This window comes from Sarcophilus harrisii, chromosome 1, assembly GCF_902635505.1.
Source record: "Sarcophilus harrisii chromosome 1, mSarHar1.11, whole genome shotgun sequence".
Taxonomy (NCBI): domain Eukaryota; kingdom Metazoa; phylum Chordata; class Mammalia; order Dasyuromorphia; family Dasyuridae; genus Sarcophilus; species Sarcophilus harrisii.
This window is the reverse complement of record NC_045426.1, coordinates 108536848-108608936: the sequence shown is the minus strand read 5'-3', so window position 1 is coordinate 108608936 and position 72089 is coordinate 108536848. Positions and strand designations below refer to the sequence as shown.

The 72089-nt window shown below is 33.6% G+C and overlaps 1 protein-coding gene across 3 annotated transcripts; it reads left to right on the top strand.

The window, feature by feature from the left end:
- Window positions 1-31748: 31748 nt before the first annotated feature.
- TYRP1 (tyrosinase related protein 1) lies at window positions 31749-54564 on the top strand. 3 transcript variants are annotated; one of them, XM_003762148.3, is made up of 8 exons: window positions 31749-31827; window positions 33079-33482; window positions 35783-36105; window positions 40471-40675; window positions 44720-44887; window positions 47651-47830; window positions 52111-52257; window positions 52762-54564. In XM_003762148.3, exons 2-8 carry the CDS (start codon window positions 33104-33106, stop codon window positions 52965-52967), a joined length of 1608 nt encoding a protein of 535 aa, XP_003762196.1. In that variant the 5' UTR covers window positions 31749-31827; window positions 33079-33103; the 3' UTR covers window positions 52968-54564. The 3 variants fall into 3 exon arrangements, with proteins under 3 accessions (XP_003762196.1, XP_031817652.1, XP_031817656.1); XM_031961792.1 differs by lacking the exon at window positions 31749-31827 and adding an exon at window positions 31856-32527; XM_031961796.1 differs by lacking the exon at window positions 31749-31827 and adding an exon at window positions 31856-32527 and having other exon boundaries at window positions 32989-33482.
- Window positions 54565-72089: the final 17525 nt, after the last annotated feature.

Sequence of the window (72089 nt, the reverse complement as noted above, 5' to 3'; positions counted from 1 at the left end):
TACTTTTCCATTTTCTCAAATACACACACACACACACACACACACACACACACACACACATATGTTTTTTTTTTCCATTTCACTATTTTGTAATGAATTTTCTTCAAACAATTTATGTGTTGCCTTTTCCAAACTCTCCTATAAAGTTCTCACTTCCTTTGCCCGTTTTTCTTCCAGCTATCTTTCAAGATCTTTTAGAGTTTCTTCTAGGAGAGTTTTGTGTGATGAGGATCAATTTATATCACTCTTTGGGGCTTTATCTGGAGATGATCTGCTTTTAGTTTCCTCAGTGTTTGAAATCTGTTCTTTTCTTTCATCATAAAAACTATCTATGGTCAGGGTTCTTTTTGCTTTTTTATTCATTCTTTTAAAAAGTTGAGATCTGTTTTTAGGGCAAGGGATGTTGTCCAAGCTTCCTCTACAAGCAACAGTAGTTTCCTCTATAGGCAGTGGCTGCATTGAGTTAGAGCTGACTCACACCCACTGCTGGGTGCATGTGGCCAGATCCCCTGAGATTTTGGCATTGTAGGGTTCACTATCGACTTTTTGCATTTGTGTCAGATATTTTATAACTTCTCTGCTGATTTACTGTCTTGCAGCCAGGGCAGAGTAGCCAACACTGCTGTCGATTCCTTGCCATAGGTTCTCCAACCCCCAGAGCCTGGACTGCCCTGGTTCTGTGTTGCCTGCACTGGTGTCTGTGCTTGGCTGCTTGGCCCTCCTCCTTCCATGCCCAATTGAAACAGACCTTTCCTGGCGATCTTCAAAATTATTTTCTGCTGATAATTTGCTACACTCCCAATATTCATGGATTTTGCCATTCCAGAGATAATTCAGAGTCTGTATTTGGTAATTAGTGAAGGTAGTTAAAGAAAGTCAGAAAGAGATGTGTGTCCTCTCCACCATCTTGCCTCTGCTCCCCTGAAACTGATAATTTTCTTATTAAACACATTCTCTATTTTCACTGCTATGCTAGATCCTGGGAATGAAAGGAGAGCAATATGTCTAAGCATAAAATGTTGTCCCTACTTTCAGGGGCCTTTTACTATAACAGAAAAGAGAAAACAGACATTGAAACAATAGTGAACAATGAAATAGTGAAAAGTACAGTACAGAACTTTGTTGTTCCCTGCCTTACATCATGCCTTCTAACATTGGAGGCATTAACTACTTATTGAAATGAACTGAATTATTTAGTTTAACATGGAGTGTTGTAATAGATATTTGTTGCAATATTTCAGAAGAGAGGATGTCAATAAATGCAGAAATAATTAGGGAAGGCTTTACGATGGAAGAGGCATAAAATGGAACCAATATAAACAGTACTAGCAAAGATTATTGATAATTCATTAGTTTTCATAAATTTAAAATTAAATTTTAATTAGGGTGCACAAATTTGCTTTTATAAGTACAGATAGTAAAGTGCTTATTTTTATAGCTAGTATAAATCAATATTTCAGATTGACATGAAATTATTTAATGAAATACAAATTAAATCACAGTTTTCTTTTCCTCTTAAAAAAAATCCTGCCATATTATATATCATATACTGTCTTATGGTAAAATCATAATATATAACATATCTTTTTTTTTAAATGAAACTTCTACCCACCTCCTCCTAGAATACAAGTCTTACTGATTATCAAGATCCTGCTTTGTACTAGAATAAGATCATTATCTTTCTCTATAGGAGAAGAAACTAACAGTAAACATCAATATTACAATTCCAGGGTTACACAGCTAGTAATTATCTGAGGTGAGATTCATACCAACTCCTCCTGGTTCCAAATCTAGATCTCAATCCATTTTACCTCTTATGAAACTAGATCTATCCACGTATGATATTAAATTTGTAAAATCTATTTTAGGGAAATGGTAACCCTATTTTCTTACTATGAAAATAATACCATTTCCTTGAATCTAACATAATATTAACATTCAGTGACATTTCCAAAAAAAAATCAAGGAAAAAGCCTAATAATGAAAAATGTATTTGAATATAGAGATAAAATGACAAAAATTACTTTAAATGTTTATATTGCTGAAACTTTAAGAAATGAACCTTTTCTTTTTAGATGGTTAGTGGAAAAAAGAAAGGTTTCATGCTTATGTCTTGATTTCCTATTATATGGAAAAAGTTAAAATTTTTGAACTTTGTTTTGAATTGTGCCATGTACATTACCAAAAGCTACATTCACAAGTTAGAAAAATGGCATTGCATTAACATGTGTCATTCTTTATTTTTATTTTAGTTATGCCTATGACTTACTATAATTGCCAAACCAAGGCCATTGTATGGATTGTGCTTCCATATCCATAGATACCATTTCCATGTTTATAAGCTAATTATATCCCTGTAAATGTCAACTAAATGACTTTGACATTCAGGATCCATAGCAGCATTTTGAACACCATGATATCTATGCTATTTGTAATTCATATTCATGCAAATCCCTAGTCCCTTTTCCATTACTCTATCCCATCTGCTACACAGGTTCTCACCCTTTAGAATCCTATCTGGCTAGAGTGAATGTTACATGCGAAAACCACATTGGAAAACACAGTCAAGATAGTCTGTAGTCATTTCTAACAGGCAAGATGCTCTGACAATTCAGTTCTATAGTTATAAAAGTTATTCTAGTACATTTATGTCTATCCCCAAATAGTTAAAAACATAAGTGTAAGGCATCCAAATGACAAAAATAGAGATAATATGTAAATATAGCTTTTAAGAAACTTAAGAAAGTATTACTTTTCTAGACCATATGTAAACTAGGCTGTCTCATGTTACTTATAGTCAAAAGAATAGATATTTGTGAAATCTCCCTATAATGGGACACGAAAGTGAATACATATATTGGTTTAAATAATATAAGAGAATTAATAATATTAGAGTTAAGAAAGGTTTCAGGATAACAATTAGTCCATACCAGACTTCATAAATTCCCACACAAACACAAATAGATGCACATACAGAGAGAGACAGACAGACAGACAGAGACAGAGAGAGATTTGATATGTCAAAGGAGCTTTCTTCTAGTCTTTGTTTGAAGATCTCTAAAGTGAGAACTATATATGTCCCAGATCAGTGAATTCCACATATGAAATCCTAGTGTTCCTCAAAGCTCAGCTCAGGTACCATTTTCTACATAAAGCTATTTTCCTTCAAGAAGCCCATATTATGCTATAAAGGAATCAGTAACAGCCCCTCCAGCTGCCAAGTCTTTTGAAGGTCTATGTATTTTCTTTTTGTTTTTCCTGAGGAGTAATTAAGCTCTCTGACTGTAAATGTCTGTCAATCCCTGGAATAGTTGGTTTTTTTAATGTATTTTCCCTTAAAGCTATACTTTATACCAATGTGGTCATGATCTCTGTGTAAAACACTGAGACTTTTCCACACAAATAGTCACTACAATATTTCTAACAGTCATTGAAGTATGCTTCATAAGACCTACAACTTTCAACATTAAAGGGGGTGAACATGGGGGGATGGTTTTTATATACGTGAGTAAGATAGGGAGTGGGAAGGTAAGATGGGGAGGGGAGGTGTGAAGGAGAAAATATAGTAACAAGGATAGAGTAAAAATGGAAAAAATAGAGCAGAGAAATTGACAAATAGTAATTTATCACTTTGAATGTGAATGGGATGTTTATAGCAGCTCTTTGGTGGAAAAGATCTGGAAAATATAGACTAAACAATTGTGATAGATTACTACTGTGCTAAAAGAAATGATGAGTTCAACAATCTTAGAAAGGCAAGAAAAGCATTGCTTTAAATCGTGAAGGAGGTGAGCAGAACCAGAAGAATACTGTATACAATAACAGAAATATTGTTAAAAAAAAAAAAAACTTTCAGCAACTAAGTCATTATGACTATTATAAGTATACAAATTAGAAATAAAGTTGAGGTTCTATCTGCATCCAGAGAAAGAACTGATAAGTAGAAATATATGTAGACTAATTTTACACAGACATATATACACACATAAAAAATATATGTTTGTGTTTACCTGTAGACATTTCTAAGGCAGAAGTTGGAATAGAGGAAAGAAGAAGAAGAAAAAAAAGAAATTTACATGAAAACATATTTAAAAGGAAGGGCAAGTTCTATATGATAGATTTTCTGTTTCATGTGCACATTTTTATTATACTATATATTTTATTTCATAAATTAAAATTAATTTTAAATAATTAAAATATTCACATTTATTGGAATAATAACCATTCTTAAAAACTTCTTTTAAAAAAATAAAGAAATTGGACATGTGTGTTTGGCACAAAAGACTGGATTATAATTAAAAGTCAGGAAAATTGCTCAATATAGTTTTATTCTATGTCATTCTATAGTTAAAAAAATATTCACATGACTACTACTGTCACAAAATTAAATCTCAAAATGATTGCTTATCCCAAATAATTTTGGGGCCAGAGGAGAGAAAGACAGAGACAGAGATCAGACAGAGACAGAAACAGAAAAAAAAACACAGATGAACAGACAAACACAAAGAGAGACAGAGAAAGAGAAAGACCAGGAGACAGAGAGAGACAGAGACAGAAAGATATACTTATAGAGAAAAGAGCTAGGTACAAAGTCAGGATGTCCTGGGTTCAAGTCTTTTCTCTGATAAATATTGACTTTCTGACTTTAGGCAAATAATTCTTCAGGACCTTTATACAAGTATATACATACATATACTTCATACAAGTATATACACAGATAAATATATATGTATGTTTAAATAAGTGCATATATATGCATGTAAAAATTATTTTCTATAGTCATTTATATCATGATAGACAATAAATGAATAAGGAGTTCAGAAAAGATCACATGAGAATTTTTGTTATTTTAAATATCTCAGATTGGGCACTCTAATAAAATTCCTCAACACTAATATTCTTCAAGTATATTTGTGAATCATGAAAGACCATGGACAAAATGATGATAATACTTTAAAAATGTTTTTTTTGGAATAATTGGTCACAGAAGACTTAAAACTATAATAATCTAAAAGCAAGGTGGAAGTCACTAGACTGTAACTTATTGTTAAAGATGACCTGCTTGTAACAAGTGAATAAAATACATTCTTGAAGTAATATATCACCAGGAAAATATATAGTTCAGCAATGTCTAAAGAACAAGAGATAACAGATGTTATACTAGTATCTCTGAGCTATTAAATGAATATAGAAAAGCTACTAAAAGATTAGATAGAACTTCTCCAGAGGATTTATAGAAAAACATTCATAGCAATCCCAATGGATGAAAAGACAAGATATGAAGGGATACAATCTATATCTGTGAAAGAACTCAGCATCAATGATATAGAACTTAAAATATGAAAGAAGGAAGTAACTTTAAAAATCATCTAGTACAATATCCTCATTTTAGATTTGAAGAAAATAAGGCCGAGAGAGGTAAAGTGAGTTGATTAACGTTGCACACACATTACATGTAAATGACAATTAGGATACAAAACCAGAATTTCTGACAACAATCTAATGCTCTTTCTAATATTTTATCTGCCACTTCCACCAAAGTATCAATAGGACCAGTAGATCTGATAACAATATTAAGTCCAGTAATTTAATTATAAAGAATTTTTAGTATAATAGAGGCAAAATGTCAATAGCAAAGATACATTTTTAAAAATTTCTCTTCACATATTTTAATGAACTCCTGTGGAAGAGAGAGGATGTCTGAAAATTGATGACAAGTCTAACAAATGTATAATGTAAGGGTATTGCCTCATGAGAAAAAAAGCATACCCCCAAATTTAAAACTGATGACTTTTAAATTTCTGGGGGAAAATACAATATTGCATTCATCTCGCAGATCATGAGTTATTACTATTAGCATGCATGGCTTACATCAATTGACTCAAGAACAAACAGTACTAAATTAACAATGCATCCAGTAAAGGCTATTTGGGGATTTCATTTTTTCCCAATGCTCATCTTTCTTATGAGGATTTATTCTTTTAGTAGTAATTTTCCTATTTGAGATCTATTCCCTGGTTCATGAAATTACTAAAAAATATATAGAATATCATTTCTTAAAGCAAACATTTGAATATCTTAGTGTACCTGGATTTTATGTCTTAAGAACTACAGACCATGAAATTCTTTTAAAATACCAACTCTGTTCCTTCTTTATCTCTCCAAATTTAATAAAAGATTAGATATAATTTTCCAGTTATATTCTACCCACTTCCTTAAAACATCTCTCCCAGGCTCACAACTTTCTGGAACTATTAAAGCATTCTTTTCTTTCGTGGATTCCTCATAGTGTCATGGAGGTGACTTTGGATTCTCAAGGGCAAAGCTATTGTGGTGTAATTTCTGTAAAGTTCTAAAAACTTAAAATTTTGAGTGTATCTGTGATAATGGATTATGTGGCTGTCCAAGAGCCCATCTAAATTGAGCAAGGTTTATCACCAAAAAGTTGTACAGAGAATGTTTGTTGCTATTACTGTTGTCTGTAGAGTACAGTACAATCTATACAGTAACTCACAAAAGTTGTCTGCAAAGGCAAATGTTACAATAACAGAATTTCAGAGTTAGAATAGACTTCAATGACTGTCCAAAATATATTTCTTCAATAATATATCCAGACATATTTAAGATATCTGTCAATGAAAGCTATTAAGGACCAATGGAAGCATGAAGAAGTAGTAAGAATACCAGATTGCTTTTCATTATTCCTGAAGCTATCATGGACTGGCTTCATGACCTAGCACTTGCTTACTAGCAATTTTGGTTTTCAGTTTTCCCATATGTAAAATGAAATAAATAAATAAATGGTATTTAAGATTCTTTCAATTTCTCATTTCTCCTCATACATAATTTCAGTTCCCCTCAAAAGAAAATGAGTCATTCAGTTAATGATCACATGCCATTTTTAATATCATGCTTATTGCCTTGTTCCATGTTTGAGAAACTTTTTTTTTTTTTGCTTAAGAAGCCCACTGATCTCCTTTGATTCTACAATAAGATTGGGAATTAAAGTAAAGTACAAAAACAATCCTCACTCTGATCTCCCTTACCTTTCTTTATTCCTTCCTTTGGTCTTTCTTCTCTCTAAGACAGGTAATGTGTCATAGTATAAAAAGCACTGGCTCTATAAATTTACCTTATCTGACTTACTTTGGGCATTCATTTACTTCCATGGTGCTTAGATTTTTTTCATGTGTAAAAGAAAGAGGATGGACTAATGGTTTTTGTGGTTCCTTCAATGGACCTTTCTTTTTTCCCTCTTTATGGAGAATATTAAATATGTGACATCCGATGTTTAACTAAAAACTGTATATATTTTTATATTTATATTGATATATCATACGTATATATGTTTCATATTATGGAAAATTGTGGAGATAAACATGAAGGAAAAGAAAAGGAAAACTCAAAGAGATAGAGACAAAAGGGAGCACTAGTTTGTGTTGAGGGCACTGTTCTTACTACCCCATGCAGTTTACTTGAGCCTCATTTTTCATAGGGCAACATTTATTATGCCTATCCTTTGAAATGTGATTTTATTAGGAGACTAATCATTATCCACAGTTCTCTGAAAACCTGTGTTTGTACACAGTAGATACTTAGTAAGTAGGTGTTGAATGTGGCAATAAAGAAATTAATTTTCAAATGTTTTGTATTTACTTTCACAGATTCTTTTTTAAATGGGCTATCATAGACATCAACCAGGAGAAAAATTATTCTATGGAGCATATTGGCCAAAACATATTTATTTACTAGTCAGATGGATGTAGTTTTGAGCTAGATTCAGATTACAGGGCAGGGTTTCTCTAACTGCCATTTACAGAACAGTGAGTCTCTAGATAGGTTAGCATGGGTACAAATCTTCAGTACCCTACATGGATTATCAAGAAGAGCCATATATGTGGATTTGTGAAGTACTGTGTTTGAGATACTGTGTATCTTAAAACAGACATATAGGAAGGACAAAGTTGTTCTATTCCAAAAAAAACAAAATTTGGCCAACAACTTGGATCTTAAAATATTCATTAGCTGATATTCAGACCAAAATATTTGAGTTATTCCAGAATCACAAATTTTAAAGGAGAAAGAAGGAATGTAAAACATTTTAGCTTGATATTCAGCTCCTAAGCTCAATCATATGAAAAATCCAAATTATATCCCAAACCTCCCTTTCTGAATATTTCTAAGATTGTTATTCTAACACCAAGGATATGTCAGTAATTCATAGCAAAAATATTCTATTACAATTTCCCTCTCTACTTGGGAGAAGAGGGGAATATTAATTATTCTAGCAAACGGTAATAAGGTTTAGAACAGGAAAGGATTTAAGGGATCACATAGGGAATAAGTACTTAACCTTATTTGTATGTAATGAATCTCTTTGGCAGTGTGGAGATTCAATAGATTCTTTTTAGAACAGTATTTTAAAAGTATAAAATAAAATCCATGGGATTACAAAGGGAAAAAAAAACAGATTTGATTAAAGATGTATTTTTAATTTCAGTTCACAGATTTCCCTAAAATCTAGGAATCTAAGAACTCCATGTTGTAATGCAAATATAATGAAAAGAACAAGTTGAACTATGTGATCCCTAATATCCCTTATAGTTCTTAAAGAATGATTCTATAATCATAGATCAATCTTTTGATGTCACAGAAGAATTTGAGGTGCAGAGGAATTGTACAAGTGATTTGCAAAGACCACTATTTAAATCTAACTCTTCTAATTTCATATTCAGTGCTCTGCCCTTTATAAAATGTATAATTTGAATGTTTTCCCACAAGTTGTCAAAAAGGAAATCTCTATTACTGATTATCATTCCTTTGAAGCTGACACAAACTTCATTGGGATTTGGATATTTTTACTTTAAGTTTTATGGAATACATTACCTATGAGGTCCAATGTGATAAATTGTGTGTAGACCTACATTAAGAGCAGTGCTAGCAATCAAACAATGCCCTGTGGTTTGCTTATTATTGGTAGCACTTAATTGACAAACACTGAAGGGCAATATGCACTTGACTTTAGGGGAAAAGACAATATCAGATTCCTTTTCTTGTATCATACTATCCAGATTCTTACTGTGTGTAGAAAAACTATAGGGGTATAAGAGAAAGATGAAAGGAGAGAGAGGAAGAGAGAAGGAAAGAGAGAGAGAGAGAGAGAGAGAGAGAGAGAGAGAGAGAGAAGGAGAAGGAGGAGGAAGAGGAGGAGGAAGAAGAGGAGGAAGAGGAAGAGGGCAAAGGAACTGAGAGAGGGAGGCAGAGGGGAAAAAAGAGAGGGAGAGAAGAGGAAGGTGCTATTTCTCTATGTGCAGATTAGAGCCCCTAGATTCTACAGTCAAATCTTGATTCTATTCTTTCTATATGATACCATAAGTTATTTAACCTTTCTCAGTTTTATTTATGCATTTATTTATTTGTTTGTTTGGCAAGTCAATCAAAAAGTCATTTGCCAATTACAAAAAACTTTCCACACAAATATTAAGTGCTCTTGGATAGGCCGAGCGAATATAATAAAGATGACAATACTCCCTAAACTAATCTATTTATTTAGTGCTATACCAATCAGACTTCCAAGAAAATATTTTAATGATTTAGAAAAAATAACAACAAAATTCACATGGAAGAACAAAAGATCGAGAATCTCAGGGGATTTAAGGGAAAAAAATCAAATGAAGGTGGCTCAGCTACTATATTATAAAGCAGCAGTCAACAAAACCATTTGGTATTGGCTAAGAAATAGATTAGTTGATCAGTGGATTAGGTTAGGTTCACAAGACAGAATAGTCAACTATAGCAATCTAATGTATGGCAAACCTAAAGATCCTAACTTTTGGGATAAGAACTCATTATTTGACAAAAACTTCTGGAATAATTGGAAATTAGTATGGCAGAAATTAGGCATGGACCCACACTTAACACTGTATACCAAGATAAGATCAAAATGGGTCCATTATTTAGGCATAAAGAACGAGATTATAGGAACATAGGATAGTTTATCTCTCAGACTTGTGGAGGAGGAAGAAATTTGTGACCAAAGATGAACTAGAGACCATAACTAATCTCAAAATAGAAAATTTTGATTACATCAAATTAAAAAGCCTTTGTACAAACAAAAATAATGCAAACAAGATCAGAAGGGAAGCAACAAACTGGGAAAACATCTTCACAGTTAAAGGTTCTGCTAAAGGCCTCATTTCCAAAATATATAGAGAATTGACTCTAATTTATAAGAAACCAAGCCATTTTCCAATTGATAAATGGTCATAGGATATGAACCGACAATTCTCAGATGAAGAAATTGAAACCATTTCTAGCCATATGAAAAGATGCTCCAAGTCATTATTAATCAGAGAAATGCAAATTAAGACAACTCTGAGATACCACTACACACCTGTCAGATTGGCTAGAATGACAGGGAAAGATAATGCAGAATGTTGGAGGGGATGTGGGAAAACAGGGACGCTGATACTTTGTTGGTGGAATTGTGAATACATCCAGCCATTCTGGAGAGCAATTTGGAACTATGCTCAAAAAGTTATCAAACTGTACATATCCTTTGACCCAGCAGTGTTTCTACTGGGCTTATACCCCAAAGAGATACTAAAGAAGGGAAAGGGACTTGTATGTGCCAAAATGTTTGTGGCAGCCCTCTTTGTAGTGGCTAGAAACTGGAAAATGAATGGATGCCCATCAATTGTAGAATGGTTGAGTAAATTGTGGTATGTGAATGTTATGGAATATTATTGTTCAGTAAGAAATGACCAGCAAGATGAATACAGAGAGGCTTGGAGAGACTTCCATGAACTGATGCTAAGTGAAATGAGCAGAACCAAGAGATCATTATATACTTCAATAATGATACTGTATGAAGATGTATTCTGATGGAAGTGGATTTCCTATATTATTATTTCCTATATTAATTATTACTAATTCACATTAATATAAAAATAAGTGAATATAATAAGTAATATATAATATATATAATCTGCATTACCTTTGCAAAAAAAAATTACAAAATGACTCCACACTTCACATGAAATCAAAAGTCCATCTTTTTAAATCATCATTCTGTTAACAAAGCCAGCAGCTTAAATATTATGACATCGTTCATGTCACCAGTGAACTACTAAATTAACTGAATTCCTGCAGGGAGATGAAAAGCCTGAGAAAACAAATTGCTTTGGTCACATCTAAACTGCTTTCAAATTCGGTCCTCTTTCTTTGTCTGTGTGGCAGAAGGTAATACCCATTTCCAGCTTAATACATATACATACATACATACATACATACATATCCACACATATACTTTATTTGTTTGTTTGGTACACTTGACAAAACCCAGGGCAATTCATTTCAATTCTCTAATTTCACATCTCTCCATTTCTCATCAGACATGACTAGGTGGCACTGGGCCTGGAGTAAAGATAGATCTGAGTTCAAATCTGTCTGACTCAATTCCTCAACTATAAAATAGGGATAATAGCAGCACCTATATCTTATGGTTGTTATCTCTGTCTCTGTCTCTCTGTCTCTCTCTCTCTGTCTCTCTCTCTCTCTCTCTCTCTCTCTTTCTGTCTCATTCTGCCGATGTGTCTGTCTCTCTTTCTCTGTCTCTATGTGTTTCTGCGTGTGTCTGTGTGTCTGTCTTTGTCTCTGGGTCTCTTTCTTTCTCCCTCTCTGCCTCTGTCTCTATCTCTGTCTGTCTGTCTTTCTATCTCTCACACACATACACATATTCCCTCTCCCCTTTTTCTCACACTTTCCATTCAATGTAATGTCCTGTTGTGCTATAATACAAATTACGCATTTACGAGATTGGCCTCAGGCACTAAGTTAAACAAAGCTCTCCTTCTCTGTTGGATTTTTGTTGTTGTTGTTAACTGAGAAAGACTAGAACATTTAGCTTATCTTTTAAAATTCAAGAATGTTTGGGCCTCTTTAAATATACTTATATCAGGGCACAAGAGTTTGGTTCCAGTTTTTTAAAAAAATGTTTTCTCAAGCAGCAATTAAGTAAGCACACTTTTGCAAAATATACACAAAAAAATTATTTGGCCATTTTTCCACCCATAAAATGAATTATTTTTCATTAATTGAGATCTCTTTCTTGAGCTCACAGATTGAGCAGAAACCATGGACAATTATATAATCCTAAATGTTCTTCTAGATGTATAGTGAATTTAGAAGGTCTTAACTGAATGGGAGGAGTTGTAGGTGGTAGTGGCAATGCTATTCTTTTGAAAGAAAAAGGTAACAATTTAACTTCAAAACTTTATCACAAAGGATTGAGGAAGCAAAGGAACGAGAAGAGAAAAACCCATTAAAAAGGAAGATGTAACTATTATACTGTAAAAAAATTTTGAAATATGGTTTCATAAAACCTGGGAAAAAATGCTAGCCATGTGAGGCTGAATCCTCTGGATCCTCTGTCCGGTGTTCTCCTTATCTCTACCTTCACCTATCTCCTTACTTCCAAACCCAATCAATAATAAACCTTTTTTATTAGCTCTCGGGCCAATAAATGCCTTTATTGGGGACTCTCGCCACTACTAGACCTCATTTACCACTGTATCCTTGTGCCAAATCCAAGGGGGTTTGCAGGGAAGCTCTGTTTGACTCCCTGTACCCCAAACCTGCCATGAGCCTCAACTAAACCCTAATTTCATTTAGGTACCCTAAATCTAGACCTCAACAATACTTTTCAACATTCATCCCTGCAAAACCTTGTGTTCCAAATTTTACTCCCTCCCTCTTCCTTCCCTAGACAGTAATCCAATATAGGTTAAAACATGCAATTCTTCTACACATATTTCCATATTTACCATGCTGCACAAGAAAAATCAGATCAAAAAGGAAAAGAAAATGAGAAAGGAAAAAGCAAGCAAGCAAACAAAAACAATAAAATACTATGTTGTGATCCACATTCAATCTCTGTAGTCCTCTCTCTAGTTGCAGATGGCTCTCTCCATCACAAGTCTATTGGAATTGTCCTGAATTATTTCATTGTTTAATAGAGCCAAGAGACAAACATTTTAAAAGACTCCAATTGATACAATGATTCACCATATTTCCAGAGGACCAATGAATGGCATTCCTATCTTGACAGAGAAATGATGTATTAATATGATAAAAGGAGTCAAATTGTTGCCCATGGTCAAGGTGGGAATTTATTTTACCTTACTATATTCATTTGTTGAACAATTCCACCACCACCCCAGTGGAGAAATGGGGAAGTGGGTAGAAGAAAAAATAAATACTTGACAATTAAGAAAATAAAATCTAATTTGAGGGGAAAAAAGAGAATATAAAAAATTTTCTGTTCAGCTGTATGATCCAACTGTATGAAATGCATGCCAGATGAAATGATAAAGAGAAAGTTGGTACACTGTTAATATAACCAGTGACAAGACAGTTATGTCATAGTGAGTGACTAGTTGCTCCACAAAACTGAAAAGCAGTGAGGCTGGATGAGATCTTTAATTATTCATTCCAACAGTTCAAGTTAGCAAAGTATTTTACCTCTTTCTTCTCAGATGAAAGCATCACCTCACCTTTGTTAATGAAAAACTTGCAAGAAGTATTAGCAAAATAAGGGAGCATCAATCAGCGATCCCTCAAATATAGGTTAATTAGGCTTTCAAGTGCTCTACAGAAAGCATTCATGGTATATATCATTTTTAAAAATTTATAAACATCTACCAGAAAAATGTGTGTGTATTGACCTAGAAACAAAAAGTATGCCAAAAATTTCCCAGAGGTATAAAGAGCAACTTCTTATCTATGGTAATCATTGAACAAACTGCCCCAAAGCACCAAAACATTTATACTGCCTTTGTTGAACACTGACTGTGACCTTTTCTATCCACAGTCTGATTTTACCTTTGATTACACATGCTAAAACAAATTAAATAAAAAATAAAAAATAAAAAAACAAGCAAACTCTTTGCTAAGCTAAGAAAATTCAGAGTAGTAATTCACTGGCAATTCCCTATAAAAAATCTTTTGTGAAAATTGGATTGCCATTTAGTCTGCCTGAATTTGGAAGGTATAAGGGCAGAAAGTAAAGACATAGCATAGATTTGTATTTTCTAAATACATTATTCTCCATTCTCTACATTATTCTAACAAAAACATTATTCTGAAAGAAATCTCTGCAATTGTTTTTTTTTTTTCCTTTTTATTTAAGCCACTCAACATGAGTAGACAACAAAAATGACTGATGTCCTTGTAATGTCAAAATAACTTAAGAAAGGTTACCTCAGCATGTTGGCTGGCTGGCTGCTGGTAGAATATGAGCAAGCATAAAGAAGTTGCAGTTTATATTTGTTGAACAGAACATCTGTAGCAATAAGATCACAGCTTTGTTTATTTGAGAAAAATATCAATAATTACTAAAATGCTTATAGCCTTTAAAGGTTTGCCAAGTACATTTTAGTATTTTGTCCTCACAATAATCCTGAAAGAAGGGTGTTATAGTTATTATTATCTCAGCTTTTACATACAAGGAAATTAAGATTCAAAGGGTTAAGCAAGGTGCTACAATTAAGTATGAGAGCCTAGATTGGTAAATGTATTGAGTTCCATTGAACTATAGAAGGAAAGAGCTATTGATATGCCTAAGATGTTTTTTTAAATAAATACATAACTTCTTCATCTTCAGTCTTATTATCCTAGTGACTTAGAAGAGCTTTACAATCAAAAGCCACTTGATTATAAAACTATTCAAGGGGGAGAAGAAAAATCAACATGACGAACAAAATCAGCTGAAATCCCATGATACACTGATTAAGCCCAAAATTCTGGGGAAGCTCAGCTGCTCTCTAAGCATATGATGGGTTCATTAATTTTAAGCTTTATTTTTCTACTTCAATGAAGCCCAGAATTCTTTTGGGACCACCATCCCCCAATAAAAAAGATTAATCGATTCTGTGAGACCTATTCTGTTGCCTTTAATTTGATCCTTGCCAGACTTGATCTCAGTTCATTTAAAATAGCCACAAATAGATCAAATAGGTGGGTTAAATGAGTATTTGTTATACCTGCGTGCTACCACAACTGACTCAAGAATGATTTGTAAGGCATTATGCGCAGCCCTGTAGCCCAGGTATTGGGAAACCATTAAGTTCATATCAAACTAAGTTCTTATTGTCATGAGTTTACAGGCTAGTAAAACGAATGCCTAAAGTGTGGAATACACTGCACAAAGCTCCCTGAGATAAGCTTCTTAACTCTAGGTGTTCCGATATATTTGCCATCATAGAATTTTAAAGCTGAAGGTACCATAGAATAAAGCTTTTTAAACTATGGGTTATAACCCTATATGGGGTTGCATAACTGAATATGGGTGACGTGAAAATTATGATCTATTATCAGTAAATGTTTGATTTGTATATCTATTTTATATGCCTATGTTGAGATTGGGAAGGGATCTAAAAAGGTTGGTGTCACAGACCAGTGTCATAAGGTTTCTCAAAAGAATTTGCAGGCTTGAACCCATTTCCAAGTCAAAGGGGCAAAGTTTATTGTAACTGTAACAATTAAAGTGGGCTAAAGTCCAGAAGATTCAGCAAAGAAACAGAAGCAAAGAGACACATTTATCTAGTTCTTTAATGTTATAGATATGCTAATTTTCTGGCCTAGGGGTAAAACCCAGGAGAGGTCTCAAGAATCTGGTTATTATTGACCAAAAGACAGTATTGTTTGTAGGACTATTCTAAGAGCAGAAGACTTGAAATCACTGACAGATTATTAGAACAATAGCCTCTGTATCACTAAGATTTCTTCCCTAAAGTCTAAGGGATAAATATTATTATATTCCTAGGTCAGAGGACTTTTTTAATTATTGACAGAACAATAGCATTCTTAGATCAGAGGGTCTCAGGATCATAGATTCCAAATCCAGAAGATTTAGAATCACTGACAATGTTAGAACAGAAACCCCCTAAGATCAAGGGACCTTAAAATTATTGCTGTCTCCCCTAGAAGCTTTATTACATAATTTCCCCTCTCAATCAATTACATCCCAAATTTATTTGGGAAAAAGGGATAGTGATCTCATCTTCTGGAGCTGCTTCATGCTGACAAGGGATGTAGAGTTATCCCTGCCTAGTGGGGTCCAGACTGAGGAGGGAGAGAGAAACAACTTGAAGATGGTGTCAGCAGAGTCAGTTAGCTTATGTTCAGGGTGAACAGTGGGAAGTTCATAGATTGGAGTCTGGAGGAAACAAACATACCAATAGTAATGTTAGTTCTTAGGAGATTATGAAGAAGCTTCAAAAAAGGTGGTGTAGAAGAATTATGAATGAGTTTGCCAGAATAATTTTGGAATGTATATCCTACAATTATTATGTGGGTAAGAGATTCTTTCCAGCAAGAAAACAGGGGATAGTCAAGTTAAAGTTATTCCCATGGTGGGGATAGCTAATACAAATGGGGTAGCATCCAGGGTGAAGAAGGCGACATTTGGGAATGGGGCCTTTGTAAATAATGCATCAGGTTGCATATATGGGCTGCCCTGAGGATGTTGAGGGCCCACCTAACAATTCTGAATCCTCCATTTCTCACAGAGTTCCCTAGCCTGACTAAAGACTAAGGAGTTATCTCCCCACTGGCAGGGGCCCACAGGATGATACCAAGAGAGCTGGAGAGAAAATAATAAGAGCAAAGCTCTCATCCTCACAGTGTTGTTAAAAGTACGCCTGGAAGAAGTGAAAAATAACAAGAAAGAAAGAAAGCTAGTCTATCCAGGATATTTCCAGTGTCTCAAGGATTCCTGTGGAAGAGTAATTTCAGGTCCTCTATGGGTCCACAGGAATATTAAGGAATTTCTGAAGGAGAAGAAGCAACAAGAGTAGCACTTTTAATTCTAGAAACATGAGTCCAGCTGGAGAAAACCTTTAAGTTTGTACCCAGTTCTCTGGAGTCTCCAGGCATAGTTAGTAAGGACTCACTTGAGAATGCAATTCATTTTCTCCACCTTTCCAGAATACTGAGGCTACCAGGCAGGGTGGATATGATAAGTAATCTTAAGTGTCTTAGCCATCATTTGAGTTATTTGTAAAATGAAGGCTGGGCCATTGTCACTCTGGGAAGAGCAGACCAAAGTGAGGTATGAGTTCTTTGATACTTCCTGAGTGTTCTCAGTCTTACCAGGGAAGGCCATTACCCAATCAGTAAAAGTGTAGACAAAAAGCCAAAAACAGTTTGAACCCCCCTGAGAGGAGTATAGATGTAAAATCTATGTGCCAGTCCTCCCCAAAATTGTATCCTTACTCCAGATAGACTTCAGGAGAGGGGGTTTAGAATTAACTTGGACATAAACTAGGCAGACCTGACATCTCTGTTTAATTGTTTCTCCTAGCTTGTGAAGAGTTAAAATAGGTTTCACAATGGATAGGAGAGCAATTTTTTTTTTTCCAAGTGGGTAGTTTGGTGTAAGCCAAAAAGAAGTTTGCACTAATTTGCCTCTGAGATTAGAAACTAGCCCAAAGATGTTTGAAACCACCCAGAGGGGGAAAGGGTGAACTCCTTTCTAAGTTATATGAAGCGGTGTAAGAATCAGGGAATTGGGGAATTAAAGGCTCCATGGTCAGAGGCAAACAGGCAGCAGCATGGGCAGCTGAATCTGGAAGCCTGTTCCTTTGGCCTGAAGGCTTTTACCTCATGCCTCTTGTTCTACACAGAGTACTTACCAATTTTATGTTTAACATGATGACAACAACTCCAAATAACTTAGTTAACAATTTTAGAATTTTCCTAAATAATAGCCAAATATTTTTAGCTATAATTTCTATTCTCTTAAATAAGTTTCCTTTTTGTTTTAGGGTCATGTTTTTGCACATATGGGTCCCTTTCCCTCCTTTAAGATCTCTTTGGGATACAGTAGAAACACTGTTGGATCAAAGGGTATGCACAGTTTGATGACTTTTTGAGCATGGTTCCAAATTGTTCTCCAGAATGGTTGGATCAGTTCACAATTTCACCAACAATGTAACAGTGTCCCAGTTTTTCCACATCCCCTCCAACATTTGTCATTATCTTTTCCTTTCATCTTAATCAATCTGAGAGGTGTGTACCTCAGAGTTGTCTTAATTTTCATTTCTCTGATCAATAGTGATTTAGAGCACTTTTTCAAATGACTAAAAATTGTTTCATTTTCTTCATCTGAAAAATGTTTGTTCATATCCTTTGACCATTAATCAATTGGAGAATGGCTTGAATTTTTATAAATTTTAGTCAATTATCTATATATTTTAGAAATGAGAGCTTTATAAGAACTCTTGAATGTAAAAATGTATCCCTATTTGTTGCTTCCTTTATGATCTTGTCCACATTATCTTTGTTTGTACAAAAACTTTTTAACTTAATATAATCAAAATTCTATTTGTGGTTCAATAATGAGCTCCAATTCTTCTTTGATCACAAATTCCTTCTTTCTCCACAGAACTGAGAGGTAAACTAGTCTATTTCCTTCTAATTTGTTTATAACATTATTCTGTGTCTAAATCATGAACCCATTTTGACCTTCTCTTGGTATATGATGTTAGATGTGGGTCAATGCCTAGATACTGCCATACTAGTTGCCAATTTCCCCAGCAGTTTTTGTGAAATAATGAGTTTTATCCCAGAAACTGGAGTCTTTTGATTTGTCAAACATTGCATTGCTATAGTAATTGACTATTTTATCCTGTGAACCTAACCTGTTCCACTGATTGATTACTCTATTACTCTAGCGGTTTTGTTGACCGTTGCTTTATAATATAGTTTTAGATCTGGCAGACTAGGTCACCTCCATTGGCATTTTTTTCCCATTAATTCCTTTGAAATTCTTTATATTTGGTTTTTCCTTATGAACTATATTATTTTTTTCTAGATCTGTAAAACAATTTCTTGGGAGTTTCATTGGTATGGCATTAAATAAGTAGATTAACTTAGATATTATTTCATTTTTATTATATTTATTCAATCTAACCATGAGCCTTGATATTTTCCCAAAGGATTAGATCTGACTTTATTTGTGTGGAAAGTGTTTTGTATTTGTATTCATATAGTTCCTGATTTTTTCCTTGGCAGATAGATTTCAAAAAATTTTATACTATTGAAAGTTATTTTAAATGGAATTTCTCTTTGTATCTCTTGCTTCTGGATTTTGTTGTTAATATATAAAAATGCTGATGATTTATGTGGATTTATTTTGTATACTGCAACTTTGTTAAAGTTGTGAATTGTTTCTAGTAGTTTTTTAGTTGGTTTTCAAGGCTCCTCTAAGAATACAATTATATTATATGGAGAGTGATAATTTGGTTTCCTTATTTCTTACTTTAATTCCTTTAATCTCTTTTTCTCCTCTTATTCCTAAACCCAATATTTCTAATATAATAACAAATAGTATCAGTGATAGTTTTCACCTTGTTTCACCCCTGATCTTATTGGGAATGGTGCTGGTTTGTCCTCATTCCATGAAACCCCAAGATAAAAAGTGTACTCCTTTTTGTTTCTACTGATTTTTTTCCAAAGATCTGTCATATCTAACTTTTCTAAAATTCTATTGACCTCCTTAACTTCTTTCTTATTTATTTTGTGGTTCAATTTGTCTAGTTCTGAGAGAACAAGGTTGAGATCCCCCACTGATTTAGTTTTGCTGTGTATTTCTTCTTGCAGTGTTCTTCAATTCTACTTTAGGAATGTAGATACTATACCACTTGGTACATATATGTTTAATATTGATATTACTTCATTATCTGTGGTACCCTTCAGCAAGATATGGTTTCCTTCCTTATCTTTTTTAATTAGATCTATTTTTTTTTGTATTTACTTGATCTGATATCAGGATTGCTACCCTGCTTCTTTTACTTCACTCGAAGCATAATAGATTCTGCTCTAGCCTTTTACCTTTACTCTCAATGCATCACTGCTTTAAATCTGTTTCTTGTAAACAACATATTGTAGGATCCTGTCATTTAATCCAGTCTGCTATCCACTTCTGTTTTATGGGACAGTTCATTCCATTCACATTCACAGTTAAAAGGACTAATTCTATATTTTCTTGCCATCTTATTTCCCCTAAATTATGCTTTTCTCTTTCCTTTCCCACTTTCCCTCCTCCCCAGTATTTTACTTCTGACCATCACTTCCCTCAAACAACCCTTCCTCTTTACAGCCTCTCTCTCTTTCTTATGCTTTTTTCCCACTACTTCTGTTTTCTCTTCTACTAGCTCCTCCCTTTCCTTTCCCCTTTCTCCTCCCACTTCCCTATAAGGTAACACAAATTACTCTGTGAAACCAAATATGTTTAATATTCTTTCTTTGGGCCAAGTCTGATAAGTAAGATTCAGACAATGTTCATCATCCTCCCTTCTTTCTCTCAACTATAAAAGATCTTCTTTGCCTCTTCATGACATGTAATTTCTTTCATTTTATCTCCATTTTCCTCTTTTTCCAGTACAATTCCCTTTCCACCTCTAGTTTCTTTTTTATACCATCACAATAAAATCAAATTATACCTGCACTCTCTAAATACATCCATAACAGAGAGACAGTTCTCAGGAATTCTTTACTTTTTACCTTTTTATGCTTTTCTTGAATTCTGTATTTGGAAATCAATTTTTTTGTTCAGCTCAGGTGTTTTCATCATAAATAATTGATATTTACCTGTATCATTGAATGTCCATCTTTTCCCCTGAAAGGTAATGTTCATACATGAACTGATGCTAAGTCAAATGAGCAGAATCAGGATATCATTATACACTTAAACAACAATACTACATGGTGATCACTTCTGATGGATGTGACTCTCTTCAACAATGAGAGGATCCAAATCAGTTCCAAATAATCTGTAATGAAAGACTACACCCAGAGAAATAACACTGGGAAATGAGTATGGACCACAACATAACATTTCCACTCTTTCTGTTATTGTTTGCTTGCATTTTTGTTTTTTCTTCTCAGGTTATTTTTACCTTCTTTCTAAATCTTCCTTGTGCAACAAGATAACTATAAATATGTATACATATATTGTATTCAACATATATTTTAACATATTTAACGTGTATGGGACTACCTGCCATGTAGGGGAGGGGGTGAAGGGAAGTAGGGGAAAAGTTGAAACAGAAGATTTTGCAAGGGTCAATGTTGAAAAATTACCCATGCATATGCTTTGTTTATAAAAGCTATAGTAAAAAAAAAAAAAAAAAAAAGAAAAGAAAAAAGAAAGGTAATGTTCATTTTGCTGGACAGATTATTCTTGGCTGCATTCCAAGTCCCTTTGCCTTTCAGAATATCAGATTACAGGGCCTTCAGTTCTTTAAGGTGGAAGCTGCTATACCCTGGGTAATCCTTATTGTGACTTCTCAGTTTTTGAATTGTTTCTTTCTGGCTGTTTGTAATATTGTTTCCTTGGTCTGATAGTTCTGAAATTTAGCCACAATATTCCTTGGAGTTTTAATTTAGGGTCTCTTTCCCTAATTTACTAATCTACCTTCTGATTCCATAACATCTGAGCAGTTCTCTTTGATGATTTCCTGAAAAATAATGTCTAGGCTTTTTTTTTTTTCATCATGGTTTTCTGGAAGTCCAATAATCCTCAAATTGTCTCTCCTAGACCTATTTTCCAGATTAGCTGTTTTTCTAATGAGGTATTTTACATTTTCTTCTATTTTTATTGTTTTGGTTTTGCTTGACTAATTCCTGATGTCTCATTGAGTCATTTCCATTTGTTCAGTTCTAATTTTAGTGAATTCTTTTCTTTATTTGCTTTTTTAGTTCATTTTGTATTTGCCCAATTTAATTTTTAAATGAGTAGTTTTATTCTATGATTTTTTTTTCCATTCCACAAATTCTGTTTTTCAAGGAGTTGTTTTTCTTTTCATTTCACAAATTCTGTTTTTCAAGAAGCTGTTTTCTTTTTCCATTTAACAAATTCTGTTTTTCAGGGAGTTGGTTTCTTTTTCTATTTCACCAAATCTATTTTCTAAGGAGTTTTCTTCAAATAATTTCTGTTTATTTTTCCAAGACATCTTACAAAGTTCTCATTTCCTTTCCCCATTTTCCTTGTAACTATTTTAAGATTCTTTCTGAATTCTTTCAAGAGAGCCTTGTAAGATGGGGACCCAGTCATATAATCCTTTGGGGCTTCATCTGGATATGATCTACTTTTAGTGTGCTCAGGGTTTGAAATCTGTTCTCTTTTTCCATAAAAACTATCTATGGTCAGAGTTCTTTTTGCTTTTTTGCTCATTTTTTTAAAAAGTTGAAGTCTGTCTGTAGGGTAAAGGGGAGATTTTCCAAGCTTCCTTTACAGTTGACAGTGGCTGTGCTGGTTCAGTGCTGACTAACTTCCAGTGCTTGGTGGGAGTGGCCAGGTCTCTATATTCTGGGATTCAGGGGCTTACTATTTGTCTTTTGTATTTTCATTGGACATTTTACAGCTAATCTGCTCATCTACTGAGTTGCCAACACTGCTCCAGTTTCTTCCCAGTACATTATTCTGCACTATGGAGCCCACACTGCCCAGGGTCCCTGCCCTTGCCTGTGCTCAGCCTTCTGGTTAAGTCCAATTACCTCTGTACCTGATTGAAACAGACCTTTGCTGGAGATCTTCCAAATTATTTTCTGCTGGAAATTTATTATTCTCCAAATATTTGTGGGTTCTTGTCACTCCAAAACCAATTCAGCTGGATTTGCTGTTAATTTGAGGGATGTAGGAGAGAGAAAAAGATGTGTCTTCTCTCCATCATCTTGGCTCTGCCCCTCAAGATAATTCTTAAAATTGAAATAGAACAGTTTTTAAAATTGACTCCACTTTAGCTAATGAGATTCCCTAGATTCTGATTAAATGTTCTAGACAAACTGAATTTTCATTTGATTATTTTCCAATTTACACAAATCATTTCTGTTTTGTTAGCCAGGAAAAGGTTAAGATGCCAGTTTTTTTTACTGACAGGGCCCTCAGAAGTCTGACTCCAGATAACTGGAGTTTTTAAAGTAGTAGCAAACTCCTTTTATGTTTTCATAAAGTTCCCAAACTCTTCTGTTAACACTATCAGTGCAAATAGATTACAATTTACATATCACTTTAGTGGGCTTTATTTAGAGCTCTTTTAAAATTGCTCTTACTATCATTTATCAAATAAATTTCCAATTCATTTTACACACATATAGAAATCATATATCTGTTGGTCACATCTAAAAAAAACTTCATATCAAATATGAAACAATTATATGCAAATATGAAACAATGTTAAAGCAGTTAACATTCCTATAGTATGTTTTATGCTAAGCACTTTTGCAATTATGTGGTCTTCACAAAAATAACTATTATTTCTCTTTACAAATCAGAAAACTGGGTAGAGATAAAATAACTTCCCATAAATTACATAGTTAATACAAATCCACAAATGAAACAGAGAATGATAGTCTTACCAAATGCAGAGACTGACTGGCTTTCTTACCTAACATTGCAATGGTGGGTGGTGGCCAGGATACCTGAATTCTTCCCAGACAGTTCCTGGACAGGACCTGATGAAAGTTGGAATGAACTGGTACCAGGATATCCCTTTAATGATAGTTTCAGGTGCCAGGGCTCAGGGAATGCTGACCATTGGGCCTTATCCCCACTCTCCCAATATTGGGTTGAGGAGGTATTTGGGCAAGATTGTACAGGGTCCCCACAGTTTTGCCATTTCCCCTATTTCTATAGGTGAGGCAGAATTTGAAGTTCCCTACAGTTTTGAAATTAAAAGAATTAGTAAACAGAGGGATTTGGGCTATTTTGATCTTGTTAGAAATCCCCACAACTGAAATACACTCAGGACTTGGGGAGTGGAGGGAAGAGAATCCCTTAATACCTTCTGAGATGCTTTCCCAAAGGAGCAGAAGGGGAATCTGGACAAGATAGGAGTCGAGGAAGGGTTAGCAAAAAGTTTCTATTTACCTATGTTTTTTTTTTTCTTTTTTCTTTTCTTTCAGAATGGGGTAAATTCCTGGAATTATCCCCAATGTTTCAGAAAAAATTTTACACTGTTAAAATGACTAATTGCCAAACTTCTTAATCATTGCTTTGAAAATTTTGAGAATCTGATAAGATATTATTTTAATTTTAATTAGCTAATTTTTTGTGAGTGTGCAACCCTCAGCTTGGCCAGAGCTGAATTCCACAAGAAATTTTCCCAGCATTCTAACTACAGCATTGTTGGAATTCACGAGAGAGCTGCTGGAATACACAGGAGGCACCTGACAGTGACTACTGGAGATCCAACCCAGAATGGATCTCCTCTTGTAAGAGTATGATACAAAGAGACTGAGAGGCAGTTGCTGTTCTCTGATCTCTCTGATTGAGAGGTAATTGATGTTCTCTGACCTCTCTCCTTTTCCCTCTGTCTCCAATTTATTGCATTCCTAGGCCACAAGAAATACCTATGTCAGTAAAGGCTGCCCCACAACTACTTCAGATATTATGATCCACAGCTGTGGAGGGCCTCAGAGAATTGACCTGTCTCTTAACACAGAATAAAGGTTTTTTCTTACTGGTTGCATGTTAAATATTTCCAGGTAATAATATCTAACTCACAGAACAAACATGACAGAGACATTCTGCACAGAAACACAGATATAGACAAAATGACATGAAAGAGTACTGTCCCATCTTGGCCAGAAGCCATAAAATTTTGCAAAAAGCTATCCTATAGCATTTCTTCTTCTCTGGCATGCCAATAAAAGTGAAAGAGTGGCAAAGATTGCTAAGAATTTTGCCAAAACTTGCAAGTATTTCCCAGTCTGAGTATCCACACAGTCAAGGAAAACTTGCTGATTGTGGAGCTCATGACAACCCAGACAAGCCTTCCCCCAGTGGCTTCGGGTGTCCCAGCTATAGGATTGTGGAAGTATAAAATAGGGGGCTTACCTTGACAAAGAGGGAATCAAGCCAGAGGAAGCCAGACTCTCCCCATACCAGGCTACCAAATGTTGAGGTTGAGAAGGGACTGCAAAAGGTTGGGGTCACAGACTGGTATCACAAGGTATCTCAAAAGAATTTTCAAGCTTGAATCCATTTCCAAGTCAAGGGGGCAAAGTTTATTGTAATTGTAACACCAATTGAAGTGGGCTAAAGTCCAGAAGATTTAGCAAAGAAACAGAAGCAAAGAGTCACATTTATCTAGTTCTTCATGTTATAGATATGCTTATTTTATGGCTTAGGGGTAGAACCAAGGAGTGGTTTTAAGAATTTCATTATCACTGACCAAACGGCAATGTTTGTAGGACTATCTAACAGCAGAAGACTTGAAATCATTGATAGGCATATTATTAGACAATAATATAAAATATATTATAATATAGAATAAAGGAAATTATACATGTGAGAGGAAAAGTGATTTCCCTAAAATCATATTCCTTAAAAAGGCCAAGCTAAGATTTAAATCACAGATAATTTCAATGCCAAATCCAGGGTTTTTTAATTATGCAGATAGTATTAATTTCTTATGGTGATAACAGATGATGACACTTTCCCTGGTTGCAGTTTTCATTTCCAGCAGATATGCCTATTTATTTGATTCTCTATTTTATATATTTTCAAATCATTTTCTTTTCTGTCCAGAAATTCTGAGATTGATTGATTTCTTCCTTCCTTCCTTCCTTCCTTCCTTCCTTCCTTCCTTTCTTTCTTTCTTTCTTTTTCTTTTTTTTTTTTTTTTTGTTTGAGGGTCTGTTTGTTTGTCTTTTTGTTTATGCAGAAAGATTTGTTTTGCATTCTTGCAAGAATAGGTGCTTCCTAGATTAGTAGACTCATTTTTGGAACAGCAAAGGAAGTGTTTTAATTCCTATCTTGAATAACAAGCTCCTCCCCAATTCTCCATTAATTGGGTGTTATAGAAGTTACAGAATGTACATCTCCACTTCTTATTACATAGCTAATCCCTGCCCCCAAGGAGTCTATATTCTTTAACGGGGAAAAATTGGTACTTTTCTGGTGGTAAATTGAGCCCATCTTTTGTCTCAATTCTTATCCAGCCCTTGGTCATTAAATGGGTGTTGCCTCAGACAAAGTGAAACCTGAGAAAGATCTTAATTTAGAAAGACCCAGGTCACCCACTGCATTCTGGACCATCATCAGTTATCTTGATCTTTGTCCTGCCACTGGACTTTGATGACTCTGAAGGACAGAATGAGACAGATGACTAAGCAGTTCTATTCCACTCATATTCAATACATAGGCAAATAAAGACATCACTCTCATGATGTTATTGGGCTTCTTCAAGAATAAAGGACCACCACCACCAATAACAACCATGGAATGCCTTCCATTTTTAAGCCTCTGTTTTGTTCTCCTTTATTCCTTAAAGCCCCTGTTTTTCCAATGTTCTTAGTAACTTCATCCTGCTTATTTTTTTTTCAGATTATCTTTCCAGGGTACAACTTTCCCTTCTTGAAATATCCTTCTGTATCTAGAATCAAAGAATCAAAGTATAAGACAGATAACATACTATCCCTAGTGCCAAAAGATTAGCAGTCTTCAACTTTGTCCCTGATACTTGCCATGAAAGTCTGCCATTCAACTTAGCCCCACTCTTGCCCAGTCTCTGAGCTATTAATCCCTAAGGTCTCATGGATATGATCAGATTCTTGTTATGTCATCTATGGGTATTTAGGTCTCTTTCTCTCTTTCTTAATGAGCTCAATGAGGATTTCATCATCTTCTCCATCCTAACCCTTACTCCCAACCCTTAACCTAAATAACACTGGTTTAGCAAGTGGCCATACTCATTTCCCATAATCTGTCTCTTATCTACATCAAGTGTGTACAGGAGTGTTTGTACTTTAGCACAAACCCCTCTTTCAGTTCCTCAGTGCCAGAATCCCTTGTTATAGTGAAACATAGGATCAGAGATTCAAAGTTGGAAAGCCTCTGCTATATATAGCTAATACATAGTAGACTAGCTAATTCAAATCCAGGTCTTCAGACTCCAGAGTCAGTACTCTTCCTCCTATAACATTATGCTGAATCTTAAACAATTCAGTCTTTTGTTTGTTTATTTTTTTTTTGCTTATTAAAAAAAATAGGAGAAAAGATAATCAGAAAAAGAAAAGAAAACAATATAGAACAGAACATTGTCATGTTCCAAGAAGAACATCAGGGAGGATTCAAAATATATAACAACAAATTAACATCAAGAAAGGATATATAATAGTGGAAGAAATGAGTGTCCATCTTTGCTTCCTTGTAGGTTATTCTTTTATTCTCTGCTGTGTACTTTTTTTTTATATTATCCTTTTTTTACCCTCCCATCCCCTACATATAAGGACAGATATATTTATATATACATATATACAAATACATGCATGTACACATATATACATTTACATTCACACCCACTGATAGACCCCCACACATATAAATTTACCTATATACACACATACATAGAACAATATGCATACATATATAGTCAGGCATACATACACACATGCACACATGTAAAGGTGCATCTAAAACAATATTGGCATGACTGACATAATATGATTGACACATTTCTCTCTTGATAAAATCTTTGAGTTTGTCTAAGATCAATGATTATTGGTCGTACTTTTTTTGCATAATAAATTATATTCCTGATCTTTATTGTAGTGTTTGTGTATGTCTCTTCTTGCCTGTCCCTGCTAACTCTTCTGACATAATTGTGGTTCTTAACTTGCCTTTCTATTATTTAACCTCCCCCTACCTATGGATCTCTCCCTTGTCTTCTTCCCTCACCTCTTGCTTCCCCTTCTGCCCATCCCTTATTTTTTATGGATTTTGGAGGGTACTATACCTTTATTGCATATATGCAGTGTTGACTATTTAACCCATTCCTGATGTGAGTTGGTTTTCATAACTATGAGCCTTCTTTCCCCCTTTGATGCCTCTGTGTCTATTTTTCCTCTGCACCTCTACTATATAATACAATTACTATTTTTACTTTCTCCTAGGTGGTGTTGCTTTTTAGAATCAGATCATACTCAATTCTACCCCAATCTTTCTTTTGAGCTACCCAATTGCTGATGCCAATCTTAAGCATATGGCAAAACATAAACAATTTCTCCATGTTAAATTCCATGAAATTGACCTTTGATATTGGCTCTAATATTTTAAATTTTCTATTGAGTTCCTCTTTGAGTGAAAGAAAATCCTGAAAAACTGCAAAAATTTTTTTCATTCAATATTATGGATAACTTTTCTGGATATGATATTTTTGGTTATAGGTATAGTTCTTTTGATTTTACTCATATGCTGGCTTCTTCTCAACTGGGGCCATGTCCCTGTAGCACAGATGCTTGGCCTTCCAAATCAGCAGAGGTTCTCTCATTCTTCCCAGAGGGAGTCCGCTGACTCCTCATGTTGTTGTGGAGATGAAAATTCCTGTGGTTACTGCTGATACTCCACCCAAACCCAGCTAGCCCAGGTGTCTCCACTTGGGTTTCTGGGAAATTAGCCTAGAAGTATTTGCATTTCTCAGGGGTTAATCTCTGGCCTGGGGTCTTTCTTAGGATCTTCTGGGATTGTACCCAAGAAGATCCTTGTTCTGCCCCAAGTCTTATTTTCTCACTAGTCTATGCCATCCTGAAGCACAAATTTATTCTGTTTATGGAGGAAATTTGGAGAGCTTCAAATTTACTGACATACTCTGCCATCTTTCCAGAATCTTTTCCAGCAATTTAATCTTGAAGCTAAAGGTCACTTCCTAATATGCATATCATCCTTGGAAGAAAACTGTATTAAAGTATGACCGTAGCTATATGTCTTAGATCAATGTATTGCTGAGAATAAGTCTATCATAGTTGATAATCATATAATCTTGTTACTGTTACAATGTTCACTTGATTCTGCGTGTGTGTGTGTGTGTGTGTGTGTGTTAGAAGAAGGGACAAGGATTTTTGTTTTGCTTTTCCTTAGGGGAAAGGAGAAAAGAAACTCAGTTTGGGACATGTTCCACTTCATGAGTCAATAGAACATATAGACAGCAAAAAAAATCATAGAATCATATATTATAGAACTAGAATACACTTTAGTGGTCACCTAGCTCTCCTCATTTCACTTTACAGATATTCAATAGGCAGTCAGAAATATGTGTCTGAGACACATGAAAGGACATTGCTGAAAGTAGATTTTGTAGCTTTCTATATATCTATGATAAACTGAGATTTCGAAAGCAAATGTCATAGGCAGGTCAAAGATAAAGATGTGCTCATGCACATCAGAATTGATACCCTGGAAACTCTGAGCTATCTTTCTCCGTTTCACAAAATATCTGTTAGCTCTTTACAAGCATCATAAGAGGAACAATCTTGACAAGTTATACCAAATAGAAACTATGTAAAGGGTGACTTCAATAATGGGGAGGGAAGCAAGGAAGGAGAAGTAGAAGATGACAAGGTCTTTATCCTTCAAAATTTTGGTAAATACTTGTTTCTCAAGAATTCTATCTTTGAACTTCAGATAACCCAAAGAAGGCTATCTATTTTGCCTTTATAGGATAGAGTACACATGCCTGTGACTCCTCTAGAATTAATTTTAAAGTCTTAAAGTCAAATCATTAAGGATATTTATCATCTCTCATCAAATCTTTTATTCTCTATCCCATCACTATTTCACTCTTTGATTAGCCTTTGAGAGCGATTTTTTAAAACTTCATATGCATAATGGACTGTTTTATTGTGACAATGTAAATATATGGATTTTTTTGCTTGAATATGTTTATTCATTTCAAAGATTTTTTTAACTTTTAAAAAGAAGGTATTGGATGAGAAGGAATTGGCAAGCCAAGTATCTTTGCCAAGAAAATCCCAAATGAGTTACAAGGAGTTGGACATGAAGGAAAAACTACTGAACAACAATATCTAGGGAGAAAACTTATTAAAAAAAGAAAAGGTAGAAAAGAAGACCATTGAACTATTTTTTTAAATATGCAAAAGAGAATGAAAGGAAATCCAAAAGGAATCACAATATAGTTTTGAAAGAAACATATTGAATTTGTTATATACTTATAAACAGAATAAATTAAAAATAAATAAAGATTGACATTTCAAATATAATATTATTTTCTGTTCTAATAAGATTTTAACAATAAATTTTTAGGAGCACTTAGATAGGACAGTGAATAGAGCATGTCCCTGAAGTCAGGAGGACCTGAGTTCCAATCTAATATTTAACACTTATTAGCTATGTGACTCTGGGCAGTCACTTAACCCCAATTGCTTCACAAAAAAAAAGAAGAAATGAACTGTAAATATTAAATAACTATAACAGATAAATTCATCATTACCTAGTAATTTGAATATTGATCTCAAACAGTAATTTCCCTTCTCATCTTTGAAGAAACAGTCAATAAAATGGTCTTGGAGAGGGACTATGATATAGTAGAAAACACATTGGATTCTGGAGACAAAAATTTGTTTAAATCTCCTTGCTAATTATCTAGGTAACCTTGGGCAATTCACTGAAGTATTCTGAACATTGGTGAATGACCATCTTTATTTTTAAATAATTTTGTTTCAATTAAGAAGCTTTTATTTTCTCCCCATGGAAAACAAAAACCTTGTAACAAATAAACATAGTCAAACAAAACAAAACTCCACATTAGCCATAACCAAAATGAGGAACTTGGATTAGATGATTTTTGTGTATTGTGTATTGTAGCTTTCTTTTAGCAGGATGCCAAGACCTCCAGATACTTACAAAAAACATCTTTAAGGACTTAAAATACCTAGGACGAAAAAGACTATCAATTGAAGTACAATTATCTCTTTTTAATACAGATCCCAGAGTAAGGATTAGGTTAAATGGTCTCTAACTTTTAAATTTTCTTCCAGTTATAAATCTTGGAGCTTAGGGGTAAAATAAAGAATTGTCGATGATGGTCCAGAAGAAATGCAAAGCTGATCTGTAGGGATGCTTCCAAAAGGAATCCACATAGATACAGAATAAAACTAGGTAGAACAGAGGTCAGAGCATGAATCTGGGCTCAGAAAAATTGATCTTCATGTTATTAAATTCAATCTCTGATATTTATTAACTTTGTGACTATGGACCACTCTCTTATTCTTATCTGCTTCCATCTCCTCATCTGAAAAATAAGCTGATAAAGAAAATGGCAAACTACTCTGTGATCTTTCCCAAGAAAACCTCAACTGGGATCATGAAGAGTCAGATAACTGAAATTAGTGAACAACAAAAACGATCCTATTTAGATGTTTAAAAATAATAGTAACAATGATAAAAATTAATACTTTTAAGTAAAAATGGAAAACAATTATGGAACATTAAATAGTCCAATCCAATAGCCTCCAAGAGAAAAGGTCCCTGTAAGGAGGTCATTAGAACATAGAAGAAATAAAATATTAAAATATTCAATCTGCTAAAATTCTAGGTAAAGGTAGAACATTCCCCCAATGGTCCACTAATATTTATAGGACTAGGCCTCTGTTCATGGATATAAAAATCTATATCTAGGATTTTTTGTCCCAAATTTATATCAAAATTATTAAGGTAGTGAAAGGGTTGCTTTTTTTATTTTCTAAAATATATCACTCTATATGTGGTGAGCAATAATGTGCTATAGTAAATAAACAACTATCCTGGTAGTTCAAATTAAACCTCAGACATATAATAACAATACCCAGCATTTATATCATATTTGCTTTACATGTGTTATATCATTTAATCCTCACAATACTCTTATAAAGTAGATGCTATTATTATTCCTATTTTACAGATGAAGAAATTGAGCCCTACCTAAGTTAAGTGACTGGCCCATGGACATGAACTACAAACAACAGAGAGGGATCTATGGATCCAAAGTCAGTGCTTTTTCTTACTGTTATTCAAAGCATAATTGTTCCATTCTGAGGAAATAGGTGGTGTTAACCCTTAATCTTAGAACTGAGGCCACTTATTCTAATCAGTCTTATGGAAAAATCACAGGCAGGCATCATGCATGTCTATTGCTGCTACAAACCACAATCCCTCCCTCTAGACATCACTAGGGGAGCATGTGCTCAGGCCCGGAGAATGGACAAATGTGATCGTCTAGTGTGATTAGTAGATAAACTTTGCCTTTGTTACCTCCTGCCCCTAGCAAATTTTCTCATCTGATAATGAGGAAAAGGTCATTAGTCTTATTTGCCATATCTAAAAATGAAAGCTGTCATGGAAAGAAATCTACTCAAAACAAAAGCCCCCTCAGTTTTTCTGACTTGTTTTATTTCAATTATAAGCTTCTGACCTTTCTTTATACCTCTAAGCATCACAAGGAGATCAGCATAGAAGAAATCATGTGCTGGCCAAATACTTACTTAAGGGCCAAAAAAAAACTCACTGAAGCAAAAAGGGGATTAGCAAAGGCTGGTGGGGAAGAAAGCCAGCCTAACTCAAAGCTTGGTTAACACATGAGAGATTAGTAAGCAGTCAGAAACACAAAACAAATTAATAGCTGTTACATCAATGAAAGAACAAGTTAAAGGTGCAGGAGACACGGAACAGAGAAGGACCTGAGACAAGGTAAGGAAAGAAGCAATTCATGACAGAGCTGGAAGGAAAGGAACCAAATGCTACTGAAAATATATGGCTCTTAAGCATGAAAAAATAATTCAACTGAAATCTGCTTTCAGCACTTTTCATAATTCCATGGTTTGGCTTAATTAATAGTGGTAAATTGATAATGAGCTCCTTTGATAAATGGCCTAGATAAGAACCATATTAATTTTTGTTGGAAAAAAGAATATTGAAATTTTAGTGAATAAAAGAGGAATACTTGCTATAGGAATTATGCAAACTGAAATTCCTCATGGTAGATTATTAAAATGATTAAACTGAAATGGTGCACTCTATCTCCTTTTTATTTTATGGAGGGATATGTCGAGAGGCATTTTGATGGTGGAATGGGTAATAACAATTATCTTAGAAACCTGATTTAATTGTATATGATTATATTTTACTTCCCCCCTCTCTCTTTTTCTTAGCTTGATTTTATTCAGGTATTTAAGCTTCATCAGAGGAGAAAACAAGGTAAGAGTTTTGAGGTTGCATTCATAAAGAATTTTCTTCTCCAGAATTTTCTAGCTTCTTGCCTAGACAATGACAATTAGAGGACATCTCTTTTGGCTACTTTGGCCAGTGCTGCTCCTTCACCAGGGTTATGCACAGTTCCCAAGGCAATGTGCTACCCTAGATGCATTGAGAAGTGGTGAATGTTGTCCAGACCTGAATCCAGGACCAGAGCCAGGAACAGACAGCTGTGGCTCATCAACTGGACGGGGCAGGTGTGATGCAGTTACTGCTGATACCCGGCCCCATGGGCCCCAGTACCCACACGATGGCAGAGATGATCGGGAAGCTTGGCCCACTAAGTTCTTCAACAGGACCTGCCACTGCAATGGTAATTTCTCAGGCTACAATTGTGGGACTTGCAAACCTGGATGGAGAGGATCAGCCTGTGACCAACGGGTCCTTACAGGTAATTACTGTGAAATAGGTTAAGAATATTATATGATTACTGAGGCAACACTTGTACAAAGGGGAAAGAGTATTAAGTTGGTACATGTTAAACAAAAATGCTATCCAACACTAGAAGTAAATTCTTTTCTAAAAAAAGGAAAACATTTAATAGAAATAAGGTTATTCAGATAAGAGAATGAGGGAGTGAAGTCAAGAAAAATTAGCACAGGAATAGGAATATAAAATTAGAAAGGACCTTTAAAGTCATCTAATACATTTCTTTCATTTTATAAATAAGGGGTCTGAGGCCTCTTGACATTAAGAGATTTGCCTAATCACACCACAATTAGTAGAATAGCAAAGATTCAAACCCAGGTCCTGTGACTCCAAAAAACAATGACAATAATAATAATATTAGAATAAATGGTGAAAAAATAAATGAAATTAGAACAAGATGAACAATGTATAGTGTCACTATGGTATGATAGGGAAACATTAAATTTGGAGTCCATGAGCCTAGGACAGAATCCCAATCTGTTACTTATCATGTAAATGATTTTTAAGTATTTACTTCAATATATCCGTCCTCAGTTTCCTAATCTGTAAATGAGGGAGTTGTATTACATGACTCTACAATCTCTTCAAGCATTGAATTACATTAAATTATTATAGTAACAATGGAATTATTTTGATATTTCTAACAGAATATTAATCAGTATAATGTTTAATGGATAGTTCACCATATCTCATGGTAGCTAATATTAAAAATAAAAAAGAGAATGGAGTAGAGAAATGTAAAACATTTTTCACATTCATTTCTTCTAACTACTTTGTGTGAATAGTATATAATCAGAATACTTATGCCCCTTTCTTCATAGACCCAATCATAATGACAAGGCTGGGGCCTCATGAGGACTGTGTTTCAAAAGATAGCTTCCATTTAAACATTATATCTAATTACCGTCTCAAGGCAAGCCCATGGCCCAACCAAGAATAAATGATTTCCTTGCCTCTTATAAGAGACCCCCCACTGTTGCTACAGCACCATGGTAAAACAAGAAGGCTATATGGCAACAACAAGGATGCCTTTTAGGTCTAATTCCAAGAATGATAGGGATGCTATTCAACTTCACAATCTTAAAACATCCTGCTTGACCAGTAGTTATCCAAACAATTATAGAGATTTATCAACTAATGGATTTTTTTTTAGAGTTAAAATTTAAATTTATAATGATTCCATTTCTATATAGTTTTCCCAAGGATTTATTCACAACTACCCAATAAAATGAATATGGAAAATGTTATTATCTCTGTTTTATAAGTGAAGAAACACTAAGTTGAGAGAAATAAAATGACTTCTTCAAGTTGAATCAACTAATCAGTAGTGGGAATTAAAAACTAGATCTTCTTGACACCAACTCCAGTGCTCTTTCCACTATTTACTGAGTACCTGTACTTTAATTCAATAATTGAATGTCAGTCAAAACTCTTCAAATACAGAGACTTCCTTCCCTAATTCACATACAAATATCCTTTCAGCTTTTTTTTTTCATTCATCATTATCTGTCAGAAAGAATAATTCAAACTCACTGAAATTGTTTGACTATTTTACAATAGATTCAATGGGGTCTTCAGCTTCAAAGAATACTCCTTTGTGCAGTACTCTTTTATAAAAGACTCTCTTCTGTAGTGTGTAAAGAATGTTGACAATATCTATACTCACATTCATTTATGTACATCTGATTCTCTTATAGGACTTTAAGATTCTGAATTCTCTCCTGTTTATGGGACTTGGGGTAGGGTAGCAGGGGTTGCTATCAATAAACTTGCCCCAAAGACAAACAGGTCATCACTTCATTTCAATTCACTCCACTTAAAGCCTTTAGCACAATACCTGGCACATAGTTAGTACCATATAAATGCTTATTTCTTTCCATATCTCTAACCTTATAGCTCCTTCAAAATAAGAGAAAACAGAGATTACTATGGAAAAAAGGCAACTGGTAGTCTTTGATGTAAAACTTGACCCATTATTGAATTAAGAACACCAGATTTAGTGTCAGAGAATGTGGGGTCAAATCTGACATATGCTATTTGATCCCACTATTATTCTGGAAAATCATTTCTCCTCTACTGGTTTCCATTTCATGATGCATGAAATGAGGGCCTCAAACAAATTGATTTCTAGGAATTCTTCTACTTCTACATCATAGTTAAACTACTGAAAAGTTTATTTGAATCCCAGTCTTCAAAGACATATTTCTCTATATTGTATATTGTTTTCTAGTATGGATTAATACTTACTTCTTATCTTTCAAGTTAGGAGAAACCTTCTAGACCTGAGTAAAGAGGAAAAAGATTACTTCATCCGTGCCCTCAACATGGCAAAGAGCACTACTCATCCCCATTTGGTCATAGCCACTAGGAGATCAGAAGAACTACTGGGGACGGATGGCAATACATCACAGTTTGAAAATATTTCCATTTATAACTATTTTGTGTGGTCCCACTATTACTCAGTCAAAAAGACTTTCCTTGGGGAAGGGCAGGAGAGCTTTGGAGCTGTGGATTTTTCACATGAAGGTCCAGCATTTCTCACCTGGCATAGGTACCACCTACTGCAATTGGAAAAAGACATACAGGTGAGCATGGGGATAAATGCTAAAGAGTTAACTTTTAAGAAACAGCTTGAAAACAAATTGCTTCTGAAAAACAGAAGCCAAGTTTTCCACTGACCACCTAGCTGCTCTAAAGCAAAACAAACAAGCAAAAAAGAAAATATAAATATGCTGGATAATTTTATTGTGCTATGGAACAGCTCCTTTCACTTGGCACAGATATCCTTTTTTTACACAGCTATTTTCACCTATATCCACATTTCAAAACCTCTTCCTATCTGAGTCTAAAGTGGAAATTTGTGTGAAATGTTACAGTGTTCTGATCTCACTTTTCATTGAAGTGCTTTTTTCTCTATGTGGCAAAACCTTAACATGTCTGTCTACCCAATATCCTCTAACTTAGGCAAAGTGATTTCCTGATTACTACCTAGGAAAGGATAAAAATTCTTTAAATCTGTTTCTTAATTGAGGGTCCTTGTGCTGTTCATACTGTACTATCACTTGTGACAAGTGCTAGAAAGCTTAAAATCAATTAGAAAAATAGCAGAGGTGAACCAAGGAAAGCACCAAGTACATATTGTTGAAATAGTGAAAGCTTCTTTGTATAACAAAAGACATTATAAAATCATTTATATCTTTAAACTATTTTGAAAGCATTTTCAGAATCTGATTTAATAATTTTTAAAGCAGGTGTGACAATTTCTGTTCATTGTTTTGCTTGCACTCAAAAAATGAATGATTGAAGAGGGGCTATCCAATTCATTAAATCACAGAGCTAAAGATAGTTCCATGAAATATTCTCTGTGTAGTTCCAGGATGATTAAATGATCTCAGCTGATACTTTGGGCTTCATATTTTATAGCTCTGATTACAAGTAAGACATTTAGAGGATTATGAGTAGATAAATCTGTCATCTATAATTGGGTGCACATCCCTGTGCCCTCAAGTTATTTTCTCCTGGGTACATCATAATGAAAGGGCAGCTGGAAAATATGTAAAAGCTTCAATTTTGCCTATGTAAACTCCAACCACCCTGACTAGCATTCTAGAAAGCCAACTGCCCTGCAAAGCTGGTCAATTAAATCCTGACATGCTATGTTGTAGAAATGCCACATGAAGAAGCTAGCACTTCAGAATGTTAATTACCAAGCCACAAATGTACTCTTGATGATTACTTTAAAAGGTTGTTACTAATTTTGAGAACAAAAATAATTGTTTCAAAGTGAGAAAATTCTACAGTGGACAAAAATCTGGAAAAATATTTTCTAATTGTCCATTTTTTCAGAAAACATCAGAAAGGACTTTTTAGAATATGACTTACTATTCCAAACAGAAGCAATCCACTGAGAGCAGAGAATAGGAAGAAACAGAAAATAAAAACAACACTTAGACTTAAAAAGCAAGAGACTAAATGCAGTTTTCCAAAGAACAAAAAAGTCTTATTAGAATTCCTAAGTAAAATAAATTATTATATTACATGGAATTCTTTCATGAACATATTTTAAAATGAGGTACTAAGAAAAACCAAACAGCAAAGCTAAGGAAAACAGATCGAAATTGACCAAATTCTTATTACAAAGTAGAGTATGTAGAACAGAGGCATATAAAATTTCCTTATCAATGTAATTGTTATACATTATAGCTAAGCCTTTACTAACACCTTCTCTATTCTTTAAGAAGTCCCCAGAAATTATCAAGGTTTCTCTCTAGTACCCAGTTTGGGTCTTTATTCTTTACTTGAGTTGTTAAATTTCACAGAAAGTTATACCATCTTACCTGTTAAGTAGCTAACCAATAAATGCTTGTCAAATATTTGAACTGAATTGAGGAATAGTCCTGATCAGTACAAAGATGTCAGATAGCATCTCAAGTTAGTTGATCAGAATTCTGTTACAGAATTCTGCAATACAATCTAGTTTTTTGTTGTTGTTGTTGTTGTTTGTTTTAATATAAAGCATCTAAAATACTCAAGATAGAGTGCTAGACAAATAGATTACAAAGACAAAAATTTGACACTGTTTTCTGGATGCTTTCAGAGACAGACTATAAAACATATGTACCAATCAATTAAAACAAGATCATTTAAGAAAATACTAAAAACTAGAGAATGAAGAAAGGTTTTATAGTACCTACATTATGCTTTGAAGGTAACAAGGTAGTCTCAAAAATGCAAGTGAGTAGAAAGTACATTGCAGCATGGAGGACAAGATTTGTTGGTCTGGCAATGAAAAGTTCATGGAAAAACAGTAGTCCAGGTTGACTGGAATGTAGAATCCATAAGAGGAAACCAGTTTGGGAAAGTTGGTGAGTGTCAGATTGTAGAATGAATTTTGATACCAGGCTGAAGAGTTTATATTTTATCCTAGCAGAAATAAAGAATAAAGAGAGTAGAACAATAAAATGGGGACTGAGAAAAGGCTATATATACTAAAACTCAACTGAAGCATTTTCCACATGGTAGTGACATGATCAGATAAGTTTTATGGAAACTAAATTGTCAGTTGTGAAATCCAAACACCAACTCCAACTCTAATGATGACCTTGACCTTCCCTTTCCCCACATGCCCTGAGCTCAGTGCTTTTTTGTTGTTGTTGTTGCTCTTTCCCTCTGGGATGATTAATTGTGTCTTCCCAAACTGAAAACAATAGTTCTCTCTATAGATCTATCTGTTTATTTGAGAAACCATGTCCTAATTAATTTGAGAGTTGTCATCTCTAGATAAATCTTAAACTAGAAATTGAGATTAGGAAATCTTGAGAGATAAAAGTGGTCACTTTTCCCAACTTTTCCTAAGATGTCACTGATATCGACTTCTTTGTTTCTTACCTGTTATGCTATCCTTTATGTACTCCTGTGGTAAATTAAAAGCCAACTGAAAATCTCAAAATTCCTTTAGATAACTTGCTATGTCAGGTCTCAATGCATCCAATTTGTATAGGTTTTAATGCTCCCTCATCCAATCTGATCCTATTATAGTCTCTGGTCTCTGAAAAGATTTATATTTAATTGCTAGAGTCCTAATTCTGATTATAAGGGAATAAATAGTTTTCATTTATAACATTGTTTGTAATCTTAGGATTATCTTTGATGCCTCTTATTTTCATGATTATTTATATCCAGTCAACTGATTCTATCTCAATGTCACTTGTCACATATATCTCCTCTTAATTCCACTGCTTTTATCCTATTTTGGGCCCTTTGTTACCACTCTCTGGGGTCATAAATCAAGACTCTTAACAGGGGTTTCTTCTCCACTCCGTTCTCCTAGTAACCCATTCTATTATTCATAATAATACCAGAGAATAATTTTCATTTGTGATTTAAAAAAATCTCCATTGACTGAAGAGTAAATTTCAAATTTCTTAGTCCACAATTTAAAGCTTTCCATAATCTGACAATATACTATTTTTCCAGCTTCATCTCAAATTTCTAGATGGCACATACTCTGTACACCAGCAAACTAGTGTACTGAATATACTACTCTTCCTTTGTTGTACCTTCATTAAGTTCTCCTTGTTCCCTGTGCTTGCAATGTCCTCTTCCCTCCTCTTTTTAAACTGTGAATTCCTAACTCCTTGTAAAGTAGACTAAAGCCCTATTTTCTCTAGAAAGCCATCCTTAATTGCTCCAGTAGACTTTCTGTCTTAACCTTCACCTAGCACTTGACTTTGTACCTTATCCTACCATAGTGGTCTGTGTTTCAGTCTTATCCCTGAGAGTGTAAGCTCCTGAATGGATATGGACTATGTGTTTTATAAACTTTCGATCTCCCTCTGTAAACACAATGCTCTGCACCTAGTAGCTGTTTAGCTCATTTTACTAAGTGAAGAGTTATTGACTGAAGAGTTGCTATTTCACTTAACTGTTGAATACTGTTTTGCCTAAAGCTATGTTTTCAAGCAACCAATTAACACCATTAGGTGGGTTTTGACTGCATCTTTTATTCCCATCTTGTTAGTCTTCCACATCTGCTTCAGACAGATGCTTGTAGGCCTTTACTTCATTGGTAGAATAAACAATAGAAGGAAGTATAAACGTCTAGTCAAAAAAAAAAAAAAAAAAAAAAAAAAAGGTGTCATTGACAATTGCTGCTAAAACCAAAGTAAATTTTACAGACTAAATCCTTTATATATTTAAAGAAACTTTCAAATGATTTGCCACATACCATATTATATAATGAGCCTTATTTTCCTAGATAGTCTTTATTTGTGTAAAGGTTCATTTACATATGTTGGTCCTGTCTAGGCATTACCAATACATTATGCAAAAACTAAGTAAACAGAGAACTAGTTATCTAAATTTCTATCTGAGAGTGGCTTTAGTAGAAAGGAAAATTTGACCTGCAAAATATTTTATTACAAAACACTAATAACCTTTCTATGATTTAGGAGATGCTACAGGATCCCAATTTTGCCCTTCCATACTGGAACTTTGCTACTGGAAAAAACACGTGTGATATCTGCACAGATGACTTGATGGGTTCAAGAAGTAACTTTGATTTTTCTCTGATAAGTCCGAATTCTGTCTTTTCCCAATGGCGAGTTTTGTGTGAATCTGTGCAAGATTATGATACCCTGGGAACCATTTGTAACAGTAAGTTCCAATTTCAATAAAGGACTCCTTTAACAGACAAAGATAGTAAACAAATAACCTGGAAAGGAGTGAGATTGATTATGCCTATCAATACTTTAAAGAGCTAGGATTCCACTATTATGTACAGAGCAGATGCTAGTACTTTTGGTGTATGGAAAAAAAAACTACATCTATTTAATTTTGGAGAATTAGGAGTTTTATTAACTAGCAGATACTTTCTTTAGTCACATGATTTCAAAGCTGAAACAGAAGTTAAATATCACATAGGACTCTTCCTTTTGTAGACACAGAATTCAAGAGTCTTGAAGAGGTCTTCAATATCATCTAACCTAATCCCCTCCATCATCTTACAGATGAAAAGACTAAGTCCAGAAAATGGAAATAACTATCCCCACCTGATTTCGAAAGTAAGGAATTCAAATGTAAATAAAGAAATTAAGAATAAATAAAAGTGAGAATTTTCTAGCTAAAAGGATAAGATATCTCACTTTGAACAGACATAAAGAAATTACATTTACATAGCACCTACTGTATGCCAAGAATGGTGCTAAAATATAACCTCATTTGATGCTCACAATAACCTTGGGAGATAGGTACTATTTTTGCCTCTACTTTACAGATGAGGAAACTGATATTAAGTGATTTGCCAAGGATTATACATCTAGAAAGTACCTGAAGTTGGATTTGAACTCAATATTTTTTGACCTCAGGCTTAGGATTCTATCAGCTGGGCATAGTACCATTAGGAGTAGTAATATGTGAAATCAATTTCTGTAGAAGTTGTTTTATGTTGTTTAAAAAAAAAACCAAAAGGATATGCTGTATTCTTATATGGGGAGTTAGCTTGGAATGGCCCTGTCTCAAAACAAGAGGCTGGAACAGAAGGTTTCTCAAGGCTCTGTTAAGCCCCATTACTTTTTTATATCTCTCTATATAACTGTGTTTTTGTTTGGAGACTCCCATATCATTAAATCATGATATTATCATACTGAAAATAACATAAGATGATCAGTAAAATTAGAAAAGAAAAAAAGAAAGGAAAGGATGTAAGTAGGGAAAGAAGGACAGAGGAAAGATGAGAGGGAGGTAAAGAAGGAAGGCATAAAGGGAAAAAAAGAAGAAGGAAGGAAGGAAGGAAGGAAGGAAGGAAGGAAGGAAGGAAGGAAGGAAGGAAGGAAGGAAGGAAAGAAGGAAGGAAGGAAGGAAAGAAGGAAGGAAGGAAGGAAAGGAAAGGAAATAAAAGGAAAGAGGGAAGGAGGGAGAGAAGAAGGGGAGATAGGAAGGAAAGAAAGAAACAAGGAAACAAAGAAATAAAGGAGGAATTGAACTTCATTCAACCCTCTTTTTTCATGTAAGTCAATAGTAACTGAAATATATCTTTTTATTTTGGCCTAGTACTTTACAATTTCTACAGTCATGTCATATTCATTATCTAAGCTAATCCTCACAACAATTCACAGCAACAACTGGAGATTTGAAAAAGTTTGAGTAACTTTTCCAAGTTACACGATTAGTAAATGCTGAAGCCAAATACAGAACTCTTATGTGTGTGTGTGTCCACGCACTCCTTATTCTGTGCTCTTTCTTATTGCATTGTTATCTTATTATAAGGTTCTACTCATAATTTGTAATGTACAAGTATTTAGGGGAAAATCAAGGGATTTAGAAAAAGATAAACTCTATATAAGCAATACACAAGCACAGCCTTGCTAAGTTTTTCCTGAAAGGCAAATAGGTACATAGATTAGAGAGAGGAAGAGGGAAACTAAGAGGGAGAAGCAGACAGATCGATAACAATACTACCCAAACCCCTAACCTACAAAGCAGTGTTTTTGAAATTTTTTTTAACTAAAGAGCAATTATGTGGTTGATCTCTCAATGATGTCCTTTTTAAAAATAAACTAACTTTACCATTATAGTAAATCAGACCAAACTCGTTAACATTGTGGCAATGTATTTTTTAAGAATCTTCATAAAAATACATGTTGTTTTTTTCATGTTGACATAAAGTAATAGAAGGAAAAGAAATTCAAAGATTAAAAAATAAAATAGTCACCTATACTTCATAGAAGTAGAAAAAAAGAAACTGAAAAACATCTATGGGGAAGTATTTTATAATGTTGGATTAAAGGTAGTGAACTAGAGGTGATTCTAGAGGGGAAAAATAATCAAAGAATTCAAAAGTATTTGCTAAAATAGTTAGTCATAATTTATAAGGCCATAACCCTTAGTTAAAATAATATGCTTCCTCGGGGGAAAAACTATTATGAATTATGGCATGTTCTCTCTCTGGTATAGTCTGGCTGACTCCTTCTCTTCCCCTTCTCTTTACCTCTCTCCATTTCTTACCCTTTTTCTCAGTCTTTCTCTCTCAATCTTTCCCTCTGTTTCTCCCTCTCTGTCTTTTTCTGTCTACTCCCCACCCCCATGCTCTCTCTTTTCCTTTCCCTCTCCCTCTTCCTCTATCTTTCTCTCTCTCCCTCTCCCTCCCTCTCTCTTCTCCCTCCTCTCACTTTGAGGAATACTCAGATGTGGAACTTCCTCTAAACAGAGAGATTAACAAGTCTTTCTTAATATGTTCTTTAAGACAATTGCATGTCTGAGACGACAATAAGTGTTTAAATGATTTGCTCATGATCACACAGCTAATCCAAAATCTAGGGGATTTGAAATCAGATTCTTCCAGATTCCACATCTGGCCATTTATTCGCTAAATCATTGTCACTCACCTATGTAAAGTCATTGTTTTATTATTTTCTTTTAAGTCAAGTCTTGGTTCTTTTTTGCGTAAATTCTCTATTTCACATAATTGGTTGCATCTTTGTAGATGCTTGGGATAATATTTAATCATCTAGAGATAGCTATTCTGAAAGAAATAGAATAAATCACATTTTATAGCACTTGCAGGTTTAAAAAGAACTTTCTTTACAATAGTCTAGTGGGGCAAGTAACTTGAGAACAATTGAGAAGTTGAAAAACTCAGTGACATAGTTCAATGGAAAGAATTCTGCTAATTCTGCTTATAGTCCAAGAGCCTCAGCTCTGATCCTGCTTCTTCCCCTTAATAGGTAGGTGACTGAGCATTTTCCCTTTCTTAGGTCTTAGCCTCATGCCTCTAAAGTCCTTCTTTCTCTAAAATTATGATCAGATGCTCATTTGCTGACATTTTAAAATCTCTTTATTCCATATCAAGTATTCTTTCAATCATAACAATTCTGCCTTTCAAGAGAATCTATTTTAAGTATGTTAAGTAAAGCCTAGATTTGAGATGGGGTTTTATTTATTTAGCAATTTTAAATTATATTGATATTTTTGGTTTTGACATCACTTACATGTTCTCCCTCTCCCAGGGACCCATCCCTTAAAACAAAAACCAAAATAGAAAGGGAAAACCAGTTTAGCAAAATAAACCAAACTTTCAATTAAAAAAAGTTTAATATTATATATAATGCTCCAAATCCACAGTCTCCCATTTCTACCAAAAAAAAAAAAAAGTTTAGAAATTAACTCTTCATATTTCTGTGAGTTGTTTTTTTTCTTTTTTTTTTTTTTGGGAGGAGGGAGGGAAGTCTAATGATGAAGAGGAAGAAGAGGAGGAAGAGGAGGAGAAGAAAAAAAAAGATAAGGATGTCACTGTTTAACACTTTTTCTGGTTCTCTTTACTTCACTTTGACTCGGTTCCTATAATTCTGCCTGTGATTGGTGTGGGTATTTCTTTAGTTAATAATCTCAGCTACTTAATCAATGTTCTTTTCAAAATATTCGTAAGGAAGAAATGATAGTTTACTTTTAATGCATTCTCTAGAGGTAGGCCTAAACATGTGTTTGCTTGCTTGCTGCCTGGCTTATTTGTTTGCTTGTTTATGGGGAAAAGAGAGTTTTATCTTATGTCTCTTTTCTATTCTTGGTTCATTCTCACCTTAATATCTCTACTCTTTCTCTTCTACCTCGGGGAGCTGTCTTCTGTTGTTGGTACTGTGCATTTGTAATTTTTTAGAACTACGACTAGCTGTAAAATGTTTCCTTTCTTTCCATGATTCTCAGGCACAGAAGGAGGACCTATTCGAAGAAACCCTGCTGGAAATGTAGCCAGGCCCATGGTGCAACGTCTCCCCGCACCACAGGATGTCGCTCAGTGCTTGGAAGTTGGTTTATTCGATACTCCTCCCTTTTATTCCAATTCAACAAATAGTTTCCGAAACACAGTGGAAGGCAAGTAAACAAAATGAGAGCTTTGGACTCCTTCTGCTTCAAAGGAGTTCGAAGGAGGCTTTAGATACCATATGATGGCATTGGAGCTTCTTTGTGTTCATAAAACCCTGATGAAATCTATGAATCCCTTATCAGAAAAAACTTTTTTTAAAATGTGAAACATGAAATACATAGGATTATAAAAGAAACAAATTATAGTGAAATATGGTTATCCAATTTTTAAAAAGAAAATGTTTATGGACCACAGGTTAAAAAACCCTGATAGTCTAACTCCTTAACAGTAACATAAAATATTCCAGTTCAGATATAATAATTTCAAAAATCACCTTGATCTTGTGGCTTTTTACCAATTAATCACTATTGTTTTCCCCAGGAAGAATTTGCGAACTGTAGACTTCACACTGTAGAACTTCATCTAACAATCTTAAAAAGACAGGCCTCAGATTATAATACAGGATTCCAAAGCAGGAGCAAAGTCTATTTTCCATTGAATTCAGAGAACCAATTCAAAGATATAAGAATTCCACATATTTGTTTGATTTCCAGCCTTCTTTCTTTCCATATCTAGGCTGATTTCAATTCTTTTTAGTTTATTTTAATCAGTAATTAGGCAAAAAGGATTAGAGATAGAGATTAATGAATAACAGCTATATCGTGACTGAAATGGGTGCATACTGAGTATAAACTGTAACTCTTTTTAGAAAAAAAACCAAGTGCTACTTACTGATATTAAATTTAAAAAAAAAAAAAAGAATAATTTTGATAGGCTGCTGTGGGAAAAAATAAGCTAGTGAAGATGACTTCTAAAATTTCAATTAGTGATGGGAGGGAAAATATGTGTGTGTGTGTATTTCCCTTCCCCTCCTCCTTCATTCCTACATGATCACCAAAAACAAAAAGAAAGGAAGAAAAGAATAAAAGAAGGAACAAAAGAAGGAAAAGACTTTGTTATGTTAATGATTTTTTAAAAATCTTTCTTGTTAATAACAAGGAATCAATATTAACCCAGGATTTTGTGTGATATGAGTAGTCCATTAAAAATGATCAGATTCAAATTAACTCACTGAATGAGTTGTACAAAACTGGATAAACCCTTATAATAAGGTGATTCAGAACACTGAAAGAAGAAGGCACCCAGTGATTCAGGCTTAAATGAGGCATATCCCTGGAAAAGTTCTGTATCAAAAACACAACACGGATACAGAGGCAATTAGCAAAATTTGATAAACATTTTGAGACTAAGATTTCCAGATGGTTAGAACTAGTGCAGAGATGGCAGGGTAGCTTCTCTGAGAAATCGTAGCTTCCCCACACCATAAGGTAGGTTTCTAAATATAAATGTGCTGACAGTCGTTCATCAGGAATAAGGTAGGAAGCTGAAATAACAGCTGGTGCATTCGGATGGGTATATATGATAGACTGGGTAGTAACCCTCAGAATTGTGTCAGCAATTTTCAATTGAATTTGAAGTTTTCCACTTCCTTTATTTCTTCATATATGGAAAGTAGCTGCCTATTGTTTTAGTCTTGAGTATTCTAAATATTTTGTTTGATATTCTTAATGGTGTTTTTTGTTTGTTTTTAACTTGGAAATGCACATTACTGTTAATCTCCTCCCTTTTTCTATTCTGGCTTAGTCTCAAATCCTTCACATGGTCATCTTTGTGAATAGTGAGTTAAGGTGACAGATTTGGGAATCAATTTAATGAATAATCATATTATTCCAGGATTTAGCTCTACAAGAGATTTTTGGGCATTATTATCCAGAGGATCAGCACATTGCAGGATAAGGCCCAAATCTATCCTCCCTTTGTTCCTGTTTTTGTATGACTTTCTAACTAATATATATACATATATATGCATATATATATGTACATATATATTGTATGTATATATTTAAAAATATAAAGCATTTTAGAAACTTTTTTTAATAAAAAACCATTCATCATTCATGTGCCCATATGAAAATAGGAGACAGAAAGAAAAGGGCCAGATTTGATGAGCAGGCCATAGTTTGTTGACTTCTGATCTTATCTAATTCCCTCATTTTACAAATGAGGAAACTAAGACTGGGATTTGTAAAACAACTTGCTTTCCCAAATACAGAAAAATAATGAGGAGAAAAAGCAGGATTGATATACAAGTCCCTGGATTCCAAATTGAATGCTCTTTCTACCATACTACACAGTCTCTTAAAGTCAGTGTATGAGACTAAACCAGTAGCTCCAGTAGTGTGTGCAGAATACATTCCTCTGTAGTCTTTTCTAATAAGTATGTGAATTTCACTTCTTCTTGTGCAACAAGAGAACTGTATGGATCTGCATACATATATTATATTTAGGATATACTTTAACATATTTAACAAGTTTGCCTGCCATCTAGGGGAGGGGGTGGAGGGAGGGAAGGGAAAAGTTGGAATAGAAGTGAGTGCAGGGGACAATGTTATAAAAATTTACCCATGCATATGTTCTGTCAATAAAAAGCTATAATTAAAAAAAATAAGTATGTGGATTAATGCTTACTAATATCAACTAAAAGAGAGAACAAAACTAGCAAAGAGGCTTCAAATATACATTTAAAATTTCTTAATATAAGTGTAAAAGTAGTATACATTTTGCAGAGTGACAATCAACTGGAGGTTCCTAAGAAACAAGTCAATTACATATATAAATGAAGCAATCTGATGAGCTTTGGGAGAAAATTGCTTCCTATTTTAAAAATTATAATGGTCTATCCATCCTTACTTCTTACATCTTACATCTAGGTTACAGTGATCCTACTGGGAGATATGACCCTGCAGTTCGAAGCCTTCATAATTTGGCTCATCTGTTTCTGAATGGAACAGGAGGACAGACCCATTTGTCTCCCAATGATCCTATTTTTGTCCTTCTACACACTTTCACTGATGCAGTTTTTGATGAATGGCTGAGGAGATATAATCCTGGTAAGATGTTTTTGTTTATGGTTTTTGCAGGCTCAGCAAAATGAACTATTCTGATGGAGTCATTATCACTAAACTAAGCACTCAACACACATAAAGTGCTCTTTAACATTAGTTTGGAATCGCCATAATTTGCAGTCATTTCCGCAACACTGAAAACCACTTAGAGAATACAAGTATCAAATGTGTTCTGGACAGTTAATATAATTGGACAGTTGTTGCAAAGCACACTAGGACAACACAGGTCATACCCAAGATAACTAAGATTTATATGAAAAATTACCCCCATATCCTCTAGGCTTTTTTTTCTTCCAACTCCCTAAAAGAAATCAATTCTACTATAACTGAATATGAAGAATGACTATTCAAACTTGGGCAGAGTCCTCAGAGACTGAAACAGAATTAGATAGTGTCCTAATACACTGTGCTGTTTTATATCACATGTTGGCTTCTCACAAATGAAAACTTGATTGCAAAGTTAATCCTTAATTTTCCTACCCCCATAGTATAACATAACTTTTAAATCTGTCATAGATAAAATATTTTAAATTTCCCACTAATCTAGTTCACTGTCATTCTAATCTCGTAGTCCCAAATGACTTTCCAATTAAAAGAAGCTGTTTCTATTGGTTAAAAGAACATGAATGGTTCAAGGAGTAGAAATATTCTTTCTTTCCAGAGTTTTCTCATCTGTATGGTGAAGAAGCTATGTTTTCTTCTGATTTTATCAATTCCTATCTAAGATCCTAATTAAGATATAAGATTTTCTTGTGCCTCTACTTCACAACATAAATATACCAAAATTAATTTTCATTAGCTCTTTCCTTTCTTCTCTCATGACTCTATCCTGACAAAATGGTTATTTTTATATAATTCACAAATGAAAATGGCAAAAGATTATTGCAGTCTATGTAATCATATTAGCAATAACTAAAATTTATATCAGACTTGAAATTTCACAAAATGTTTTATAGCCATCTCCTTTTATTCTCACAAGTCTAAAAGTTTATGATTCCTTATTTTACAGATGAGGAAACTGAGGAAGACAGAGTAAGTGACTTACTCAGGGTGACACAGTTAATAAATATCTAAGGCTCAATTTGAACTTTGAACTCAGGTCTTCTTAAGTCCAAGTCTAGTACTCTCTCAAATGTACCCCCCTATTGCTTCTAAATTCAAAGTATCATTAACATATATGATAAAATATTCAAAGTATAGTATCAATAAAAAACAATTTACAACTTTTCCTAAATATGCCATTTACCTGAATGTGGCCTATATAAAAATATTTGTAGGAATTTTAACTTAGTAATTTATAGCCACAAAATATATTTATTATCACATACATTTCATAGTAGAAATGCTTGTTGAATGAGTGAGTGAATAAATGAGTGGATACTATGCCAACATATATAGAGAGGACAGTTAAATGACTTACCCAAACTCATAAAGTGGTATATCAAAATTTGAACCCAGGGCTTCTACCTAAAAATCCAGTAATCACAATCCCACTTTGCTGAAGAGGAAAACACAACTGGAGGAAAAATAATAGTAAGCTACTTTGAAATGATTTAAAGAAGATAATTTTTCTACTGAAAATAGATGTTAGACGGTCATTATCGCTCCTGTTACCGGGATAACTGAGCTTGAGCCCAAGAGTTCTGAACTGAAGTGGACTATAAAATCAGTTACATAAGCAGCCGGTAATAAAGTGAGTGGATATAGTGTTGGGCTTAGATTCATAAAGACCTTACTTGAAATCTGGCCTCAAACACTTACTAGTTGTGTGACCCTGGCTTATTTAATCCTGTTCACCTCCATTTCTTCTTCTGTAAAATAAGCTAGAGAAGGAAATGGCAAAGTACTCCAGTGTCTTTGCAAAGAAAATCCAAAAAGGAAGCATAAAGAGTCACCCATGACTGAATAATAGCAACAACAAAAATTAATGGAGTGTTTGCGCTAAGTTAGGCATAGATGTGGGAAGGTGAGCCCCCAAGAATGGGGTGGGGGACAAAAAACCAGATTGTCTGAGGAAAAGCAAAACAGCATAGGTCAGAAAGTAGAGAAGGCCAAAAATCTGATGCCAATCAGGATAGGCCTGGAAAATGAGTAGTAATCATACTTTCAGACTGGATAAGAGATGATAGATATATGGAAAAATGAATAGATAAATAAATCAAGTGAATGAATAAATAAATGTGTCTTAAAAGAAAATAGATGTCAAAGTAGATGATTTTTTTCTTTTGTTTTATTTAATATTTAAGGAGGGATGCTTTAGAAGGATACATATTTAATATTTAAGAGAGGGAGGGAGGAGGGGAAGGAAGGAAGCTCATTTTTAAAAGGAAAAACTAAAAATAAATGTATTCAAGGTAGACATGTAAAAACTAGTTAAGGGGAAAATGAAGAATTAAAACAATTACCTAAATAAATAATGTAATCTAACCATTAAAGTCTTAGAAATATTCTCTATTAATCCCCTTTAATTTGTTTTTGACTATGTCTGCCCTGGATGTCTCCAGGGCAGCTAGATGGCATAGTGGATGGAGTGCTGAGCCTAGAATCAGGAAGATTCATCTTTCTGAGTGCTAATCAGACACTTACTAGTACTATGATCTTGGACAAGTCATTTAATCATGCTTACCTCAGTTTCTCATCTGTAAAATGAGCTGGAGAAGGAAATGGCAAACCACTTCAATATCTTTGCCAAGAAAATCCCAAATGTGGTCCTGGAGAATCAGACGTGACTGAACAACAACCACATGGACGTCTACACATAATTCAATTACATGCAATTCAACAATCACTGAATTGCAAGATGGCACAGAATATGTCTCTTTAAAAGGCAAAAAAATAAAAATAAAAAATGATTGTTGGTCATGCATATAACATCAGTTTTGTAACATGCTTTAACAGATTGAAAATATCTCCTTTCATTTAAAATATGGCAACTTAAATCAACAAATGAATATGTATTAAACTCCCATGTGCAGGACCCTGTGCTAGACCTGGGAAAACAAAAACAATGAGACTGTTCTTGCCCTCGAGAAGTTTATACTTGACTAGGGTAAAATAACATTTGCACAGATAAGTATCTGGGTCACATATGACTGAAAAATGACTCAACATGAAAATAAACAAACACCAAATAATTTCAGAATAATGGATGAGGGATCTGGAAAGATTTCTAAAAGGAGGTAGCAGCTGAGCTGAACCTTAAAGGAAGTTAGGGTATCTCAGAGTATGCAGTGTGAAAAACGTGTGTTCCAGGAATAGGAGATAGACCTCTTTAAGGTCTAAAGATTAAAGTTGGCATTTTTAGTTTGTTGAGAATCTGTTACTCCATGTTGGCCAGAATATAAAGTAAATGAAGGGCAATGGAATGAAATCTATCTGAAAAGTTAGACTGGAGAAGATTAGGGGTGTCAGGTTGTAAAGGTCAACCTTTAAATTCATGTTGAAAAAATCTCCCTCAACAAAGGAGGTGATTTTAGGGTTTGGTTGTAAACTCCTTGTAACTATAGTAGAATATGCCCTCTTTGTGCATTTTAAAAAAGACTTGGAGTTTCTAGTGCAGGATATGATGGTTAAATTTATAACTGTAGGCTTTATAATGAGGATGATTAATTTTTTTGTAGGTTTCGGCAAGTTTCAGTGATTTCATTTATATACACAGAGTATATATATATACACACACATGCACACAAAATTCCTTTATTTTCACACTATTTGTATAGTAAAAGATATATCAGTGTTTCCATTGTAAATCTCTGTTTTTAAAGGTTTAACTTGAACATGCACAGAATGAATTTAGTTATTGATATTGACAGCTAACTATTCAAAAGTTAAGCTGAAAATGTCAAATACCAAATATTCAGTCTAGGACAAATATTTTTCTGTAGGTACATTTGTTTTCTCTTTTAAATGACAAATAGTACTTCTACAAACTAAAACCACATCTTTCTATAGGTTTGAAAAGAAGTTTAATAAATTTATATTCAAATTAGTTTCCAGAGTTTAAAAATAATACAACTGATATTCACTCTTTTCTAATTCAATTTTTTTCACTTTTGGGGTGACATGTTAGTGCTATATTAATATTATTCTTTCATGTTATTCCTAGTTGTCTTTAATGGAACATTTTCCTTGATTTCTTTATCTACAGTGAAAGACTAAAGGGTATTTTAATGTTCTTACTAATATTTCAGTTACCTTAGGAGGAAATTTAGTATTACTCATATCAATTTAATTATATCTCAACCAATTTTTCTTGGCATTTTTAGATATATCAATATTTCCATTGGAGAATGCCCCTATTGGACACAATAGGCAATATAATATGGTGCCATTTTGGCCTCCGGTAACCAATACTGAAATGTTTGTTACTGCTCCAGATAATCTGGGATATGCTTATGAAGTTCAATGGCCAAGTAAGTAACAGTTGTAATACTATGGCAGTACTGGTAGTAGTGGTAATGGTAATGGTGGTGGTGAAAATGACAGTAAGGATGAAGATAAGGATGACATTTATAGAATACTTTAGAGTTTTCAAAGCATGGTACACACATTATCTCAGTTGGTCTCCACAACCTTGGTAGTACTACAAATATCTTATACATTTTATAAATGAGTAAGTGAAGCTTAGAGAGATTAAATGACTCAGTCATGATAATTCAACTGAAATAAGTCATTTTCACTCTAGGGGAAAAAATAAAGATTAATTCTTACCTTTAAATTATTTAACTTTAATATTCTTAGTTGATATTTTGATGCCTTATGTTATTGGGGGATGGGCGATTATAAGTTATTATATAATATCTATCCTATTTAAAAAGGTAGCAGAACATACTCAGAGTTTTTAGAATTTTAACTTTGCTAGATTTTCTTTATATTGGTTATTACCATTTATTTATTCTCATTTTCTTTCTGGGTAGGTCAGGCCTTCAGTGTTACTGAGATCATTACTATCACAGTAGTGGCTGCTCTAATACTGGTGGCAATTGTTTTTGTTGTCACCACTTGTTTTATCCGGGCAAGAAGAAACAAAGATGAATCCAATCAACCTCTCCTCAGTGATCAATATCAACGTTATGCAGAAGAATATGAAAAACTGTCAAATCCTAGTCAGTCTATGGTATAAATAAAGATAAAAGCATACCATATTCCAGTTTTCAACAGCATCATATGAGTCTTTAGACCTTGTTTGTTTCAATGATCAATTAAGTCAATAATGTTTTTTTCACTGCTGTCTTATATACACATGTGATTATGGTTATCAAGTCCATCATAAACAATTGCCTTTAGTGAAGAAGAGCCACTGCAAAACTTGTAATTTAGTGTTTTGTTTATAAAGTAAGGAGATTTTAAGAGGCCATCTTTAAAGGCTCATAAGTTCAAACTCTAGAAAATATGGGATGGAATGAGTTCTAAACTTGGAACCAGGTAGAAGCCAAATTTGTTCTTTCTGTGCAACTTATGTGAACATAAATATTGTGACTTAGCCTCTCTCAGTCTCATCCTCCTACTGGCAAAATGATGGAACTAGTGCTTTTAGTACTTACCTCACAAGGTGTTGTAAGGCTTAAATGAAATAATGTATATAAAGTCCACTTTGAAATGACATACATAAATACTATTGTTAGATATAACATTTTATACATATTTTCTTATTTCAGTAATATCTTGCTGCTGCATCAGTAAGATTATATAGCTAATAAAGTATGACATTGTGGAGGATGATTATGTGTCGCTGACAATATTCTGGACCACATTTTTTTTTTCAGTATACAAACATACTGATTTAAGGTGCCTCGTGAATATGAATTTCCACAACACTATTAAGACATCATAATTCACTAAAGGAAGTTAATGGCTACAAGGCAGAAGACCTTAGGCTAATAATAACAATAGACAAATGTGCTTAAAGTTCAGTGAAAAGTATACCCAAGAACCTAATGAATGTTCTTATTAATTTGTTTTTCATATTGGGATTTTAACTTGAACATGACCTTAAGTCTGGCATCTATAAGATGTTAGCACTTATACTGATGATTGTGACTAAAATGATTTTAGTCATTTTTGCCACAATGGGAGTACATGAGAAACTTCTTAATTTTCAGTTTCAGTCAGGATTACCAAATCTATCACTATTTCCAAAAAGATTTCCTTGCCTTACATGCTGCCTCAAAGTAGCATCCATCACTAAAAGTTCTCTTTTAACTTCACTGGATTGGTGAAACAGATTCTTGTAGTTCACATGTATCATATTACTGACAATCATACCTCCATATTATTCAATTATTGTTATTTACATAGCTTTACCTTGGTTGGTACATTTGGATGTTATTTGAATATTAAATAGTTTAATATTGTTTTTCCTCTTTCTACATCTTTTCTTCATTCACTTTCACCAGAAAATCATTTCCAAAGAATTACATGGAATGACACAATAACAGTCATACTAATTAAGCTGAAAATAAAAATTGAAAGTTAAATAAGATGATTATCCTCATTTCACCATAATCAAGACAAAGAAGCATGACATAGAGAGCTGATCTTGTAATCAGGATTTCAGATCTCAACTTTGCCATATACTAGCTTTGCAACATCAAGCACAACACCATCTCTACAGAAATAATTGATGGAATTCCTGTATTGTGTTCAGGACAAAACATAACTAAATATTAGGATTGATTCTGGGCATAAAATTTTGGGAGGATATTGTTAAGGTAAAGCATGACTAGAGTAGGGAACCCACAATGATAAAAGGCCTCAACTTCATGCTGTATAAGGACTGGTTGAGTAAAATTGGAGTATTTATCCTGTAGAAGAGTTGAAGAAAAATTTAAGAATGACTATCTTCAAGCACTTGAATGTTTGTCATGAGAAAGAAAATTCAATTCATTCTATTTGGCTCCAGAGGGCAAAGGTAGGAACAATGCATAGAAATAGCAAAGAGAGCTGATTTAAGTTTGATGTAAGGAAAAACTTTCTAATGGAGCTATTTGAAAGGCACTGGATTGTTTGTAAAGTAAGGTATTCTCTTTTACCTGACATATTTAGAATAAAGCTGGATGAACATCTGTCAAATATACTATAGACAGCTTTAGGTACTATTTGGGCTAGTTGATCTCTCAGTTCCTCCATCCCTGAGGTTCCTTAAGTTCCCAAATAGTAGGTAAAAGAAGTGTATATGAAAGGACTCCTCCCTACTTAATACTTAAATGCACATGTTCATAGGATTATTGATTTCATGCTAAAAGGGACCTGTAACCACATGAGGTTAAGTGATTCACTCAAAGTCACTAACATGGTAAATGACAAAGTTAAGAACTAGACGCAAGTCATTTGGTTCCAAACCCATCACTCTTTCCATTACATTCTACTGCTTCATATTCTCATTGATTTTTTTATCTTATGAGATGCAAATTTTGTTTCTTTTCAGGATCCCTCTCCAGCAACATTAAAAGTACAAACAACCCTGTTTCATACATTCTGAATATCCTTTTTTCTTTCCAAATATACCTATAACTAACTCATACTAGTTGCTGAGCAGAAGCAAAACAGATCTATATCAAAAATTGTCCATTGTATGTATTTTCCCTCCCATTGCTCTGAGTCAAGATGCCAAGAGTTAGGATATTTTCATTTTGGGGAGGATGATGCTTTCTCCTCATTGGGAGTAAGAAAGACACAAGAGTCAGTTTGAAAAAATTTATAACACTTTTATGAATCTAAAAGCATATAAATCTGTCTTATACAATTAGTATGTACTTTAGAGTACCAAACTCATGAACAGTATAGAGCAAATTAGCAAAGAAGATGCATTTCAATGACATATTTTATTGTCAACAAATTCATTACCAGGGATTTTAAAATAATAGCTCCACTTTCTAAATTTTGAGGATTATTAAGTGATTTTTTTCACAACCTTATGAACTATATGGTACAAATATTGTTGTTTTATAATTTAGATGAAGAAGCTGATGTTCTAATTTATATTAATTAATATTCTAATTAATGTATTAAATAGCTTATTCACAATTCTACAGCATCAGTCTGAGCCATAGCTCGGTATCCTAAATATAAGACTAATGCTCTAATTCTTTAAAGTTCCCAAATTCCATCCCTAAAAACAATCAAGAAAGGTAATTATTTTTCCCTCTTTCCTCCATTTTGTATAGGAAACATATCTATATGTGTATTGTTATCTCTGGAGTATTTTCTTGTTTAACCCCTCTTTAGTTAAGTTGTGGCTTATATACAACTTGTTGTACAAATTGTGGCTTGTATTACCCCTCATGAGGGAGTCTTATATGTAATAATGAAAGACATGGCTATAACCGAAGTTCCTTCTATCATGTATGTCATATGCAAGCAATGTAGTAGAAATACCACTGCTTATGGCATCAGAAGCTCTAGATCCAAAATTTTACTTAATTATGTAATATTTATTTATTACTGGAGGTCATTTCCCCTCTTAAGAATTCATATTTTTCTGTGAAATAAGATATTAAAGGAACTCTAAATTGCCTTCCAGCTCTAAAAACTATTAATCCGTGAATAAAACCTTCATTTCAGCTATCTTTGTCCAGAATCTGGGTTACCCTCAAAAGACCTGAATCTCAGATATTATTACTGCATTCTCTTTTTCTTGAGCTAACACCACAGTCTATAAAATACTGAGTAGACCACAATTTCCCCTCTCTCATTTTTACCCAGTTCAACTTTGGTTAAAAGTAGTATATTCCAAGATTTATTCATAAAGCAATCATTTTAGTATGTATGTATATATATATATATATGTGTGTGTGTGTGTGTGTGTGTGTGTGTGTGTGTATGCTTCAATTTTGGTAGTGAAAAAATAGACTACACTGACCCAATAGGTCTACAGTTTTACTACCATCTATGATTTTATCAATGTATATATTTTCTTTACCATACACTATATGTCTCAGCAGGAAACCTTCATAAGTTGCTACATTTCAGACAATTCATCTTCTGGTGACCCATTTCTCTGGTCACCAGTTTGAGCTTTCCCAGTTTATTTAAGATGCTTCTTTAACAAAAGATGTACAATTTATTGCCCTTAAATGGCTTAACCATAAGGGTTCTACATCAACAGAGCAAGGAGTCCAGATTGTGATGAACATCACCCCACCCCCAAAATAGAGCCCATTCTGGATAAATAACATGCCAGCTTTCCATCCATTTGTTTACATTAGTATCATTTGCCAAATCGACATACTTCTTGCTATTTGGCAAAAACCAAATGTGAAAACATGGTTTACTCAGGACTTGTTTTTAGAGAGTTTTGGTTAGAAAAAAGTAGTCAATTAGTTATATTGTTTCTTTTAAAATATAATGTATTTATTTTCCAATTGTGTGCATTTCCCTTTGCCCCTAATTCTGCAGGAGAACAAAAAAAAATGACTGAAAAAAATGATTATAAAATGTCTTTCAAATACTATTATAAAAATGAAGTGACATGATATAATAAATAGAAGATTGGTCTTAGCCAGGAAGATCTTAATTCAAATCCTTTCAATGAGAGATACTGTCTGTGTAAGCCTGAACAAATCACTTAACCTATCAGTGTTCTAAAAAAAAAAAAAAAAAAGACTCTCTAAAACTCTTAGTTGCAAAGAAAATTCTCACTTGAATTAGTCAAGATTCACTTGAATGTTCCCTATAAAAATGGAATTACAAATTCATTACCTAAAAATGAAAGATGTTACAATATAGTCATAAAAAGTTGACCATTGAGTCAAAAAACAGTTTCAAGATTATAGTACATCTGGTAATGAGCTTTCCCAGTTTATTTAAGTTGCTTCTTTAACAAAAGATGTGCAATTACATGGCTATAGATAAGTTACTTAATTAGTTAATCAATTCTTTAATAGGCTAAATGGTCATATTATTAATATTTTAAATATTTACTTGATTTCCAATATTCACAAATTCAAGTACATGGAGTTTTGACTTTCTGATCTATATTAGGAAAGCATGTTTTCATACTAGGAGTTGCTTATATAGATGAATTTACAGCCCTGAACCAAAAAAACTAAATGAAATTATTTTTTTAAATCAGTCAATCAGGGCATGCAAATTAATATCTGATTAACAGAATATTTTAATGCTTGTCACCTTATTTTTAGTAGTTTTTTTAAAACTTTATGTAGTTTTCTGCTATGTGCTAAAATATTTTTCCACAATATCATCTTCTTTACTGTTCTTCAAATCAAAATTCCTATTATCTAAAGCTTAGTTAAGAAATGAATATATGATTACCACAAGATGGCAGTTTTGAACTTCAGAATCAACTGTGTGTGACAAGGACCAAAAGAAATTAATATTAAACATCTTTTTCTTCACTTCTTTTTTTTTTACATATTATCTTGTAAAACAGGAATATTATTTTCGTCTTATGAAAAAGCAGTTTGTAAGACTTGGAGTTTTAGATTTCTAAGTCACTCACAACGTGCCTCTATTTTAAACAAGTCTAGTAGTCACAAGATCTCCACATGGCATTGTCACTTGCTATCAAGTGTTTCAAGATCTCAAATGAAGAGTGAATGGTGGATCACCCAAATGACTTCATGTGTCCTTAAGTGGCCCTGTTACCAGCTTGGAACTTGATTATATATGACAGGGCAGTAACTACTAGACCTCCAAGAGAACTTGTCAACTTGTTAGCTAAGGAGACAAAGTCTGTGTTTACCAGCAATTCAGACTTCATAAGTTTGTGCTTGAAGTCACTGCTACAAAAATAATATGCAAAAAAGTCCCACATCAGCAAAAAACTGATTTCTAAAAGGGGAAAAGAAGCTCAAACAAATGAAGATGTCAGAAGTAGAAGAAGGAATTATAATAAAACTGAAATTATCTAAAGGAAAGATAACCTGAAAACTGGAGACAAAACTGGAATTATTGTTCTTTTCAGAGATTAAGAAAAGCAGATTTATCATGGGTAAAAAAGAATCTTTTGATCTGAGGGTCTGAATTGAAAGGTCTGTTTATTTCTCCCTCTCCCATTTTGCCAATATGAAATCAAGCAAGTCATTTAATTATTTGTGCCTCAGTTTCCTCACCTGAAAAAATGAAGAATTGCTTCCCACTGTTTGTCTTTGTTCTGTGGGAAGAGATATCACATTGCAGGAAGTCATTTTGATCATTGTAGATGAATTTTCCAAAAATAAATGAAACACAGATTTCCCCCCCACCCCCAAAACAAAACAAAACAAATGCTCTATAATCAGGAGCACTGGGCATTTTTTTGTGTCAAGAACCTATCAGCAGGTTGCTGAAGTCTTCTCAGAATAATATTTTTTAAATGCATAAAATAATGTGTAGGATTAACAAGGAAACCAATTATGTTGAAATGTGATTTTCAAAATATATTTTTCAAATATATCCACAAAACTCAAGTTAATTGCCTCAATTCCACTTGCACACTGCATGGACTCACATGGTTTATGGTGTTCTGTTGCATGTTGATTTCCAATTGAATGCTCCTATCCTTCCACTGACAACCGGGAGCATGTCAAAGCTAATTATCTGCCATCACGCCCTGTTGCATGAGCAGCACCTTGCCTGCTGCTGCTGGGACCTTAGTGCTGTCTGCTGCTTCATTTGTATGGACTTCTGAGTGTCTCTGCTGTGTACAGATCACACAGAATGTTGCCCAAGGGCCAGCCATGGGCCCACATGAATTGGGAAACATACCTAAGGCCCTTCCTCATTGTTTCAAGAGTAATAGCAGAGATCTTACGCAGGTTCACACACCCTGGCAACAGAAAGGGTCATCTGTTGCCTCATCTGCTTTTTGGTGTCTGGGGTACAGTGCCAGATCGGCAGAGGACTTTGCTTCTGCTCATGCAAATGTCTGTGGGAGGCTCCTCGGGTTGGCAGAGCTTCCCTCCATCCCCCCAATTTGTGGCTGCACCGTCTGTCTGCCACGTATGTGCTTCAATCGCTTGTTGAGGAAACCTCAAATTAGATATTTCCCATTTTCAGATTTTCTATTTCTGCCTCTTTTCCTTGTAAGAACCAAGAACTTCCCCAAGCATTTTAAATGTTCCTTCCTTGAATTTAACTAATTAAAATGATATTCAGTTTTTAAAATATAAAGGAACAATTATTTAAATAATTTTAGTACATTTACATTGAGGCCACTATAGAAACATATATCCTATTAATTTAAAGATTATTCCAATATTTAAATGCTTTGTATCATTAAGATGCAAGGAAAAGGTGCATATATTATATATGGCATATATGTTATAATATATATATAATATATAGTTTAAAGAAAATGTATAGCAGTAGATTTTAGAGCTGTAAGGAACAAACTCTGAGGCAATCTAGTACAGCTTTCTATTTTACAGTTGAGGAAACTGAGTCTAAGGGCATTTAATGATTTTGTCAAAGACACAAACAGGCATAAATCTGAATGCCAGTCATCTGATTGTGGAGTCAATATCCTTTCCATTATAATCCTGATTCCTAGCAAATTATTTGGAATTTAGATATATTATCACTATTTGGATCTCACAAAATCTCTTACCTCCCTTCCTAAAGATATTGGATTACCTTTATTTTATATTTATATATTTAAATATTAAATATATTAAATGTTTAAAAATAAATGTCAGTATTTATATATTTAAATGAATTATAAATAATTTTACTTTTGGAAATACAGAGAATTGTCAGAGAAATTTCATGACATACTAAAGTAAAAGTAAAAGATTGATTGGGACAAAGGAAGGAAAACATTTGAGTGCTAGAGTGGAAAAAAGAAATCTTGAGTCAGAAGACAGAGGTTCAGACTGGATCACAAGATGAATTAAGTGAGAAATGAAATTAAAGGATAAAGAACTAGATGACTATAAACAATTTTTCAGGAAAACTATAACGTTATGATGGCCAAGTCTCTGAACATGAAGTCAGTATAAAACTTTCTAGCTGTGTGACCACTGGAAAAGTCATGTGAGCTTACAGATTCTCTCTTTATCTATCTGTAAAATGGAAATGATTTTATTATATTCCTTCACTCATATCTTTGCTGTGAGAAAAATTTAATTATGTTTTTATACAACTTAAAAAACCATAAAAATGTAAGTTAGAATTATTATTCATCATTCATGTAACTTGGGCCTAATTACTTATACTTTTTGAGCCTTAGTTTTCCTATCTGAAAAGTAAGGGACTTTGAGAGGAAAAAGAAAGAAAAAATGAAGAAATGAAAGAAAATAAGTTTCTTTAATGAATTCCCTCCAAAAAGGGGATTATTCTAAAAAAGATAAAAATAGAACTGAGTGAGATAGTCTTTAGTTACCTTCCCTTTTAAAGGCTATGACTATGCTATTTTAGCTAAATTGTGTGAGTGTGTGTGTGTGTGTGTGTGTGTGCATGTGTGTGTTTATGTGTGTGTTATATGGTCATTTCAGTCATATGTGACTGTGATGTCATTTGAGGTTTTCTTGGCAAAAATGTTGGAGTCATTTGCCATTTCTTTCTCCAGCTCATTTTATGGATGAGAAAACCAACACAAACAGGGTTAAGTGACTTGTCTAGGGTGATACAACTAGTAAGTATATAGATCAAATTTGAACTCAGGTCTTCTGATTCCAGGAAAGCAAGGTGACACAGTGGATAGAGCTTTGAGGCTGAAGTCTAGAAGATTTACCTTCCTGAATACAAATCTGGCCTCAGACACTTTCTAAGTAAGTGATCTTTGGATAAGTCAGTTAACACTGTTTGCCTCAGTTTCCTCATCTGTACAATGAGCTGGAGAAAGAAGTGTCAAATTACCCAGTAAAAAATGATTGAACAATATCCTAATCCCAATTCCAAAGCTCTACCTACTGTGCCACCTGGCTACTGTATATAGATAGATATATAGATAACTATACAGACAGAAAGGCAGATCAATAAATTGATAAATGAGTGTTTATGGGCATGTGTATAAACACACACATATATATTTATTATATTTTTATGAATATTGATGCTTATATATGTGTATATGCACATGCAAATTGTATGTATATATTAAATTTGTTTACTGGATTAATTTTCTCTGTTTATTATGCTGTCTCTGGAAATTGTATTAAGAATTTTAAGTGTAAAAATGTTACAATAAAGTACTTGGAAAGAACAACAAAAAACCTTGATATTGAACTTTATATGCAATGACCAAACTGGTCCCCAAATAAATGAATGTTTCTCCTTTGAAGTTGGGTAGAAGTTGGGAGACTGTGGAAGACAGATATTGTTAGTTCTTGTTAATATGTCGACTAGCTTCACTGGACTACAATTCTGTTGTTAGTGGTGTTTTATTTATTTATTTATTTTTATATCTAAAACTTTTGTTTTAATATTTGAATTTATTTCTATTATGTATATTATACAAAATATTTAATATTTTATATTTATGTATTGTTTAATTATTTTTTATTTCTTTGTTGTTGCTAGAAAGGATGGTTTGTTAGGTAAGTCAGAAGAAGAGATATAGTCAGAAACAAAAGTGATACAAAAACAGGAGATATCAATAAAATTACATTTAAAAAATAATGGTCACCAGTAGTCATTTTATTTCTAAAGGATGATTATTTCCTAATGTTTCAATGAACTAAAATTCAATTCTTTGCTCAAAAAAATAAAGAGAGCAATGTTATCACAAAATAGACTTACCAAAAGAAAACCCTGGGCCAGTACAAAAACCTCAGAAAACATGATCCTTATAGTTATCATCCTCTAGATGTCAGTATAGTACTGAATCTTAAAAATTATAATTATAGTGAAAATAAAAAGCTGAATTTATAGGGATGAAATAAAATGTGTGAATTGTGCCAGTTAATGCAAAAAAAGATTTTTTTTTTACTAAATGTTGGACTAAAATATCTGCAGGTAGTTTTGAGGTTTTCTTTTTCTTCTCCCAGCTGTAAGTAAAATTATTAATTTTTTAAATAAATATTTTTAATTTCCTGATGATCTTTTAGGGAAAATTCTAAATGTTATTACATTTAGTTAGTTAACAGATACTCCAAATCAACTAGCTAAGTAAAAAAAATTGCAAAAAGTGAAGAAATTACAGAGATGAAGAAATTTTAAACTGAAAATGACTTCTTTATAATTCATAATTAGAGAAATAACACATTTCAATGGCAAGATGATGAAATTAGAATTAGATAACCTTGATTTCAAATCTTGTTTCACCTCTTCCTATGTTTCTTTATGCAAAATATTTCTGTCTCCAATCATTTTGTAAATTTTTTCACAAAGAGATTGGCTTCTAGAGAATAGGGAATTTTTTTTCTTTTCTTTTTTTGTTTTTTATTTATATCACCAATGTCTAGCATAGGGCCTGGAACATAGTAGGCATTTACATGCTTGTTCATCCTATTATTTCCAGTTCTAGATGCATACATTTTATTCAAGGTCATCCAGGGACCCCAGATGATATCCAGGGTCACACATCTAGGGAGTGTCTGAAGCCAGACTTAAACTTAGTTCTCTCTGATTTTAATCTCAGCTTTCCATCCACTGATTCACCTAGTTGGCCAAAGATCAAATATAAAATCCTTTATTTGGCATCTTCATAACCTGGCCCTTTCCCGCTTTACTCTCCTTCCTGTGCTGAATGATCCATTGATATTGACTTCCTTACTATCCCTCACAGAAGACATCCTATCTCCTGAGTCTATCTTTCCATAGGTTTTTTCCATATTGTATGCTCACCTCAATCTCTTGGTTTCTTTGGCTTCCTTCAAGACTCAGGCCAAATTTTACCTTCTACAGAAGAAGCCTTTATCCCCTAGACTAGTCACTTAATTCTATTTGCCATAATCCACTGGAGAAGAAAATGATAAACCACTCCTGTATCTTTGCCAAGAAAATCCTAGGGATAGTAGTATGGTCTAGAATCATAAAGAATTAGATATGACTGAACAACAATGTTTGATCATGAGAGTAATAGCTTATTTGTGTAAGATCATGAGCATAGTCATATCTGTACTTTACTATAGAAGCTGAAGAGATGATGGACTGGAGTGGAAAGAGACTTGAGTCCAGGACAAAAATGGAAAGACAATTACAATAGTCCAGCAAGAGGTAAGAAGGATCTGCCCCAGGGTGGCAATGGTATCAGAGGAAAGTAGTGATATAGATGAATGATACTGTAAAAGTAGCAATGACAAGACCAGACAACATATTGGATATTCTGGAATGAGAAAGTAAGGTGATAGTAATGATAACTAGATTTTAATGTCTGAATGATTGAGAAGATGGTGGTTCCCGCTGCAGTAATAAGGAAATTTGGATTTAGGATGAAAGACAGTAAATTCTGTTCTAGATTTATTGAGTTTAAAATGTCCATTGTTGTCTATTTGAAAGTTGAAGACTTGAGAATGGAGGTCAGGAGAAAGATTAGAGCTTGTTAAATATACCTGAGAATTATATGAATAGAGATTGTAATTAAATCTCTGGGTAAGGATGATAAGAAAAGGACTAAAGACTGCCATTAGGGATGGGAGAGCTCTTACAATTAGTGGTCATGACAAGGATGAAGATCAAGAAAAGGAGACTGAAGTAGGAAAAGGAGATTCATCTGGTCAGACAGACTGGAGAACCAGGAGAAAATAAGGTCACCAAAACCTACAGAGATTATCTAGAAGAAAGTGATAACAGCATAGAGAAGTCAAGAAAGATGAAGATTGAGAAAAGTCTTCAAAGTCAGCAAGGAAGAGATCATTGGTTACTTTGGAGAGTGACTTCAATTGAATGAGGACAATTGTCAGACTACAGAGAGTTTAGAAGAAGAGAATAAATGGAGGCACTATTTGTAAATGCCTTCTCAAGGAATTTTTTCACAAAAAGAAAAAACTTAGGAGGATAAGTAAAGGACTGGATCAAATGAGGTTTGCTTAAGTATGGGGTTGACAGAAGCATATTTGTAGGTGATAGGGAACTATGTAGTAAACAGGAAAAGATTGAAGATTTAAATTAATTTTATTTCAGGTGTCCTCCATTTTAAGGTCATTGGAATCAAATGTGTAACACTCAGGTAGTGAATTACAGATTTAAGGTTTAACATTGGAAGTGTCTGATCCCACAACTATTGTTACAACTGAATGAAAAAAGAGCAAGCCCCACTGTGAGATTAAGTGTGAGATTTAAGTGACTTGCTCAATTCTACCCTGGTAAAAAGAGCCAAAACTCCTATTTAGGCATTTTTTCTGGTGGAAGGGAGAGAAGATTGAAGAAGGCTTTACTGAGAAAGGAGAACCTAAATTGAACTTGAAAGATTTTTTTTTATTATTAAAAACACATAAGGAGGCAGTTTATTTCAAGTATGGGGAGAGATCCTAAAAGTTGGAAATGTTCATTTGTAGTTTGGATGAAACATAGAGTACTGTTTGGTAAGTTTGGTAAGTTGTATAGAGGCAGTGTGGTAATACAGTGAATAGTGAATACAGTGGTAATACAGTGAACAGTATGCTGGATTTAGGACCAGATCACTTTGAACCAAATAGTGGAGAATGTTAAATAATGAGAACAAGAGTTTGTAACTTACTGAAGTTTTTGAGTAAATAAATAATTTGGTCATCTCTATGCTTCAAAATTATTTGGAGAGCTGTGTGTATGATAATTTGGAGACAGAAGAAACTAAAAATATGGAGACCAATTAGCACTATTATAATCATCCAGACAAGAAGTGATGATTCCTAAAATAGAGTAGTAAAAGTGAGTGAAGAGTAAGTTTCAAGTCTCAATTTAAGTCCTACCTTCTGTAAAAATCTTTTCCTATTTCTCCTTAATTTTATTATCTTTTCTATGATACTACCCAAATTTATCTTTTATCTATATTATTTGTACTATTGTTTCTCTCCATGTTATTTTTGCCATTAGATTGTGAGCTCCTTTAGAACAAAGACATCTTTTGCTGTTGTTGTTGTTTGGGGGGAATGATTTTGTTATATTTTTCCTATCTTTGTATCTCCAAAGTTCAACCCACTGTATTCCTATCAAATTAATTAAGACAGTATTTATAAAATGTTTAACACAGTGCCTATGTCCTAGCAGGTGTTTAATAAATGCTGCTTGACTGATTGACTGAAGAGAAAGGGACAAATATTATGCAGGTAAAATTGTCAAAATTTAGCAACTGATAAGATATTCAATTTATTTCAGTAAAACAAGCATTCATTATTTACTATATGCTTATCCCTGGATGGGATTTCAGGGATACAAAGGCTAAAAGAATATACTCTTTGCCCTCAAGAAGCTTTCACGCTATGGAGAATGATGACTGGGGTTGAAATAGGTAAGGAAGAAGAAAAAGGAAGACTAGAATGATTGTGTCCTTAACAAAAAGTGAATTTAGAAGGAAAGATAATTGCTGTAAAAATGTTGAGTTTCAGATACCCATAAAACATCCAGAGCAAATCAAGAGCAAGTATTTAGTCAGTCAATAAACGTTTATTCGTTTAATCATGTCTGGCTCTTCATGACCCCTTTTTGTGTTCTCTTGGCAAAGATACTAGAGTGGTTTGTCATTTTCTCTAACTCAGTTTACAGATGAGAAAACTAAAGCAAACAGGGCTAAATATCTTGCCCAGGTTCACACAACTAATAAGTATCTAAGGTCAGATTTAAAATCAGGGAGATGAGCATTTGCTAAATGCTGAGTGTAGAAAGAAAGGCAATATATATATATATATATATATATATATATATATATATATATGTGTGTGTGTGTGTGTGTGTGTGTGTATATATATATATATATATATATATATATATAGTTCCTGCCTTTAAGAGAAGTTTGTGGTATAGATTCAGAGTTCAGAAAGGAGATTAGGGCTGAATATATAAATTTTCCAAAAAATCTTCAAAAATATGACAGCTGAAGCCTTAGAAGTTGATGATATGACTAAGGAAAAAGAAGAGGGGAGAAGTAGGAAGGTAAAAAAAGAGAAGGGCCTGTTAAAATATTTTTGTACTTGTAAATTTGTACTCCTTTCTTTAATTTCTTGGGGATATAGACCTGGTAGTAGTATAACTGGGTCTAAGGTGATTCCCAGTTTAGTAATTTCTGGAACATAGTTCCAATAGCTTTGCAAAAGGGCTAGACCAATTTACCTGTATGCTGACAACACATTAGTGAAACTGCATTCTCTCAATTCCTCCATTTTTTGTTATTTTCTTGCTTTTCTCTTTGCTATCACTCTGATGGGTGGTAAATTCCAACACATAGTTGTTTTCATTTGAATTTTTAAAATTTTTAAATTATTAGCATTTTAGATTTACAGCTTAGATTTCTGAAATTGCTTTTTAAAAATCTTTTGGCTATTTATCTAATGAGGGATGACTAAGTCTTATAAATTTGGATTTGTTTATTAGGTACCTTGTAAATAATATCGTTATTAGAGAAACATTTTGCAAAGATTTTCCCCCAAATTCTCTTTTTTCTTTCTAATTTTAACTGCTTTAGTTTTGTTAGTTATGTTTGTGCAAAAAATTATCCATTTTATCTTCTATGATCCCCTTTTATTTTGGTCATGAACTTCCTCTTTCTTTCTCTCTGTCTATATATTTGAAAAGTACTTTTTTTTGTTTTGTTTTTTGTTAAGGCAATTGGGGTTAAGCAAGTTGCTCAGGATCACACAGCTAGGAAGTGTTAAGTGTCTGAGGTCACATTTGAACTCAGGTCCTCCTGACTTCATGGGTGGTGCTCTATGCATTGCGCCACCTAGCTGTGAATTTACTTTTTAGTAATTCTTAAAGTGAAATTTTGTTGTTTATGATGTCACTTCTAACTCATATATGTGTTTGAAGTTTATTTTGGGATACTCTATGACATATTGACCATTACCTAAGTTCTGCCAAACTGCTTTCCAGTTAACCCAACAAATTTTGTCAAATAATTAGTATTTACTCCACAAATTGCAGTCTTTAAATTCCTTCATTCCCTTCCTGTGGAAGGCCATTTCCTTTCTGTGGAAGGTCATTTCCTTGCACAAATTATGAACCTAATCTGTTCTACTGATCAACTTCTCCATTTTTTAAATCAATATAATATCATTTTAATAATTACTTCTTTGTGATACAGTTTGAGATCTAGCATTGATCTTTTTCTCTCAATTTTTTTTTCACATAAGCCTTGAGATTCTTAACCTTGTTCCTTTTTAGTTCTTTCTTTATCTAAGATATTTTCTATCATTTGTGCCAAATACCTAATAGTAACCCTATTTTTTTTGCCATGGTCTATGTCAAAACATAGCCATGTTCACTTGGAGAAAAAAAATATTTTTAAATAACTTTAGGAAGATCAAGTTTCAAAAATTGGAAAGTCTTTCTTTATAGCTCCATTTTGAGCAGTTGGACCAGTTATTATATCTAGATGTAATGTAATCTAAAACTAAATTCTTGAATTTCTTTTTATTAGACTGTAATGAAAAATTTGTCTATGGTCTCAATTCCATGAGTGAGAGCAAATAAACTGGGAAATTGTTATTTTCTACATGGTAGACAATCTTCTCTGAGTTTTCCCATAACTTGGTGATGCAGTGAATAAAGTGCTACCATGAAGTCAGAAAGACCCAAATTCAAATATGACCTCAAACACTTTTGAACTGTGTGACTCTGGGAAAGTCAATTTGTTTGTTTCTGCCTCAATTTCCTCAACTGTAAATAGGGATATCACCCACATCAGAGGATTATTGTGAAACTCAAATGAGATATCTGTAAAGAGACATATCATAGGTGCTTAATAAACAAAGTTGTTCCCCATCTGTACTTTGCCTTCTATTTCCTCTGCTTTGTTATAACATTTGCTTCTCTATGCTACTAAGGGCCATCTAATATATATTTTTTGATATATTAAGAGACTGAATGAATAGTGGAGGTAATAAATATAATCCAAAATCTATATCACTTCTTGTTTTGTATTTCTTCAGGTCACAGTATTGGCAATATAGTGGTGTGTTACTAACTCTTTGCTGATTGATTTTTACAAATGAGGAAACAGAGGTCAAGAGAAATTCCAAAGTTTATTTCAAATTATTCTCCTTTATTCACTATACAATAGAGCCAATCTGACCTTTATGCTTTTCTTAACACACTGACAATGTTTCTCTTCTTTCTGTGCCTTTCTGTGCTGACCATAATATCTGATACACACACACACACACACACACACACACACACACACACACATAAAATCCAAGTTCACCTTTGCATCCCAAGTTTCCTTCCTTCAAATCAAACCTTATTTCCTTTATGTGGCCTTTTCTGGCCTCAGGAAAGTCTCTAATATTTTTCTTACAAATGTTTTGTACATGCCCAGAAACACATGTTTCTTTCCCTCACTGTAAAATATAAGCTCCTTTTGTCTTTGCATCCTTAGTGCCTAATAAATAATGAATACTTAATAAATACTTGAGTGATTAATAGATTATTCAAGTTCACATCATATATTTTACATAGGACATATAAATATTCATAAATAACCAAATACAAATATAGAAATATACTCTTTAATTTATTATAAATGTGCATATATATAATTTAATAAATAATATGTAATAAGTTTTCATTTTTCTTTACCTATGATATTTTCTATCACTGGTATCAAAATATGTAGTGAAGTCCCTACTTCACATGCATCAAAACATGCCTATTTGTTCACAAAAAAAGATATAAATTGAATCTAATTATAGTTCATTATGTCAAACTCAGTTTTTATATCCCTGTCTCAAGGTCTAGATAACTCAAGCTACCACTGAGGGATTGTAATGATTTTTTCTAATATCTTTGGCTCAAGCCTTTACTAGTTGTGCCTTCCCTACCACCCTTTTAGAACCTATAACTACCAGTTTCATTTTGTCTCAATATCTATTAGCCTTTGCAAAAGGATTTTTACCTTTTTTTTAATAATAGCTTTGTTTTCAAAATATACACAGATAGTTTTCAATATTTATGCTTGCAAAACCTTGTATTCCAAATTTTTCTCCTTCCTCCCCTCCTCTCACCTCCACCCCTAGAAAATAAGTAATCCAATATATGTTACACATACAATTCTCCTATACAAATTTCCAAAATTAGCATGCTGTACAAGAAAAATCAGATCAAAAATTTTTAAAAGATAAAAAACAAAACAAAACAAAAAGCAAGCAAACAACAACAACAATAACAACAAAAAAGGTGAAAATGCTATACTGTGATCCATATTCAATCCCCACAGTTCTCTTTCTGGATGCAAATGGCTCTCTCCATTTCAAGTCTATTGGGATTGGCCTGAATCATCTCATTGTTGAAAAGAGCCAAGTCTATCACAAAATTGATCATCACATGATCTTGTTGTTGCTGTCTGCAATGTTCTCTCATTTTTACTCACTTCACTTAGCATCAGTTCATGTAAGAATCTCCAGGTCTTTATGAAATCATCTTGCTGTTTGTTTCTTATACAGCAATAATATTACATGACATTCATATACCATAACTTTTTTTGCACATGTGGGTCATTTTCCCTTTTTTATGATCCTTTTAGATTACAGACTCAGACTGCTAAACTAAAGATATGCACACTTTGATAGTTCTTTGGGCATAGTTCCAAATTGCTTTCCTGAATGATTGAATCAGTTCACAGCTCCACCAACAATGTAGTAGTGTTCCAGTTTCCCCATATACAGTCCAACATTCTTCATTATCTTTTCCTGTCATCTTGGACAATCTGAAAGGTGTGTAGTGGTACCTCAGAGTTGTCTTCAATTTGAATTTCTCTAATCAATAGTTATTTAGAACATTTTTATATGAATGGAAATGGTTTTTATTTCTTCATGTGAAAATTATTTGTTCATATCCTTTGACCATTTATCAATCGGAGAATAGCTTGTATTCTTACAGATTTGAGTCATTTCTTTATATATTTTAGACATGAGGCCTTTATCAGAATCCTTTGCTGTCAATTTTTCCCCAGTTTTCTGCTTCCCTTCTAACCTTGTCAGCATCGGTTTTGTTTGTACAAAAAGGTTTTAATTTAATATATCAGAATTATTCACTTTGCATTTTATAAAGCACTCTAGTCCTTCTTTGGCCACAATTTCCTTCCTTCTCCACAGATCTGAGACATAGACTACCCTTTGTTCTTCTAATGTGCTTATAGTAGCACTATTTATGTCTAAATTATGAACCCATTTCTATCTTATCTTAGTATAGGGTATTAGGAGTTGATCAATGTCCACTTTCTGTCACACTATTTTCCAATTTTCCCAATGTTGTTATTGTTTTTTATTTTTTTATTTTTCCAAATGCTGAGTTCTTATTCCAAAAGCCAGAGTCTTTGGCTTTAAAAAACACTAGGTAACTATCATCATTGACTATTGTGTCTTGTAAACCTAATCTATTCCACTGATCAACTATTCTATTTCTTACCTTGTACCAAATGGTTTTGATGACCACTGCATTATAATATAAGTTTAGGTCTGGTGCAGCTAACCCACCTTCATTTGCATTTTTTTCATTAATTTCTTTAAATTCCTGACCTTTTGTTCTTTTAGATGAATTTTGTTATTATTTTTTTCTAGCTCTGTAAAGTAATTTCTTGGCAGTTTGATTGGTATGACATTGAATAGATTAATTTAGGTAGAATTATCATTTTTATTATATTGGCTCAGCCTACCCATGAGCACTTGATATTCTTCCAATTATTTAGATCTAACTTTATTTGTGTGGAAAGTGTTTTGAAATTGTGTTCATATAGTTCCTGACTTTGTCTTGGAAAGTAAACTCCCAAATATTTTATATTATCTACAGTTATTTTAAATGGAATTTCTCTGCATCTCGTGCTACTGGACTTTGTTGGTAACATATAGAAATGCTGATGATTTAAGTGGATTTATTTTATGTCCTGCAACTTTGCTAAAGTTGTTCATTGTTTTTAGTAGTTTGTAGTTGATTCTCTAGGATTCTGTAAGTATGCTATAAAATTATCTGCAAAGAGTGATAATTTGATTTCCTAATTGCCTACTATAATTCCTTTATTTATTTTTTTCTTTTCTTATTGCTAAAGCTAACATTTCTAATACAATGTTGAATAGTAATGGTGATAGTGGGGCAAAGTTGTATCACCCCTAATCTTATTGGGAATGCTTCTAGGGACATTTACTTTTAAAATAAAGTAAAAACAAAAGAAAAACTAATTCCCCTTGATAGTGTAGACTCATATTCTTCCCTGTACCACTTGGGTCATTGGGCA

Bases quoted from the DNA above. Each gene is read 5' to 3' on its own strand.
- TYRP1 (XM_003762148.3), top strand. From the start codon at position 33,104: ATGACAATTAGAGGACATCTCTTTTGGCTACTTTGGCCAGTGCTGCTC. The intron at 33,483-35,782 runs GTAATTACTGTG...TTATCTTTCAAG, and splicing joins TGACCAACGGGTCCTTACAG to TTAGGAGAAACCTTCTAGAC. The intron at 52,258-52,761 runs GTAAGTAACAGT...CTTTCTGGGTAG, and splicing joins TTATGAAGTTCAATGGCCAA to GTCAGGCCTTCAGTGTTACT.